The sequence below is a fragment of the Juglans regia genome, chromosome 1 (genome assembly GCF_001411555.2).
Source record: "Juglans regia cultivar Chandler chromosome 1, Walnut 2.0, whole genome shotgun sequence".
Taxonomy (NCBI): Eukaryota; Viridiplantae; Streptophyta; class Magnoliopsida; order Fagales; family Juglandaceae; genus Juglans; species Juglans regia.
The window spans coordinates 33180546-33252634 of record NC_049901.1 but is presented as its reverse complement, the minus strand read 5'-3'; the positions used below and the strand labels follow the sequence as shown (position 1 = coordinate 33252634).

Genomic DNA, 72089 nt, shown 5'->3' with positions numbered 1-72089 from the left:
CTACTTTCTTCCCAGTCCCATTTTCTTTTATGCTTTTGTGAAACCATCTTGCAAAGGGAACCAACCAGAGTACATGTATACTATGCACTGGAATTTATAGGCTCCATTTCATTACGATGGCTTTAGCAACGTCGACTATGCCATCGTTCGACGGCGGCGGTCGATCGAATCATCTCTCTCTCTCTCTCTCTCTCTCTCTCTCTCTCTCTCTCTCTCTCTCTCTCGCTCTATGTAGCTCTGACACTCTGACTCTAACTTCGACAACTCTGAACGGAGTCGGAGCCTGCTCTTGATTAGAGTTGGAGTCGGAGTCGGAGCCCAACTTCAACTCCGACTTTTATTAGAGTCGGAGATTAGAGTTTGGCTTTCCATCTCCGTCGGATTCTGAGCCTAGCCCCGACTTACAGGATGCAAAGGAATATGAAGTAATAAAAGAGTGAAAGTTGGAGCTTAAATCATTGATGATGTAAAATATTCATTATCCTCCATTGGTTTACCAATGGGTGCAAGTTGATATGAAATGGTCTCGGCACACTATATATAATCAACACAATTTTGTGACCCTTGATGAAGAGTACTTGCACTTGTCTCTTCAAGTGGCTAACACGAGAACGTGAGTTTGAGGCAAATTGAGGTGCTAAATAATCCCAAATTTGTCTTGATGTGTGAAGTCCAGAAATAGAGGACAAAACACTACTTAAGAGACATGAACTTAGCCATATGGTTGTGAATGCTCAAAATGGGAAGAAACTCTAATATCCACATAAGATAGTTGGTATTGTCCAATTTGACAAAAATGAGATCAGAGATGTTAATTGTAAGAAAGGTAGTGGTGTTGTTGGAAGCGTTGAAACTTTGAATTGCTTAATGTGGTTAATGCCTCCAACTCAGATGCCAAGATTTGTAAAAGAAGTTATAAAGAACTTGAAACAACACATAAAAGAAATGTAAAGAACACAAAAGAATTTATGTGGTTCGATCCTAGTGATCTACATCCACGGCAGCAACAGTCAAGAGACTTTCCTTTATTGATTATCAAATACAGACTTGAGATTACAAGAACACTCTCTCATGCACACCTCACACTTTCTTGGAGCCTTACTGCAAATGTTCTCTCTTTTGTCTCTTGTGTATTCTCTCTGTATCAATCATCCCTCAAGTACAATTAAAGGCCTCTATTTATAGAACTTAAGTTGTAACAGAAAAAACTGTAACAAAAGGATAAGTTCCTATTTCACAGAAACAGTCCAGTACTCGAGTCTTTCCACATGTGCAGCCATGTGCACATGTTCTTTTCTCTAAATGGTTGACACTAACATAACAATTCTCCACCTTGGAAATCATTTAGACCTTCCAAGCTGCATTTTCCCCTCTTTGACTGTTGTTGCAGATCCCCTCTAAGTGGCTTGGCAATTTTTCATATTGATCAAGTTCAGGCAATGTCTGAACTTAACTGTTGGTAGTGACTTAGTCATCATGTTAGATAGATTTTCTTCTGTTGGGATCTTTTCTACCCCAATCTCTCCAGCTGAAATGATGTCCCTTACAAAATGTAGCCTAATGTCTATATGTTTTGACCTTTCATGATATACTTGATTTTTAGCAAGGTTAATGGTGCTCTAATTATCACAGTAGACTGTGATATTCCCTCTAGACATGCCTAACTCATTATACATACCTTTCAACCATATAACCTCCTTGATTGCCTCAGTCATGGCAATGTATTCAGCCTCAATTTTTGATAAGGCAACAAATGGTTGCAAATTTGCCTTTGAACTGATGGCTCCTCCCAAAGCTGTAAACACAAAACCTGTTAAAGATTTTCTGGTGTCTATGTTTCCAGCATAATCAAAGTCCACAAAGCCTTCTATTTCACTTCCCTTTTGTGAGTTTCCACCAAACTTTAGTCCCAAAGAAGCTATACCAAACAAATACTGAAACACCCATTTGATAGCATGCCAATGGGGTTTTCCAGGATTGCTCATGAATCTACTGACTATGCTAACAACATAGGTCAAGTTAGGTCTAGAGCAGACCATAGAATACATTACACTTCCCACCATGCTAGCATAAGGTATTTTATGCATAAACTCTATTTCTTCATCTGTTTGAGGAGCTTGTGTGACTGACAATTTTGAGTGTTGCCCCATGGGAGTGCTTACAGATTTTAAATGATCCATGCCAAACCTTTTAAGAATCTTTGAAATATATGTCTTTTGTGATAAGTAGAGTAGACTTTTCTTCCTGTCTCTTACTATTTCCATTCCCAAGATTCTCTTGGCAGGCTCTAGTTCTTTCATTTCAAATTCTGACTTCAGTAAGCATTTAACTTGTTCAATCAAATTGGAGTCTTTACATGTAATTAGTATGTCATTTACATACAACAGTAGATATACTAAGACTTCCCTAACTTTCTTGTAATACACACAGCTATCATATCCACTTCTCTTGAATCCATTTTCAACTATGTGTGAATCAAACATTTTGTATCATTACCTAGGGGACTATTTAAGTCCACATAGGGATTTCTTTAGTAAACATACCTGATTGCTGTTGATCTCATTCGAATACCCTTCTGGTGGCTGCATATATATGACATCATCGAGGTCTCCATGTAAGAAGTTGTTTTTACATCCAATTGTTCCAAGTGCAAGTCTTCATAGGTAGTGTAAGCAAGCAGTAGCTTTATGGAGGTGTGTTTGACCACGAAAGATTTCATTCTAATCAATCACTTCTCTCTGTTTAAGCCCCTTGGCTACCAATCTTGCTTTATACCCTGAACCCTCAACCCCTGGTATGCCTTCTTTTCTCTTATAAATCCACTTAGATCCTATCAATTTTTGTTTCTCTAGTTTAGTAACTAGTACCCATGTTTTATTTTTGTTCAGAGACTCCATTTCTTCTTGCATTGCAAGTAACCATTTATCAGCCTCCTTACTACCCATGACTTCTTGATAAGATCTTGGATCCAAATCCACTACCTCTTCAGCAACTGTCAAAGCAAATGTAGTCAACTAAGCATACCCATATCTTTGAGGTGGCTTGATAACACTCTTTTGCATGTCTATTACCAGGTTATAAGAGTTTGCTCCACCTTGATGTCTGTCATTTGAGCTTGATTCCTCAATTTTCCTAACTTGATCACCTAGTTGAAATGGTGTGGTTTCTCCTTGCTCCACCTCAAGTTGCATACTGTCAGAGACAAGGTTTTGTGTTATTTCAGTTGTTTCCTTTTGTACTCGAGCCATTTGTTGTTCATTGAAAGTCACATCCCTACTAATCATATATCTATGTTTCCCAGTTCATCAACCCACAATTTGTAGCCTTTGACCCCTTCTTGATACCCCCACAAAGATGCACTTGAGTGCTCAAGGTTCTAACTTGTTTGCTCTTGAATGAGCATAGGCAACACAGCCAAACACTCTCAAGTAGTCATACTTGGAGGGTTTTCCTGACCACATTTCTTGAGGGGTCTTTAAAGTCAATTGCTGATGAGGGACTTCTATTTATCAAATATACTGTTGTAGTAGCAGCTTCTGCCCAAAATGATTTTGGCAAACCTGAGTTTGATAACAGGCACCTTACCCTCTCCAAAATGGTCCTGTTAATTCTTTTAGCTAGACTATTTTGTTGAGGAGTTTCTCTCACTGTCTTGTGCCTAGTCAACCCTTCCTTTTGACAGAAAGTGTTAAACTCCTTTGACAAGAACTCTAATACATTATCAGTTCTGAGTTTCTTCACCTTCCTTCCCACCTGGTTTTCAACTAAATTTTTACACTCCTTGAACTTAACAAATGTATTACTTTTGTTTTTAAGAATATAAATCCTTACCTTTCTCGAGTAGTCATCTATGATGGATAAAAAAATAGTTTTCTCCACCATGAGAACTAACCCTTGCAAGTCCCCACAAGTCTGAATGAATATAGTCCAAAACATGTTTGGTATGATGGACTGCAAGCTTGAAACTGGTCCTTGTGGATTTTCCAAGTATGCAGTCTTCACAAAATGGTAGTTCTCCCAATTTTTTCTCACCTAATAGGCCTTGCTTCTGAAGTTCTTGAAGACCCCTTTCACTGACATGTCCCAGTCTCTTGTGCCACAACACAACCATGTCATCCATTTTGATATGAACGGATGATGTCTCACCACATATTGTTTTCCTTATCAGTGTATAGAAGCTATTTTTTATGATGCCTCTCATTATTATTAAAAATCCCTTTGTCACCTTTAATACCCCTAATTCTGACTTGAAAGAGCACCCAGATTGGTCAAGCATCCCAAGAGAAATTAAATTTCTCTTTAACTCTGGTATGTACCTTACTTCCTTCAGTAGCCTTTCCATACCATCATGTAGCTTCAATCTGACTGACCTTATTCCTAGAATCTTGTCGGTCTTGTTGTTACCAAGGATCACCTGCTCTCCATCTACTTAAGTGAAAGTCTCAAACCATGATTTCGAGGGGCACATATGAAATAAACACCCTAAGTCTAAAATCCATTCTTTGCTAGAATCTACCTCAGAGACATTTGTGACGCCCCCAAATTCCGCTTGGGATCAGACGGATATTTGAAGCGTCGAGACATGGAACACAAGGTTATCTGCCTCGTTCATGACATATAAGATGCAATGTTCCTAACATGCATATAGCATTATGCAATATTCACAGCAAATAATTTCTTTCTTTGGCAATACTATGCACCAAACTGAAATATCTCAAATACTTAAAACATACTTCATACATAATGATATACTAAATAACTGAGATCACAATACTAGTCCAAAATGGTTGTGATCAAAAGAGTGCTGGAGATTGAACTCCACAAATACAAGTAGTAATCTGAGGTAACTACTGTACTACCATCAACCTTGCATCGTCACTTAGTCGACCGTTTCCAGTTGGTCGATTCCCGATTCTCCTTCAGATCCTGTAACAAAATTTACCATTAGGGGGGAATGGTAGTTGAGACTACCACAGTGAGATTTGATTACAAATCTCAGCAAGTTAACTCAGCAAGTTAATAGGAAACTTCCACACAAGTTAATGATGCATGCATGGCAATAAAGGCATGAATGCACAATCCAAGTCAATAGTAAACATAACATATCCTGACATAACATGGCATGAAATAATAAGCATAACGTAACTTGACATAACATGGCATGAGCTGACATAACTTAAACTGAAACTGAAACTTAAAACTTGACATAACATAAACTTAAAACTTGACATGAACGTGAACTTGAACATAACATAACGTGAAACATAACTTGAATGTGAAATACATGAACTTTGAATCTTATTCAATAGACTTAATTAATAAAGTGACCATACGGGTGCTACACAAGTCCCTTTGAGGCGTGTGTCCCTGCCGATTACCGCATCACAACACAAGTGTCTATACCAGCTGTGAGTGGGTTAATACGTACTCTACGGTTGCTGTGGCCCCACGTATTCTACGTGTCACAATGTTGTTTCTTACGTAGTGTATGCTCTACAGTTGTTGTGGCCCTATATTTCATGCTCCACAATTATTGTGGCCCCATGAATTGTTTGGGCCACACTTGCTATGGATACACGTAACATAAAGTGTGGCACCATTAGCGTTAGGGCCTGACGTGCTCTGGTGATCAGCTAGTTAGGCCCCATTTACAACTTGTTGATTGTATTTCGTCAACCCATAGAATTTCATACATATTTAGACACTTCAGCGTGAACAAATGAGTTCCACTAGAATATTACCATATCCTAGCGCTTAGGGTCGTGATTGACATGAATAACTTAACTAGCATACATGACATTTCGTAACGTGACGTGACATGAACGTAACATAAAAGACGGAAGTCCTGACGTAGCGTAACGTGACATGAACGTAAGACGACATACATGACATACTTTGAAACATAAATATAATAGACAACATTTCATAACATGACATACATGTAACAGACAATATTTCGTAACATGTCATAACATGTAACATACAACATTTCATAACATTGCATAATATGTGACAATGAATATTATGTGACATGCAATATATGTAACAGATAACATACTTAACTTAACATGACATACTTGCAATGTATTGCAATGTATAGCGATGTATAGTAATATGTGACAGAATATCTTGTGTAACAGATGAATAATTTGTGACAGAATAAATTCTGTGTAACAGATAAATATGTAATGACTTGGCATGACACATATGATAACATGCATACATACACCTTAGTTGCCTTACTTATCACTCATACACATTAAACTGATAGTAAGTTAAAAACTAACTTATTTCGATTTTCGTGCTTCTAAACAAAACTCAAGTGCGATAACGAAAAACTAAAAGTAGTGATTTTTTAAAAATTAGAACTTAATCACTAATAATTAGGAATATGAAAAAATATCAACTTAGAGTAAAATGACCATTTTACCCTCTACATGTAGGAAAATGACTATTTTACCCATAACTTAAGGATTTTGCATCTTAACTCTAAAAATCACCAAAATTTACATACCTTACGTAAATTTTGTCCTAAGCTCAAATATCAATTCAGAAAAATTTAAAACTAAGCACAACCATTAAAACTCTATAGGGCTGAAACTTACAAAGACTATTTCCTTTGATTTTTGTTGTAATTCTTTCAAATTTCAAAATTCATGATTAAACCAAAATTTTTCTTCTACTATACTCATAAAATATTCCTAAGAATAATAATGTTTTGAATCATGAACAAAAGTCATCAAAATCAATAAAACCATACTTGAACTTTTTTGGTTTTTCTTCTAAGTTCAAAACAGATTTTTGTTTCTAACTTGTTTTGATCAACCTTTTGATCCATGACTTATAAAGAAGTAATCTTCAAACCAAAACATCACATAGTTTAAAAAGGTATTCTAAAACAGATCCAAGCTTCAAACTCAAGATCACATGATTAAACATCAACCAAAACATAAATTTAGCCAAGAACAAGATCAGTTTGGCCTAACCAAATATCTCATTGTATAAAATTTCATATCTTCGAAACTAATATCAAATATCTTCAAAATAACATTCTAACATGTATATAAGAGGTTTAGGATCTTCCAAGAAAAATATCAAAGCCATTGGAATAAGATTAAACCATAAACGATTTAAACTTTCTCAAAACAGAAACTATTTTTCCTTTTCCAGTTTCTAAGTTTCTAGATATAAGAAAATATTTCACCAAAACTTTTAATCATGCAACAAATTCTCAACCAATAATCATATACATATGTTAACAGTACTCCAAAAAACTTTTGGACCAAAATCTATTCATTAGCTTGGTCAAAAACTCCAAAATATAACACACTCTTCAGTTTATCACCCAGAATGACCTTTCTGGGATCTAAACAACCTTCTACCAATCAAATGATCTCCAAATGGAACAAATAAGGTATTCACGTAAACTAGACTCCAAAAAGAACAACTTTCATGGAAATTTGCGAGAAAATACTTACAAAATCTTCTAAGCAGGCGTGAAAAAGAGATAAGAAAAACTGTCCGAGAGTGTCTTTTGTGTTCTATGAAAGAAAAGTGTAAAGAAGGGTTGCTTTTTGTGGGAAGTGGACTGGAGAGCCTCTTACACAAGTTATGGAAAGTGATAGGACTGAAGGAAAACTTGAGTGTTGACCTTTTCTTCTCATTGCAATAAACAAAAATCAATCCAAGATCTTTTCTCAAGGTGGAGTGCTAAAGTGAAAGAGTGAGGTGGCCCATTTAGCTTTGTACTTCAAGAACCTTCTAGGCTCTTCTTTGTAAAGATCTGGCTAGCCAAGTGGGGGTGAAAAACATGTCCAAATGGCAATCCTATGGTGACCAAATTCATGGGCCGTAATGGGCCTAAACCAAATGGGCCTAAATTTTGGGGTTTAAAGAGGGTTTGAGTTGCAATTAAGCCCAAATCCAATATCACTTGGCCCAATCAATTTTTCAAGGTTAAGAAGGTTGGATAATGATGTTCAAACAAAAATTTGAAGGATTAGTAGCATGTGGAAGTGATTTAATCAAGTAATTAAACACAATGCTAGAAATCAGATTATAAAGGGTTTGAAGGCCAACTTTAAGGTTTAGGGAAACTGTTTAGGGTTTCAGAATTCAGTTTCAACCAAACTTTTGGGGTTTCAATTGGATTCCAACCATTTAGGGTTTTGCTAGGATTGAAACCTTCTTTGGTCTGGCACAATTTGGTTGATCAAATGAAACAAAGTTTTATTTAAGTGACATGATCTCACACCTTGATTCCTTCAAATTCATCAAATGTTCCTCATGATGCCAAGTGTCTAATATTATTTACTAAATGTAGCTAAGATCTTGCCAAGTGTTCAAATAAAACTTCTCTAATCTAATTTGAACATTCCACACTGTGATTTTGAAACACTGCAATTGGTGTGCTTATCGAGGTTACTATTCACTCCAAAAAAGTGAATCATAAACTTAGCACTAAATATTCATATTAACCTATAGTGAAAATAGTTTACCAAAATTCAACCTCGAAGTGCCCTAAAAATAATTTCATAGTTTCAAACGGACGTTTTGTCCGAAAATATGAAAATAAACTTATTGCGCCATAAAATCATAAATAACCAACTGAGTCTAATGGCGTAGACCATAACGCATTCTGACACTTCTAACTATCTCAAATAAATAAAACTCATATTTCTAGCACCACAGTGAGTGATAACACTGACTATGTTGATAGACTAAAACCTATGCGATTTGTCGATTCGTAAAAACTCATGGGCTTTTCACGAGGTTCCTAATGTCAATAGAAATTCCACCAGTGAATTTCTAGCGGGCTGTTACAACATTCAACACTTCAACACTGTCATATCCATTTAGTACAACAATAGCATTCCCTTCTACCTTAGGTTTGTTTCCAAGGTTTTGTTTCCTCTCAGGGTAGTCTCTTTTAAAGTGCCCCTCTTTGTGGCATACAAAACACTTGAGTTGTTTCGCTTTTGATTTTGACATTGATTTGTTATTTCTTCCTTTGTGACTTTGTTTTTCTGCTCTACCCCTTACTGTCAAACCTTCCCCAGTTTCTGTTTTTGTGTCAGCCTTGTTTTGCAATTCTTTTGAGTGCAAAATAGACTACACTTCATCTAAGGTCAAGCTTTCTCTACCATACATTATAGTCTTTTTAAGATTTGCATATGAGGTGTCTAAAGAACTTAGTAATAGAATAGCTTGATCCTCATCATGAATTTTAATGTCTATGTTTGCAAGATCCAAGATGATCTTGTTAAACTCATCAAGATGTTCTTCCATAGACATACCTGGGGTCATTTTAAAGGTGTAACGCTTGGTCTTCTTGTGGAGTCGATTTGCCAAGGATTTGATCCTATAGAGGCTTTCTAACTTTAGCCAAACCCCTGCTGCTGTCTCTTCCTTGACAACCTCTCTCAAGACTTTGTCACCAAGGGAAAGAATTAGAGTGTTGTGGGCCTTCTGCAAGATCTTAGTTTTTCTTTTTCAGGCAAAGAACTCATGTTCTTTTCACCAAGAAGTGCATCTTGAAGACCCTGCTGAACTAGAAGAGCTCTCATCTTGATCCTCCATAACCCAAAATCATTTTTCCCATTGAACTTCTCTACATCGAACTTGGCATTTCCCATATGAACCTAAGCTCTTGATACCACTTGTTGAAACTCTGAATTGCTTATTGTGGTTAATGCATCCAACTCAGATGCCAAGATTTGTAAAAGAAGTTATAAAGAACTTGAAACAACACATAAAAGAAATGAAAAGAACACAAAAGAATTTATGTAGTTCGATCCTAGTGATCTACTTCCACGGTAGTAACAGTGAAGAGACTTTCCTTTATTGATTATCAAATACAGACTTGAGATTACAAGAACACTCTCTCATGCACACCTCACACTTTCTTTGAGCCTTATTGCAAATGTTCTCTCTTTTTTCTCTCGTGTATTCTCTCTGTATCAATCATCCCTCAAGTACAATTAAAGGCCTCTATTTATAGAACTTAAGTTGTAACAGAAAAAATGGTAGCAAAAGGATAAGTTCTTATTTCACAAAAATAGTCCACTACTCGAGTCTTTCCACATGTGCTTTTTTATAAATGGTTTACACTAACATAACAAGAAGGAACATAGGAGGTTGAAGAAGTTGATCATTAAGATCGTGTAGTGGCATCTCTACCAATTAAGCGCTGATACCATGTAAGAAATGATAAAGAAATAATTGTATTTGATAACCAGTACAGTACTTATAGATTACAAATATTTATATATACATGTGTCATTACAATTGTATGTTAAAAGTATCTACTACATAACTATACATGACAAGATTCATGATTTGTGTAGTCATGCTTATATGCAACGTGAAGCTTTCCTTCTTTAATTAGAGTCTTTGACATTGTGTAGAAGATCTTCAGCATTCAAATCTTGAGGATTATTGGCTGTTGGTTATAATGAACTTGAGGCTGCAATCTTGACAGCTGCTGGGGGCTGTGTATCAGGGTCAATATCTTCAATAATTACTCCAACTTGTTTATCTGAAGATTAGCCAAAAATATATATTTTTTGGATTTTTAACTTATTAAAATACTATATATGCTCCTTCTCTCTAAGAAAAAACTCAATATCTCACAACCAAACCAGCCACCCAAGTGAAAGGAAACCTTCACTCCTCCTGGCCTCCTATATCTCCTTCCCTCTTTTCCATCCCCAAAAAGGTCAAGAGGACATTGTCCATAAGCCTTTTAAAAACAAAAGCTTTCTCAACTAGATCAGTCGGCCTAATCTATCTATCACTTTTCGAACACCTTTGGCCTACACATGTACACTATATCCACTATAAGAATATTGTTTATTTGTGGTTAATTAATTCTAATAAAATGATTATTTATAGTTAAAATGAATCTATTTTAATTATAAATAATATTTTTGTCGCAATTAAATAATCATAAAAACTCTTTTTTTTTTTTGTAGTGACCATTATACTTCTCGACTGCTGCTTCAAGAAACAGTACTCAATACTGCTACTAAATGACCAGCATGCGTGATCCTTAATGGAAGAGAGAGTCTCCATCTGCATGCATGCCCACGTGAATTAACTGAGCTTCCGACCTCAATTGTACTGTTTTAGATTCCTAACTCTCATTAGATTAGTTAAATTAAAGTATATTTTTGATGAATGCAAGATGAATTTAGTATTTAGCTATTACATTCACATAAGTTTCTATATTGGAATAGCTATTTTTTCATTATATGACAATAAAATAATATAAGATGAATTTAATTTTAACTATTCACATCAAATCTCCAAATTGAATTATCCATTTATTCATTATATAGTAATGAATAATTAATAATTTTAAAAATTTTTTAATTTTTTTAATTATGAATTTATTTTATTTTATCATATTTTACTATTCATAATATTATATATTAATCAGTAATTGTATTCTAATTATATTTTTTTAATTTTCATTTAAAATGGAGAGAGAAATAATTGATATTAAAAAGAAAGAGAAAGAAATAATATAAAAGAAATTGATAAATGAATAGTGTGTTCTAAATTTGAAAATTAGTTTAGACTTTACTGTAACTATATTCTAATAGTTAATTTAATGTGAGAAATTTTATGACTTAATAACTAAATTTTTATTAGATTTAACTTTTAGTTAATCTAATAAAAATGCTCTAAGAGGGCATACCCATGAGAAGCTGAGCTGCCAAAAGATTTGGAATTCCAAACACTGGCTTTAAAAAGCTATCCGTGGGGTCTTATTTTAATGGATGGTACTGCGCTACCTAAGTGGGCTTTATGATCCACAACATCGTGAAAGGCTGCTAAAGTACTATGCTAACAGTAGTAGTACTGTATCTTCCTTATCATGAATTTGATCATGCTGATTGATATATCTGGATGTGTTTGATTTGTCCTACTCATTGATATTGGTAAAAATACGATTTATCAAATCAAGTCAATTACATTAATTTATAAATTTATTTTTAAAAAAATAATTTATAATTAAAGAAAGTATTTCTATCTTATATTACCCTTTTGTCCCGACGTTCTAATTCTATAAAGCTCATCATCCTAATTAAACTACTACTACTACAAGTACGTCCCAGAAAGGGTAAGTTAAACGCCATTAATGAAGTTGAAGAATATGCTCTTAAATTAATGTGCGTGCTAGCTAGCTAGCTGCTGATGTTTTATTAAACACTAATAATAATCAGCAGGCCCTTAAAAAATCATCTTGATTTGGCCGTTCGTGATCATAGTCAAGACAGGGAAGCCATTTCATGAGTTTGTTCCTTTCAACTTTAGGCAATGATAATTAAACAGATCATGCTAATTAGGCAAACAATTTTGAGAGAGAGAGAGAGAGAAGTTTTAAGAAATTGCATCTACAAAAGGAATATACCCCTTTAAGCGCCTCTGGCTTCTAGGAATTTCGGTACTGGGGGAAAAAGCAACGTGCAGACAAAATTAGTACGACCTCACACCCGGAATCCATCAAAATCAATAATTAAAATTTCTTTTATTTTTATAGGTAAAATGCGATGAAATAAATTAAGATTAAAATTAAAAATTTTAAAAAATATATTATTAAAATATATTTTTTAATATTATTTTTATTTTAAAATTTGAAAAAATTAAATTATTTATTTTATTTTATATTAAAAATTAAAATGATGAGATGATATGTTTTTTAAAAACAAACGAAGCCTAAATCGAATCGAAACAAAACAACATATGCTATTGCCTTTAAATGTTGAATTAAATTAAACTGAATTGAATTTTTTAGGAATAGTAATGAGTTGAGTAGTGAAAGAAATGTAGAGCTCATTTGAATTCAATTTAAAATTAAAAAGTCTACTCCAAAGCCGGTCTATTCTCCTACTCCATACACCAGCTGATGTAGCAAACCAGATTTAAATGAAAACGATCTAGTCTTATCGAACCCACTTCCCTCTTTATCTTTCCCCTTTTGTCTTTCCTCTCCTCGTGTTTCCTCTCCAGTTTTACAAACACAACAGCTCTCTCTCTCTAGCTTTCTCTCTCTCTCTTTTTTTTCATTTACAGATTCTCAATGATATAAAAAAAAAATTATAGTTAGTTTTGCTCCCTTCAGAACAAGAAAAATGGAGATAAACGGCCACCAATGGGTTCTTCTCCAAAAAAAAAAAAGAGCTCCTTTCTCATTAAAAAAAAATCTCCAAGTATAATGTTAAGATGCGATTATTTCTCTTGTTGCGATTCTTGCCCTTGATTTAGAGATAAACTTTCACAATTTTGAATGGGTAAAATGCACGTCTTCACATTTTTAAATGCGATTCTTCACCTGGGATGATTTGGAATTTGGGAGTTGGGAGTTGGGTAAAGTGTAGGGAAAATTTCAACAAGTAAAATGCAAGTCTTGAAAAAATAAATAAAAGAAATCCACCTCAGTCAGGTGTGTGGTGCTAGAGAAATAAAGACTTGAGAGTAGAATTACTCATTTAAAATATGTTAAAATGTTAAAATGAGTTTAGTATTAATTACGAATTGTATATTTTAAAATAATATGCTAGATTGTAATTTATTTTTTATTATAAAATAAATGTAGTCGGATAAGATAAGGTTGCCTCAAATGCATGGCGTACAGCTTCGAAGACATTACTGTAGAGTGGGCTGCTGGTGGCCATAATAAGTTCACTGAGCAAAATGTCCATCGTATCCAGCTGGATGCGATATATATACAGAGCAAAATTAAAGTCCACATCAGATAGTTTGACACTTGTTTAGCGTACCACGAGTGTTTCATGTGTATAAAATATTAAGAAATTCAGAAATATTTAAAAATGATAGAATAAATTAAAATAAAAAAACTAAAAAGGAAAATAAGTTAAAATTTGAAAATTTTATGTATACTAAATTAAGCTTCAATTTAAAAATAAAAACTTCAAAACCATGCATAAGAATATTGAAAACAAATAAGTTTAAGTTAATTTAATGAATAACATATTGGAATTAAGATGTCCAAACTCATTCTTGATAACAAGGGATTAAAAGAAAGAAGAAAAGCAAAACAATATATTTGACACAATTAAGAAATTAAAGTTCCTGATAAAGAATTCGATCAGATATTAAAAAATAAAAATAAAGAAAAACTTAAAACCAAAAACTAAAATTTCTCACAATTAAAACAATACTCTTGATAAGAAAATTAAAAGAATAGATTAATCTTATATTTTTTTCCAAAATTTTCAATCTTTAAATTTATATTAGGGGTAAATAAATCAAATTATTTGTAGAGGAGAAATTTTACTTATCATCCTTACATTACATATCACACATGATTTTTTTTTTTTTGTGGTATAGAGATAATGAGTAGAAGAACTCAATTAGTTTAGTAGGAATAAAACTGAGTTTTGTGGAGTCCACTTAATATAAATTTAAATGCGTTTGAATATTAAAATGAGTTTAGATATATTTATAGGAAGTTGAAAAATGTTATTAGTCCCACGTGTAAAAATGTGTTGGGTTAAGATGAGTTTAGTGATTTGAGAGTTTAGTGGTTTGATGTTAGACTCAACTTAAAATTAGACTAAATTAGGTTGATCTCAATTCAATTTAGATTCTGTTTAGATGTTAAGAATATCTTAGATAATTTGTAAATAATAACGAAATAGTTTATGAATAATAATGAAATAGTAGTATTAGAATGTCTGCACACACACGTAAAATAACTATATTTATTACATATAAACTAAATACATGAAATATCATATAACATCATGTCTTGATTACCCAACTAAATATTAATTTAATATATATTAATAGTACAATATAACTTATAACATCTAATAAATAAAACGAGCAGATAAACTTATAGTACTACGAGTTAATTAATTAGTACTCATTTAAATTATTTAAGATTCAAACTTCTATTACTATTGTTATATGTGCAGGATCTAGGCCTTTATATATTAAACTAATCAAATTCAAACCAATTAGCATGTACATCATGAGGAGCCTAATTCAGCCTCCAGTACTGTTTGCATATTTTTCCATAAATCTTTCCTCGTACGTATTCTGGAAAATTAGAGAAGTATTTTTGTTAAATAATTCATGTAATTAAAATATATATATATATATACTAAGTTAATTTCATTAATTATTTTCCGAGAGTGGTTCATGTAGATGTGACAATTAGAATGAAGGAGCAATCTTTAGCCCCACATACAACACGCTTGGGCGAATTAAATCGCCACTCATATTGTTGTACTGTTGTGATCGAGACCTCATGAATATTGGATTCTGAAAAATCGTTTTCTCTCTTGTAATTGACCAAACAACAATATTAATTTCCTCGTGAACTCAGAAAATCAAAATCAAAATAATATGGAGCTAGCTGGACTGTTCATGACAGAAATTGATCTATAGCTAATTAAGTGCAAAAAAGTCTTTTTGAGTTTTTAATTCTGGAGTCATGAATCATTATCACTCTGCCGATCGATTGTAACTAACAGACTTAATTAGATTTTTAATGTTTTTATTCAATTAAGAGGATGAAAAAAAATAAATATTTTAAAATACATATTCATTGAAAATTAATTAATTCGAAAGATTATAAGTTAATTATAGCGTTTTTCTCTCCGGCCAAAATTCTATCTAAAATTAAAAATATAATATATCATGCATTGGTTTTGATCTCTTAGAATTATTGGTGAAACGACGTTACTTTAAAGTGAGAGATATACATGGAGTGGATTCCACAATATTTATATACATAATAGGCTGAGCTAACAACATATAATAATACTTTATATATAAATGTTATAGGATTTATTGTGCTCGAGTACGAACGTCTCTTAGAAATCTCTATGGCTAATTACGTGTGCGGGCTTCTTAGAAAACTCAGCTCAGTTGAGTTTGATTCAAAATTTAGACATTTTTTAATATCTAAACACTCAACTCTCAAATCATCAAATTCATCTTAACTACTTAAAATCTCTTTACACATATGACACACAATTTTTTTCAATTCAACACATTTTTACAAATAAGATCCATAACTTTTTTTAACTTCTCATAAATATATCAAATGTACATCATCTTAACATTCAAACACATCTAAACTCATTCTAGATAAGTTTTACAGAACTCACTCCACTATCTCAACTCACTATTATTTATAAAGAATTTAACTGATCATCTCAACATCCAAACACAGCATCAATCACCGACTTTTTTTCATGACTAGTGACCTCAAAATATTGGATATGGTTGTGTTTGAATGTTGAAATGAGTTGAGTTGAGATGATAAAATATTATTAGAATATTATTTTTTAATATTATTATTATTTTGAGATTTGAAAAAATTGAATTGTTTATTATATTTTGTGTTGAGATTTAAAAAAGTTATAATGATGAGTTGAGATGAGTTAAGAGAAGTTAAGGAACCAAACGAAGCCATATCTTATGTTTGAACTTTTTTACGAATGTATCTGTTTCATTTTATTATTAAAATAATATGTCATGTTTGAGAACTAAACTGTTATTTCTTTTTCTCAACAAGTAAGTATTTATAGATAAATTAACAAATACAAAACACAAGTTCGGTGGGATGAGAGTCTTCTACAGTCTTTCCAAAATCAACACATATTACAACACAAAAGTAAAAACACAAAAGAGGTGATCGGAGCAAAAAAATTGAGTCCCACCCAATTTCTACAAGGGGAGATTGCTTGGTGATGGTTTTTATATAGTCTAATGAACAGACTATTAAATTGCAGCTAGAAGCCATAATACAAAAGAGTGTGCTGCAACATGTTAGTCTAGACTGACTGGAATGAACTATCACATCTATTGTTACTTTATTATTATCGTTAAATGGTTCACTACCATATATTCACAAATTATTTAATATTATTTACAAACTATTTTATTAGTATTTAAAAATTATCGTAAGTACTTTTATCATCCAAAGTAAGAGTATAGTTTTAGATGAATTGAGATGATACCATTTAGATAATGAATTGAGATAAGATGAGATGATTTTATATGAATTGAATAAAATATTATTTTTTAATATTATTATTATTTTAAAATTTTAAAAAATTAAATTATTTATTATATTTTATATAATAATTTAAAAAAATTATAATAATAAGATAAATTGATATCATTTCTCAATCAAAAGCGAATTGTCATATCTACTCCAAGATTTACTTCCAAACAAAAGGAAAAAGAGTCGTGCAGGAAACAGCATGACCTCAACATTCTTGAGAAACTTTTGACTGATCTTTACAGTACAGGAATTAGGACGTACGTACGCAAGATCGAAAGCAATAATGAATGGAGCTGGAAAAACCAACCTTGAACAACAAACATGATTTGCATGATATTATGTTTTCGAATATAATTAATTGGTTGGTTGGAACTAACGAGAGTACATACCTTATATTTAATATATTATATATACAATTTCATAAACTTGCAACTAACCCCCCAACACCATCTAAATCCAACTACCACGCAAGACAGCGAGGGCTGTACCTAATTACATCCCTTCTCCTTCAATCCTCCCATAATCTAACGACGTTGCCGTTTAACACCGTCATGTCCTGGTACCTGTACCACCACATCTCCCCCGTTCTCATCCTCAACACTTTCTCCCAACTCTCCGGCCACCACTCTCCACACTCAACGACGTCAGCCACGCCGTTCTCATCCCACTCATTCTCCTCCTCCGCCGCCGCCGTTAGCTCATGACTGCACTCATCTTCCTCCTTATACACTGCAATAAACTTGGCCCCCTTAGTCCCTCCGTCGAATTCAACCTCTCCAACCACCACTGCCGGGGCAGGAGCTGGAAGTACTGGAGCTGTTGCCTCATCAGACGACACGTCGGGAACCGGCTCAGACCGGCTTGAGCTTCGATCATTGCGATGAGGAGGCGGAGAGTCGGCGGATTTCAGCAAGGCAGCAGATACGGTGGAACCGCCGGCGGTTCTAATCCTCCAGAAGCCGAATGCGGCGGTTATGACGGCGACCCACGTCCATAGATTATTGACGACGGTGAGGACGCCAAGGCTCAGATAGTTAAGAGCGAGAGCTTCGAGAGGAGACTCCAACACGTTCATTTCGAAGTTTTGGAGTCTGAGAGCTCTCCTTCTTGTCTTTTTAGGTTTTGGGTTCTGTGGTGTGGGGTACGAATGAATACGAGGGAGGACGAGGAGGTCTGTGGAAGGATTTATGGGGGAGGTTAGTGGAGGCGAGACTCGATAGTAACCGTTGGATCAGAATGCTAGTTGTGGGGATCTTATGAAGATGCCAAGAATCGAGAGCCAAGATGCCGATTGGTGAAGTAGATCCGAAATTTTATACCGAATTTTAAAAGTAAAATTCTATTCATCATCCCTATATATTATATATCATATTTTTTATTTTATTTTTTTATCATTTTTATCAAATATGTAATAAGTTAAAAAACTTAATTAATTTATGAAAATAAACTAATTTTTTTTTAAAAAAAAAATGTATATAGTATATATAGATAATGACTAACAAAACTCTTTTTATATTTGTGACTTTTGGGACATTACACGTGTAAGGTCAGCAACGGATCTAGTAAACTTTTTTATTTTTTTTGGTTGAAAATAACGGATCTAGTAAACTGATCTCTCATTCAGAATTTTTGCATCCAAGGGTATCACGTCCTTCGATTTCTAATATAATTTTAGGGGAGTTTTGTAGAGTAGATAGAAACTATTTGTGAGTACTTAATTATTTATTAAATATTTCATATTATTCAAATAAATTATAATTTAGTAAAAAAAATTTCCTCATTTTTAATATCACGATAATCCATATCAATTTTCAAAATTTTTTTTCTAATATAACTATGGCACAATGGAGTATTGAAAATAGAAACATTTAATTATTTATTAAATAATTAATATTATTCAAAAAATTGTAATTTAATAAATAAAATACATATTATGTCGAATCATATTAATTTATAAATTTTTTTTATAAGATTTTTTTGTGGATAAAAAATTTCTTTTAGATCTTTTAGATTGTCTTCAAATGATTCAAGTATTATTTATAAAGGTCTTAATTCTTTATATTGCATATTATTGACATGATATAATTTGATTTATAAAATTTAAAATTTAAAATTTATTTTTTAAATTAAATTATGTTAATATGATATAATTTTTTTAAAACAAAATAGAATCGTATTTACCGGAGAAAGAGTAACAAATTTACGAAATGCGGGTTTTTAGGTGATCAGTGGCTTCACGTGGGAACACGTAAGCGGGGTTGTACCGAATCTTTATGGCGTCACGTGTGCAATACTTTTATTTGTTATTTGTATTTTTTTTAAATAAAACTTAAACAGTTTGAATTATGTGTGGTCAGGAGCATTAAAAGCAATGCAGCTTCGTATGATCCTCATTTTAGTTGTTAAATGCATGTGAATCCAACGCAGGTGGTGGTTGGCGAGGAGGGTTTGGTAGATCGTGTTGGACTGTTGTCTGTTGAGGCCAAGAGGCATAGTGATTGTTGACTTTGCAGAGGCTAATAATTTAGAGAAATGATATATTTAATAAAATAATATTTTTTAAATATTTATTTTAGGTTTTATTTTGATTTTGTGTGTTTTAATTATTGGGTGGGGCTACTATCCTGCCCACTCTTACCGTGTGCATTTTTTATATATATATAATTTTTAATATATTTAAATATTTTTAAAAATTAAAAAAAATATATAAATATACTTAAAATCATATTCTTAATCACTAAGTAAAAAAAAGTTTTTTTTTGCTAAATGGTCAAATAGAGCGGTACAAATGGGAGGGTAAAGTAGTATTTTTTAAGCTGACATGTTATTTAAGCAATGGATAATAATAAACTTACTACTTTGTACTATTTATTTATTATTTTCTACTAGCACTAGGGTGAGAGTATATTTAAAAAATAATATTTTCAAGCCAACAATAATATTTAATAAAATAATTATGTGGTATAATTTAATTTAAAAAACAAATTTTAAAATTTAGATTTCATAAATTAAATATTGCAATTTAATCCCTATAGATCTCACAAATTAAATCTTATTATTTAACTTTAACTAAAATTCCAATATTTTGTGAATCTGGAGATCAAAATTGCCAAGGAAATTGACTATAGTTCATCAAGTTCGGCTGCTACTACCAATTGTAGTTCATTAGTCAGTCCACTTGTTGGACATTAGCTAGCATTTCTTTTGACGGTACTTTCCTAATTAGCAAAAGCCTAAAGGAACAAGTGATCAAGATGTTTGTTCATTACTTTTTTTTTTTTTTTTCTATGCCTTGGGTTAATTTTATTGGGGCTATGTTTGGGATGTCCCACTCACTACTCTTGTATACTTAAATTTTAATGTAATGTATCAATGATTAAAAAATGTGTTGATCGGGGATGGGGGGAGTTGAACGAAAATTTTGCATTCTTCCTCTTAAATGAAAAAACGTTGGTTGTATATGTGATAAGTGGATCTTGATAAAACAACATGCAAAATTTTCTAATGGTTCACTTTTTGGAATGTCCTCAATTCTCTGGAATTAGGGATGACATTTCGTATTTATAGATCGTATTCATGTCGTGTCAAATCATGATTTAGAATATATGAGTTACATGAATCTGACCCGTTAAGATAAATATGTCAAACTTTCAAATCTTAATTTCGATCCATTTAAATAACAGACCCCGCGTTGGGACACCCATTTAATAATTAATTAAAAATATGTCAACACAATACAACATATTTCAACCGATCCATTTCATGTAAATGAGTTGAATTAATATGCATAATCCATTTAACTTCATTAATATAATTTCATATAAAAGTTAAAATATATATTTATTAATAACCACGGTATCTATGAAAAAAAAAATAAGACTACATATTTTAACAAAAAATATCAATATTTTTCAAATTTTAATATATAATAAAATCAATATTACAAACCTTACAATTACAAATATAAACATATGTCTAGAATTACGATCTCAATAATAAAAATATAAGTATATTGAGAAACATCAATATTACAATTTAATAATAATAAAATTATAATTTGAAATAAAATTTAAATGTGTTATTATGGGTTGATTTCAGATTAAGCAGGTTGACCATTTTATTACTCATGTTATAATAGGTCAACCTGTTTTGACCCAAATTCATTTATATCAAACTTAAACCCGCTAAATCTATATTGTGTTCGTGTTAAGTTTACGGGTTGTGTTACATATTACCACCCTTATATAGAGTTGCCTAACTATCATTTTTAGGAATTTTTTTTTACATATTTAACTTTCTTTTTTATGTTTTTAAAAATAATTTAGGTTTTTCTTTTCGAAAAAAAATGGGAGTTGGGTGTTCTAAAATTTTGATTTAATTCCAATCAATACATGATGGTTGCCACCAAAACAAGATAATATGAATATTTTTTTTATATATTTTTTAAGAGAATGGGATTTTCGTGAATTTAATAGGAAATTCTTTTTTTTTTTTTTTTGTGACAGATAAAAGCAAATGATAATAATATATGTATTCGAAGTGCAATATTTGCTTTAAAACGCAAAAAAGATATGCTTTGGAGTTATATATTCATGCGAGAGAAAAGGAAAATTCATCTAAGGGTTGGTTTGGAGGGTGAGACATTGAGATAAGATGAGATGAATTGAGATGGTTTGTAAATAGTAGTGAGATGATTTGTAAAAGTAGTGATTGTTTGAATTAGAATGTTTTATAAGATTTTCGAAAATGAGAAAAAAAAAGTTAAATAAAAATATTATAAAGTTAAATATTGTTAGAATATAATTTTTTAATATAATTTTTATTTTAGAATTTTAAAAAAATTATTATTATTATTTTTTTTTTTGTATTTCGTTTGAAAGTTTGGAAAAATGGTAATAATTTGGTAATAATTAGATAAAAAAGTTAAAAATTTGAAATTGATAATTGTTAATTTGAAAGTTAGAAGGAAAGAAAATCAATTTGGGCAAATGAATATTGAATAATTGATTAGGACTTTTATTTTATTTTATTTTTAATCTTGGCCCAGGAATAAATAGGGCATTTGAAGATGGGACTAAAGTTGTTGAGCCTTGGACTATGCTATTTGAGATGGATTTAAATGATAAGCTAGTGGACTCAAGTTATTGGGCTTGGACTATGGTATTTTAATTTTTGGGATGCTATAGTCACTAAGTGAGATTGAATGGGTTTTAATATTTGTTGTTTTATAGTCTTCAAATGTAACACTTTATTCCAAGTGAAGGAGATTTAGAAACTTATTTCTCTATTGAAAGAGGTTAGCAGAATTTATTGTGGTAGCATTCACAATAGTTATAGATGGTCATGTTTAATCCTCTAATTATTCATCACCCTCCCATCATCTCCTTTTGCGGTATCAAATGATTGATGATAATTAAAATTAGGATAATGAATATATATATATATATATATATATATATATATATATATATTATAGCACTTATCTAAGAAAAAATGTGTTAAAACTTGGCCTTTTGAAAAATTATCATTACACAGATCTTTACAAACTGTGGTTAATTATGGGGAGATTATTATTGAAGAAAAATTGTGCGGATACAGTAATATGAAAATATTAAACTACGTCTTAATTTGTATTTTTATTTTTATTTTTATTTTTTCTCATCTACTTATTTTAACAAGCCATGAATGTTCATCACCATTGACACCACCATCTATGGTCACACGACTGACTATTAGCAGCGTTTGGAATAATGCAAAATAAGTTGTAAGTGTTATCTTTTTGTTGCCAATATGTTTGTTCAATGTCCATGTTGTCTTTCTCTTTTAATGGAATTTTTGACAAAGTCAACAACGGGTTCTACAATACCGATTGTGGAGTCTTTTTATGTGGAAGTTTTTTGTTTTTTTAAAGGAAAACAATTTGATTGATAACATAGACCATACATGATATACATCTTTCATTACAGAGTTTTTGACCACATCAAGACCATCATCTAACCATACTTTCCCGCTTGCTTCCTTAATAGCTATCTTAGATGCTGTGTGGGCAGCATTGTTTGTAGACCTGTGTACAAAAGCTCCATCAGTTGCTGCAAGTCCTCTGTCTCCTGGCCAAGCCACGAGTTATTTTCACTTTTGGAAGTGACTGCATCTATGGCAACTTTGGCATCCCCTTCTAAGATTACTTGATTCAGTCCTAACTCAATGCAGAATTCCATCGCTATGTGAAGAGCAGAGATTTCTGCTTGGAATGCAAAGAGGACATGCACCTTAGGGGCTGTCCTCTTTTCTTTGTGGAAGTTCAAGTTACTTATTTGGGAGTGATATCCTATATAAGCACAAATCAACAACAAAGCTAGATGTAAAAAGCTTATATGTAATTTAATATGATTATATTTCTTTCTTCATTACCTCTTTTTTTAGGAGCTGTTTGGATAGATGAGATAGTTTTAGATGAAATTTGAAAGTTAAATAATATATTATTAAAATATTCTTTTTTAATATTATTATTGTTTTGGGATTTGAAAAAATTGAATTGTTTATTATATTTTGTATGAGAATTTGAAAAAATTATAATGATGAGATGGTTTGAGAGTGTTTTTCAATCCAAACGACTCCTTAATATTTATGAATCTAAAGTATCCGTAGAATTGTAGGATTTAATAGAATATGAAAATTTTGAAACACCTACTACAACTAATCTGACTTTTTGGATGGAAACAATTTTGGGATGAATTTAATTTCATTTGTCCTAGAATGTCCCAACAGTCCAATTATTGTTCGAACAAGAGACATGACGTTCAAATAGAAGGATTTGGGATGAAAATCTATCGTCCCCAAATAGATTTACTGTGCGAATTGATGGTCGACCGTTTGAACTAACATAAATTTATATTCGAATATATAATAGTAGTTTGACTGGACATTTTGGAGGAAGAATTGCATATATTTTGGGTGCGGAGTATTGAATTTTGTTGGAACCGAAATTTTGTTGTTCGAACTAACAGATTTTGTTTGAACTTACAACATTTTAGTTTCATTAAGTATAAAAATAGATCATATGTAAACATTTTTCATGATGCCCATTGTGTAAAACCATTAACTAGATAAAAAACTATGTTAAAATATATAACATAGCACAAAACAAAAGTTAATGTTTAGTAATTAATTTATACTATGCCGAGAGTTCTAACAATCAGCTCTATCTCCTTTAAATGAGCATCCACCCTATATATATATATATCAATTATGAGAGGTGTTATGCTCCAATTAATATTAGTGACAAGGCTTGTCTGCAGCTCAGGAATTGCCGCACGGATCTTTATGGGTAGAATTTCAACAATGGTAGCACATATCTCTATGTGCACAATATCAGTAAATGCCGCATGGAACTTTGTGTGCACAATATCAATGATCTCATCTGTATCTCTAGCTGCTGCAGTGGCGGTAGTACGTCTCCCTGAGGGTGGAATACTCATGCCCTCAACAGGCTATGACTATTGCCTAGTATGGAGGCAAACCAAACTTTTGCCCAATGTGACGATATTTATCGGGCTGATTTGTGATTGCCGACACTTAGAAGAAGTAACTTCCACTTCCACTGATAGAAGTACTCTAGAGATCATCGGCGCAAATGGTAGACTACTTCCAAACAAGTACTTAAACTAAACTCTAATCCATGATAGGTAATATAGGGGTAGATTAATCAAATAGCCTCTCGCCAATTATAATATGAATGTAGCTCGATCGATGCTAAAATTCATCATATGTTTCCTCGAGTCTATGTTATATGCGATGATTAGTGCCAACATTTGAAAGAATGCTATGCAGTCAACCTGCCAGATGACCTTGCTTATCTTAGGGGATAGTTTGCTCCATGAGCTTCATGGTTCCATCCTCTTGTTGAACTACTTCCAACGCATGATATGCATCGAGCTCACGAGGGTTGTGAAGAATCTCAACTATCTTGTTAGCTGAGAATGTCATACTCTCTCTCCCTTATAGTGAAGGTGAATCCCTCATCTCATTGACTCCCTGATAGAACTCGTACATCAGGTTAGGATAAGCAACCCCTAACTGGTTACACTATTACTTAACGTTATATATTAGAGTTCAAACATTCTATATTGTGTTCGAACAATATAGTTTATGATCGAACGACATAATATAAATCCCATTTATCTAATTTATATATTTGAATCTATTAATCTAATTTATTAATCGGCATAAATTAGTTAACTTAGAAGCTAAAGCTATCTAATATATGTTTTAGTATATTATAAATATATCTATTTTATATATATTACTCGAAATCTATCGAAGTAATTGTTATAAATCTCATTCAACTATTCAAATACATGTATTTTAAATTGTAATAATATAGTAGATTATAAGAGATGTATGCTTGTTTTCCATTCAACTATTTAAATCCATTGACTAAATTATCCGTAACAACACAATTGTCTAGATTGTTATCAAACCATGTAGATAAATGGTAACAAAATATTAGTCTCGTATATGAAAATATTCCTAAGATGGGGGAGACAAATTGTCTTGACATCATCATCTGCATCTCGTGAAACATTTCTTGGTGCTGAAGTGCTAAGTCCCTCCGTAGCTCTTCTTGCTATCACTGCATTAATCGCATATCTAAATCAGTTTCATTCGAATGTGTGGTCTCCTCCATTTCTATCTGCCTTGATCTTAGCTGCTCGATCTCCAGTCTTGCTTCATCTAAATACCAAGAGGAATTACTTAATCTATTCTTTGATCTTGAGGAAGAGGCAAAATGTTTCACGCACCACCTCGGACCTCTCATACATCTAGAACAGGGCCCTTAAACTTGGAAAAAAAATCTCAACATCGCTTGCTGATGATTCTTTAGAAGTAGATTCGTTGCATAGTGCAATCATCTTATCCTACAGAAGAGAAAGCAATATTAATTAATAGATATGAGATAAATATGTAATTAATACTACTGCTTTGCTTTGCTAAATGTGCCAACCCTTACATAGTTTGCTTCCGATTCAGAAATTGTCCATTCTCCATTACGATTAATTTGTAATTTAGCATACAAAGTTGTGAGGTTATACTTTGCAGGATTTTCTTCTTCCTATGAGATATTAAAAAAAAATATTATAGATTCTGAATCGGTATGTTAAGATAATGAGAAATAAATTAACTTATTTTTACCAGTTTCTTAGAGAAATGATTAAAATATCTCACGCCAGCATGATGATGGATTTTTACGTTTAATCTATTTATTTTATTTACACGACTGCTCTCCTGCAAAATATAATTATAAGTCGATATTAAATAAAGAAAAATTAATATAGTATAATCTTGAAATAATACATTTACTTGATATGTAGAATAATCAAACATATCACATAGTTTTTTCCACTCGTCCAACTGCATGCCTTGAAAACTATTTGGACGTTCTTGCTCAGAATTTTTGAAATTCTGGTAGTATTTGTGGCATTGAACCTTATACTTGTGGTATGCATTATTTAGTTCATTAACGGTTTGACGCTCTTCTCGTGTTTTGAAATAAATTCAAACTCATCCTTAAATATTTCAATAGAATTAACAGACAATTTATACATCATACAACACACTATGATTAATACTAAAAAAATAACACGTTTTTACTTACCAAGCAATGCTTCTTTATATGCTTCTTAACATCTTGTGGAACTTTGAACCAAGATGATATAGCTATAGGTTTGTAGGTACAAGTAAGACTACCAACATACGATGCTAAACAAGCCGCTAGATCTCTACTGCCAGCAGTGTGGTCATCATTAATATTAACTTTAATTTTTCCTGTCTTGCGCACCTTGCCCAAACCAATGCCTCTTGTAATACTTTGAGATCTACGAGGTTGTGTGACAACTGCATGTCTTATGATAGAATACATTTAATGTGTTTATATCATAATTATAATCTTAGTAATATATATATATTCATAATTATAAGTTCCATTTCACACATTTTGCCATTGTTTTGAATATTTTGTATCATGACCCTAACTTAGAGTTTGATTATAGTTTCATAACATTTTCATAAAAAAATTATTGGATTATATGTTATGTTTGATTTTCAAGTTTACTGCATACTGTTCGAATGAAACTTCATTTATTCGAACGGGTACATTCGCTATTTGAACAGTATAGCGTTAAACATATGATGTTCGAATGGTTATGATAATAGTTTAAACTACTAGTCGTCGTCCCATTCGAACGCGTATTTTGACAACAATAGTGTTTGAACCATGACATAAATTGTTCGAACCATATATGGTTTCAGTATTCGAAAGGATCGCATACATCTTTGAACACATATTTGAATGGGTATAACAAAACATTCAAATGCTAATCACTCATATTCGAATATCAATAGCGTTACCCTTTTATGTTCAAATGAAAAAGGTAAAAAGTCCAAACTATTTACGATCACATGTTCGAATGTTCCATCACCCTCATTCGAATTAGAAGCTTTCTTATTCGAAGAAACCAAGTTACAGTTTGAATAGTAACTACATACCTACGAACCTTATATGGTCTCAACATTCGAACGCAAATCAATCTTATTTGAACGTGCATGTCTTGAATATTCGAGCGACCTACCATTCCTTTAGAATGTTTCTCAACTCATTCTAATGCAACTAAAGTGTTTGAATACCACTATCATATCGTAACTGTTCAATAACCATTCGAACGATATTTATGTTCGAATGAAAGGTGATTGTTTGAATGTTTTTAAGGACGAAATGCTTTCGTCCTTTTTTTTTTTTTTTTTTGCATTCAAACGGGTTGGACAAATTTCGTCCCAAAAGTTATTTTCTAGGATGAAATTTTTTTCTTGTCCTCGATAGTCTTTCACGATAGCCTTTTTGGGATGAAATCTAAATCTTTTGGGAAGAAAATTTTCCTCATTTTTTTTCCCAAAAGGGGGTTTTTATTGTAGTGTTCCATTTTATTTTGATCAGCAATAAGAATTGTTGTATGGAAATGATGGAGATAATCTTAGCAGAAAAATTATCACCACCCAAATTGTAGATAGATAGATTTCCATCTCCCATCTATGGTAAATATATGAATATATTATAATAAAACTTTGAAAAATTAAGGAATTTTTTTACTTTTATCTACCCTACAAACGTGGTTATGAGGAAATCAAAACCATGCGGAGCGATTCCATCGCTGTATGGAAAAAGTCATACAAAAGAATTGACATCATATCAAACTCTATCCATTACAGCTCATGCTACTGGTAAAAGTCAATCACCGCACATAAAATTTTGGATCTCTTTAATTCTGCATGCTCCAAATGTTTGTCTAACACTCACTTTCGCCTCCTATTTCTCTCACCATAATCACATCCCTTCTTTCTTTTGTCTAAGCTTTCATAACCACCTCAAAACATAAGACAAACAGAACACAGGCACATATGCACAAAACAGAGTAACAGAGAAGAAGGAAGCAAAAAGTAAAGAAGTGTGTGTAAAAAAGAGCATCTAGAGTAATAAAATATGGCAGGGCCAGAACATGTGAAGACAGTTGGAGTTGAGGCAATGAAAGGGACATCGCCGAGGCAGCATTCAACTGAGGTACTTCATCAGCGCAGGAAATTGCCCTATTGTCCTATGAGAATGGCCATTGGTGGCTTTGCCATCACTACCACCCTTGCCTACTTCGTCTTATATTCCAAAAAGAAGCCCGAAGCCTCTGCCGTTGATGTTGCCAAGGTTGCCACCGGAGTTTCCCATCCTGATAACACCCACCCGCGCCAGTAGATTGTCAAATTTATATGCATGAATTTTCCCCCCTTGTATTCGCTTGACATATATGCATGCAGAACAAATAAAACTTCCATTACCTGCTATATATATATATATATATGAGAAGAGTCCGATAACTTGTAATATTGTTGATATTACATTTAGGATTGTAATGCTTAGTAAATTATTTAGCATAATGGACAACAATACGCAAAGTTTCGATTTTTAACCATCCTTTTCTTTTCTTACAATGTTATGGGGACATGCAAGACAACAAGTTATATATGCAAAATATTAATTTCTTTTTATGCAAAATTTGCTTCCTCTATTTTACGTTATTAAAATTTTGCTTTATTTTTTTTCCTCTATCAACTTTATAGTTGTAGAGGGAATTAAGTATCACCCTTTGCTTGTATGTAGTAGTTGTTCCGGATTTTCTACGTCTCCCATGCATGATTACTTGTACTTTGGTATTTTTTAATGAAAGCTTAACTTATTAAAAAGAACGTCGTTGATAAGCGTAAATACTTACAAAGACTCATAAAGAAAATTAAAGGTTAATGGCAAGATTGTTAGAATGATTTCAAATATTCTCATGAATATTTTAGAGAGCACTATACTGTAGTAAAAAAGTAAAATTGCTTGTATGTTCAAACAAAACGAGACTTTATATTAAAACTAACATTAACATGCGAACAAATAATATATATCTGTGTGTGTGTATACACACATTCAAATGCAAACGTGTTTATGTTCAAACATAAATTATATTGTGTATACATCCAAATGTCAAGTATATGATATTCTAATGTCAGTTATCTAGAATATATATACATCCGAATGTACTTTCGTTAAGTTCATGTAAAGGTTTTATTAAAACTCTATGTCCCACACACTCATATCCTAATGCGTTTAGACTAGTTCAAATATTATCACTTAATTAATGAGTCACAGTGAGATAAGAATACCTCTAGATTTAGTCATAGTGGGATACAAATATCTCTAGATTTTATAGTGGCCAAAAGTCTATAAATAGCATTGAGGGGTTAAAGGGTTATCACCTACAACATAATTGTCCCTCTAACAATCGAGAGACACTCGGAAGTAAAATTATTAAGGTGATCTTTCTCTCATAGTCAAATCAAATTCTTCATCAAACTGAGATGGAGGGATGTACGTTTTCTAACTGTTATGATTTATTATCGTAGATCATAAAAAATAAAAAACCCCAACATTATTATTTCATGTTAAAATATTTAACATGTGGTATCAGAGCTTCAGGTTATAGATATTTTATGATTTTGATAAAATATATTTTAGAGATATAACAAATGCATTTTGATTCTATATGGCCTCTGCATGCTTCTCTCGGATTGTTGTTGTGTTGTGACTGAAAACTCAGTGTTATCCTTGTTTTGGTCAAAGAGAAAATTCATGTTGTCATTTGAAAATTTAAAATTATTTTTTCGATTCTCATATATAAAATTTGTGCAGCAATATCATGTGGAATTGCTTCGTTTTCATGAACTTGAGTTTTATTTTTCTCTTTGTTGTTCGTACTGTGTTATCTAAGAGAAAATCAATGGAAGAGTTTCATTTTTTTTATGGTCTCAAAGAGAACAGTGAGAAGGAGCCATTGAGTGGGGTTAGGAGGGGGTGGCGCAAGGTGGTTGGAGTGCCCTCGTTGGTACTCCTGCCGCCGCCATGAAGCTCCTAAATGTTCGATGTTCTGATCTCTATCTGAGATGAGTTTTTAGAAATCAAAGAAAATAAAAGGGAGAGTGTGTGGCGTCATGAGGAGTCTGAAAACCCCCTCACCGGTGCCTCTGTGATAGCGGTGCAGAGGGCTATAAAGCCCAGTGGCCGCATCGGCGATTTTGGTTAAAAAAAAAAAAAGAACAGAGAAAGGAGATAGACATTGGTGGCGGGAGGAGGTCGGGGACTCTATGCCGGCCTCTCCTCGCCTGTGATGCCCACGGCTACGGTGGCTTTGGCTACAAAGGAAAGAGGTCTGGTACGGTGGCTTCTGGATAAAGAAGAAAGAGGTGGATTGGTTTCCTTCAACCTTTTAAAAGCTTTGGGCCAATACTGGGTCGTGGTTGTGTCCCAGTCCGAGAAGAATATATAAAAGGGGCAATAATATGTATAGGCCAGCATAGTGGGTAAGAATCTTGGCCCAACCCAATAATAGAAAGTAAATATATATATATATATATATATATAAAGAAAAATCTGAAATTTTATTTTCTGATCTTATGTGCATGTTTTTTTTTGTTCAATAAATGCATGAATTATTTGATGTTGATTTTTTGGCTCTTGTTTAAATTATTGTTACGCCATATATAATTGTTTATCCCATATGAGGCAAATGATTTGCACCAAAATTAAGCAAAATATTGGTTACCCAAAGGTACAAGATTTTTCTTAATTTTGGATGGAAAAACTATTAAACTCCATAGTAAAGATGATTATGTTGAAGTGAACAATTTTGTGTTAAGATCTACTACCAAAGGAGAATTTTGATGAGACTACTAGTTTATCCATTAAAATAATGGTTAAGGAGAAAAAGATTAATTTTTGAAGATAAATTTGCAAGTCCTCAAGAAGTGGTCTAAGCATCAAAATCGGATTTAGAAGAATACCATGAAGCCCAATAGTTAGGTAAGAAAGTGCAGAACACTAATGTGGTAGTTGAAGGTCTAGAAACAAAATGGAGAAAGCCAGATGCAAATTCTATCAAAATTAATTGGGATGATGCTACAGATAGGGATGATGGATGTATGCCCATATATGAGATTTTCATCTGCTATTTTGAAGGGGATGCTCAAGCTTTGATAAATGATAAAAATAGCTCTTCTGTAAAGTGGACAAGTTATGACTCAAATCATCAATGATGTAAGATATCTCATGCAAAAATGGCCATGTTGGAATATTCAATTTATTTGTGGGGAAGGAAATTCCATTGCTCATCAGCTAGGAAAAATAGGGCTTACTGTGGAGAATGAACAAATATGGATTGATGAGGGACCTTTTTCTATTCTAAGCTTTGTATCGTAGGAAAAATATTGTTCTCATTATTCTTGATGAAATGAAATTATTCTTTTATTAAAAAAAAATACAAATTGGATATGTTCAAATGCAAAATACACATTGAGTAAGCCGCATGTTTTGTTTGAATAACAATATGGTTGGACATGGCCTTGAATCAAATGCAAAATTTATGTTTGAGATGTTTAAATGATATCGGTAAAGAATTAGAATATAAAAATTCGTAAGTTCAAATATGTGTTGCAATACACTAGAACATAATGGTGTTCATTGTATTGACATTCAAACACTGTTGGTGTTTACAAGCAAATGTAAAAATGTTTGCTGACGTGGCAAGACTCTAATTTTTCTCTCTGGATTGGAGAGGTGATTTGGGTTCTGTATGGCGCTAGCCGCTGGCCCTACCTGTTTGACGGCAAGGCAAGGCGTTTCTGTTGAGGGTTCTGATAAGAATCGCACGTTGAAGCAAGTTGTGCATTTGGGGGTTGCACTAGGGAAGTCGTCTGGTCATGGATTTGCAAGGAGACAAACCCTTCCCAAGTTGGATATTCCATTGCAGGAACCACGTTTCAGTGAAGGGGAGATGTTTTTTCTGTTCTCTAGAGTGGAGATCAAGCAATCAGTGGAGCCTTTTCATTTTTCTATTGTGTTGAAATTTCTGCGTCGAAGACCTTCACTCGATCATGTATGAGGGTTCATAAAATATTGGTGGGGTTTGAGATCAATGCTTGTGGTTGGCCAATTGAAAAGCCCTCGGAACGTCTTAGCTTGGATGTCAAATGAAGAGGATTTCATTAGAGTTATGGCTCAGGGGAATGTGGATATTGAGGGTGTGCCTTATAGGGTGTTTCATTAGATACCAGATCTCAACGAACAAGAAGACTCTCCATGGGTTTCTGTTTGGATTACACTACCAGGTCTGTCTCCTAACTATTTTCATGCGTCTATTTTGCGGAGTATCGTTGGGGCTTTGGTCGGTTCTTAAAGAGGGATAATGTGACTGCGTGTGTGACTCTTCCGGAGGTAGCGCGCATTTGTGTCGAAATGGATATCTTTAAGCCTTTGAGGCACTCGTTCTGGTTAGGTACACCGGGTCTAGAGAATAGTCATTATTAGGAAGTGTTTTTTTAAATGCTTCCAGTGTTTTGCTCGCATTGTCAAAAACAAGGCCACCAGGACAATAAATGTGTTCGTCGGGATTAGCATGAGAAAAAAAAAGGTTGCCATATGGAATTAAGAAGAGGGGAGAAGAGACAGGCCCAAACAAGTTTGGAAGGCAATGGGGGACAGTGATAAGGAGGATTTGACGCAAGAGCAGGTTGAAGATACGGTGATTAAATTATATTCTCGTAAGGCAGAAATTCTGGATGGAATCCAAAAACGTAAAGGTGAGATTGGAGGGACTTCAAGGGATGTTTTATTTGTGTCTTTAAATGAAAATGTTCTAAAGAAGAGTCAATTTGATCTTGTGGTAGAGACAGAGGGCCCATTGGAAAATTGCTTGACCAGATGGGTTGGTGATATTCAAATGTGTGGTGGTGCAGCTAGTGTGGCTATTGATCAGATGAAATCTTCTCCAGAATAGTTGGAAAGATAGTTTGAGGGAAGAAAAGAAGCATAAGATGATGACCATGCTAAATTGCCTGTTGGCCGATTATCTCCCAAGAGTTCATTGAAGGTGGTGGATGAAACTTTGGAATTTGAGCTTACTTGTTTGGCAGATTGATGGGTACTTGGTGAGGATTGGGTTGGTGAGGACAGGGTTTTTTCTCAATATCGAGCCATCTCTTATGTGGAACCAGAGGAGGAGCTGAATGAGCTGGCAATCAAATGTTTTGATTCGGACTCGAGTATGAATGTACATTTCAAGAGGTTACGAGCGGTAAGGAAAGAAAAATCTAATGTTTTTCTAGAGAAGAGGACTTGCTCCAAAAAATTTCTTTAACTATGATGAATATACTTACGTCACTATAAGAAATAAGGTTTTTTGCGGTGATTTTAAGTCAGTTGGGAATAAAATCGCCGCATAAAGCCTTTAATTGTGGCAATTGTTTACATCGCCATGATCTTTTTACATAGAAATTTGAAATCGGGCTTTTGAGGAGATTTTTCTACTTTTTGCGACGGACATATTAAATTCTAAATTGGTCTTTTGCAGCGATTTTTCACTTTTTGCTACGAAAATATTCTCCGGCATATTAAAAAACTTGTTACAACGGTTTGTGAATCGCTACAATTGTGAAAGTGGCCTTTTGCAGCGATTTTTTAACTTTACAAATCACAACAAATAATAATCAGGCCTTTTCCATCGATTTTAAAATCGTTGCAAAAAACTTAGACCTTATTTCAGGCGAATTCCAAGTCGCCGCATAATATCTAGTGCGAAGTAGGAAATCACGAAGTAGATTAATCTACAATTCACTTTTGTGGCGACTATTGTACTTGTTGCGTCGATTTTTATCGTCACTATAAAGTTTTTTTAACTGTAGTGGCATTAGATTTCCGTCGATTAGAAAGATCACCACAATACATAATATTTAGGATGAACATTGTCGCCGTAAGAACATATGTTGCCAATTAAAGCTTATTAGTGGCGAATCAAATGCGCCGAAAAAGCTAATAAATTTTAAACCTCGCGCCTAATGTTTTCCTCTCATTTGTTTCCCTCCAGCGCCTTCTCCCTCCCTTTCCCCCCTCTCTCTCCCCAATCTCTCTTCTCCCTCAAGTCTCCGCCATGCACAGCTCATCGCCAGCGACCCCACCACGCCACTGCCACCTCACTTTGACAGTCACCCCCTCATTCTGCCCCAAATCCACGGCGAAAATATCATTTTTCCTGAATCTGGCGTCACGCCCCCCTCTCTCTCTCTCTCTCTCTCACAGATTTTTCCATGATCACCGCCACTAAGGCTGTCGTTCGCCACTAATCACACCTCAATGCCATCGCCAATCCGCCATTGGAGCCCCCTTCTCCTCCACACCTAGCCCAGCAGCCCGAGACCCTCCCTCTCTCCCTTGCTCTGTTTGCAACCCACGACCATGAATGCGAGATATGTTTTTGGGCAATGTTTAAGGCTTAAGATTGTTAATCTTACATTTATTTATTTTAGTAAGGTTTCCTTCAGTAATTTAGTCCCCTGCTTGCAGTTGACTGTATAGATGTTGAAGGGAATGCACATAGTGGTAGGGGTGTTCATCCATACCCGGGTTTTCAAACCCGGGTCAGGTTGGTCAGGATCAGACCCGGGCCAAAACCCGGGTGAATCAGGATTTTTCAAAACCTGTATTCCGGGTTGAACCCGAATTTTTTTTTTCTTTTTTACAAAAACTTTTTTATTATTAATTGGACTTTTGTGTCCATTTAGAATTTCAAATCATATTCTCAATAGAAAACCAATACAAATCTCTTTCAGTCTTACTTCTTAATACAACATAAGCCTATAAACAATTAATTAACTTTTTAACTAAATGCATGTAAAAATAAAAAAAAATCAATATTCATCATGTAAAATGCATGTAAAAATAAAAAAAATCAATATTCATCATGTAAAATGCATGCAATATACAAGATGCAATAAACTACATATTACATTATTTAAACTAATTTGCTAAGAATATTAAAAAATACATACATTGCTTTAATCAAACTCTAATACACAACAAATTATTTGCAAAAAATAAAAAAAATTTCTAGCAATTATTCCAACAATCACAGGATTGTGGTTTTGACAAGCTCCCTGGCTGAATCAGAAACTAGTAATTTGATTCCTGCATTTTGACAGATAAATGACTTTCAGCACAAGAAATAATTAAGCATGAGGGGAAAAGTAATTTTGATGTTGGAAGTTTCTGTATAAACAAAAGCTCACCTGAACCAATGAACAATCCATTTGCAATCACTTGACTGCCTTGAGAGTTGAACGTGACCCCAAGGTTTAGCAGGGTACCTCCTAATACTGTATACATAGTTGCCATTTGTATAATTGTTGCTTTCCGTGCAGCTCTTTCAGACTGGCAAATTCATTTTTGTCGTTTCGAAAAGAAACTATCATTGGAACTATTGAATGAAAAAAAAAAATCTAAAGTGCAGTTTGATCCATTTAGATGAATTGATTACCACTCTAGAAAGTACAAGTATCCAACAAATATCATCTCAAAATCATAAGAGATACCTCAAGCACTCGGACTCGAAGCTTCAAGTCTCCTGACTCGAGCTGTTTCACAAATTCTTCTATCTGCTGAACTCTAGATGGCATGGACATGGTAAATGTTCTGGCCTGAAAATACATATGTAGATGCTCTTGATGCCAATATATCAAGTATTTAATAGTACAATATAAATGGCTGCACTTGAAAGTCTGGAAATGAAAAGAAGCACTAGCATCTATTTTATTGCGACCAACAAGAACATTAAGGAACTGAAAGAAGGGGAGAAACATTTAAGTTACAGTACATCATCAGCCTATTTACTTATTTCCTACACAAGTTGTGTCCCAGATTGCTGCTTCTGTTTTAGATCTAAAAGCTCCTGTACATGTAGTGTAACGCATTAGTGCTATTGGCTAAAAGACTAAAAAAGGTTTTTATGAATAAAGCATTATAAAGTATTGGTTGAGAGGAGAGAGCTTCACTTACACCAGACTCATTCTAACTGAATGTGCATTAACATTTATGTAAGCATGAGAGAGAGAGATCTACAAGGCTTTGAATAACCTGCACAGTTGGTGCCTGTCAGTTTAAGCCAAGGAGATCAGAAAAACTATCAAAAACCACCATCAGGAACAGAGTTTGGCTCTGTTTTCTTCCAGATTACTCCATTCAAACATTCACATAAAAATAAACCCAAAATCAATGGAGAGAAAAAAAACCCAGTTGAAGAAAGCAAGACAAGACAAGAAAAAATAGCAGATCTAGCAAAATAGTAGCATATAACAGACCCAAATAAATAAATAAATAAAATCCCATGTTTAACAACAAACCCAAAATAGATTCTAATCCTTTCCCACATGCTTACAAATCTAAAACACTGTCAAAAAACATAGATTTGGAAGTGTAAAGCATGGGTCTTGGGGATATTTCCCAAAGAAGGAAATATGAACCTTTGGTTTGTCAAGAAGAACTAAAACAAAGACAATATTTCACAACCCAAATCGAAATAATAGCACCAACACAGAGAGTATGTGAAATGGAGAAAAACTAACATTGGTTGTAGAAGTCAACAACGGAGCGAAAAAGTAGAAGACGACGGCCACGAGGAACAGATCTTCGATTGGAAGAGGAAGAGTGACAGTAGCTAGGGTTTCAGCACGAGAGAGAGAGAGAAGAGAAGAAGAAGATGACGGAGCCACAAGTGAGAAACTCGAAGAAAAGAGAGAGAGAAAAGGGACGGATGAAAGCTAAAACCTAAGAAAGAAGATGAACTACGAAGAGAAACTCGAAGAGAAGACTTGATGAGAGAGGGGGGGACGAGTGAAAGCTAAACCTAAGAAAGAGATGAACTGGACCAAGTGGTACTCGACGAAGCCTTTTATTTTTAGGTATAAATGTGGGTATCGGATTGGAAATCAGGAACCGCTTTAAGTCACCCGCATCCGGACCGTATTGGTCAGGGTTTTATAATTCGAATTTAGGCCAGGATTTGATCCAGGCAGGAACCCAGAACCGGAAAGTGGGTATCCGGGTTTCGGACCGGGCCGGGAAAAAACCCGGCCCGGATCAACAGTCTTACATAGTGGTCCAGTTATGAGGTTACCGTTGACTTCTCTATTTGAAATTCTTGGCATGTGAGATGATTATATGTTAATTGCATGGAAAGCAGAGAGTGAAAGTCTTAAATCCATACTAACTTGAGCTCCACAAACTAAATTTAGGAGAATAGCTTTGGTTGATGCTCTGGCGCAGCAGATTAGGAATCACATGAAAGTTCGGCTTCTAAACCTCTTCTCTGGGTGTGTGTTCTACTGATGCTATACGACATTCTATTTTGATCTTTTCATGTTTTTATGCATCTTTTAGTTATATATATTTTTTAACTTGCAAGTTTAGTTCATGTAGTGCCTAATATTTTTTATGTATCTTTCCAGTGTAATTTTTTATGTATCATTCGGGATCTATCTAAGGTCCGAAATTCATTGTTAATGAAATTTGCAAGGAGATTAATTATTGGTGGATAGCAATGGTCTAATTTTTTCTCCAAGGAAATATGTGGGTAATGCCCACATTGCTACAGTTATGTCTTCGTTGAGAGGTTCTCGATTCTAGAAAGGTCTCATGTGGGTAATTCCTACTGTGTTATGGAATTCGAGATGGTTGGTTCGGAGTGGAAAGTTAAATTTTTGGTATAACAATTGATTGGGGGATGGCCCGATTGCGGATGAGCAAATGGTGGTGGGTGATGCTAGATTGCAGGTGCGGTCTGTGGTTGATGGAGCTGGATGGAATTTTGGATTGTTGAGAACGCTAGTTGATGAAAACTTGGTATAGAAGATTTCTCAATTTCACTTCAGTTTGCATGAGGGTGATGATGTTTGCATCTGAAAGCATTCGGTGGATGGGGCATTCACCACAAAATCGGGTTGGCAGCTTATTAGATAGCACGGTAATTTATGTCCATGGCGGAGGTGGCTTTGGCAGGATCATGTGCTGAAGAAAATGTATTTTATGTGTTGGAGAGCCCGACGGAAGGCATTACTTGTGGATATGATGCAATCAAACAACTTGGTATTTCAATTGTTTCGAAGTGCAATTCTTTTGTTGCTCTCCAATTTAAGACTTTTGATCATGTGCTCTACGATGGGTAGGGGCGAGGAAGGTTTGGAATTTCTTTGCGGGAGTTTGTGGGGTTCAATTGCCATAGGTTCATGGTTGGATGGGGTGCTTACTTAATGTATGGTGGTGCCGTGCTTCTTGTTCATCTCAAGCTAGTTGGATATATAGGATCATTCCCATTATTATTTTGTAGGCTCTTTGGAGAGCTTGTTGTGCAGCTCAGATGGAAGATATAAAATATGACCGAGGGGCCATAACTCGTGCAATGAAAGTTTCTTTAATGGAGATATCTAGTACCTTGCGGCATCTCAGGAAAATGGGTCCTAATGATTTATTGGTGCTTCAGGAGCTAAATTGTCCAGTTGTTCCAGTTCGTGCGAAGCTACCAAGGTTGATTGCGTGGCATCCGCCTGAAGTGGGGTTGGTTAAACTTAATGTGGATGGTGGATCTTGTGGAAACCCAATTGTTTCAGGTGGGGAAGGAATTATTCGTGATTCGCAGGGATGTGTTCTTGTAGGATTTGCTCATTTTTATGGTCAAACAACGAACACAATTGCAGAGTGTCGAGCTTTACTTGATGGCCTAAGGTTGTGTCATACGATTGGGTTGAGAGATTTATTGGTGGAGTTGGATTCAAGTATAGTAGTTGGATGGCTAACTTCGGGTGTTTGTAACTTTTAATTTTTATGGGATTTTTGGGAGGAAGTGCAAGAGTTTATTCGCACGCTTAATGTCCAATTTCGACGTATTTTTAGAGAAGCTAATATGGTTACATATTTTTTGGCTAAAGAGGCCACTAAAGGAAGATCTTTAGACTTTATTGGTGACGGTCTTGTGCAAGGAAGGATTCGGTGTCTTGTTCGTTTGGATAGATTCGGTATTCCTTATATTCAACATTGATGTATTTCTTTTTTGTTACTTTCAAGAGGCCGTACCATTGTAACCATGGTTGTTCTTCTGTCTTAGTGAGGGTCTTTTTAATAATAGGAGGCCTTGACCTCATTTTTCTAAGGGAAAAAAAAAAACGAATGTAAACAATAGAAACTTCTAACATCAATCCCTAACATTGAAAATTTCTTACATTTGAACGTTGATGTGATTAATTTGTTCAAACTAATCTCTATCGAACATAATTATTGCACGTTTGAACATCTATCTTTCACAATAAATTTTACGTTCAAATGTCAAATTGGTGATAGAACTCAATTGCCACAAAAGACTTCTCACGTTCATAGGTTCAACGTACCAAGTGCTGGATCGTAAACCATCATAAAAAAAAAATATTTTGAGTAATGATTGAACAGTAAGTCATCACAAAATATTTTTATATCATAACAACTTATATTAATTAGATGCTTAAGTGACGATTTTACTCTATCACAAAAAATAGGTTACGAATATTTAATTTGGGCTCCACAGGACCACAACGTTGTTGGAGTTCGGTCCGACTGCAAAAGTAAAAGAAAGAGACAAACTAAGAAAATGGCAAGTCTAGAAACTTCACATTATAGCCCACAGCAATTAACTTTTATGATGGGGACGTGAGGTCAGAGACATGAGAAGGTGTTCTGATTCAAACCACACCAATCTTCCATGCACCCCACGTTCTTGTCATGCATGAACAGAAGTTCTTGACTATGAATTCCAATAATGCCACGCATAAAAATTTGAATGTCTGCTAAAAATATATATGAAGGCCAGATCGAGAGACAGTTTGGTCCAAAAATTAACAAAGCTGTGCAGGTATGCACAAAACTGATCACTACGTTGTCTTAAAGCCCCGGCCATGCCATCAAAAGATGTGAAAAGACAAATTTGTAGGGTTTTGAAAAGTCAGGGTAAAACTAAATACAATTTGGATTTCCACATTTGATTATAGAAATCTGGTGTGGAAGCCATCGCACATTTATTTCTATTTATAACACGCGCGCGCCACAGTTTACCATACATGATATATGTCTTTTTTGGATCAGCAAGCCATAGCACTATGTGCTCATAATTAATTCTGCTAACACATGATATATATATATATGTATGTATATATATAGAACTGTTTCACATCGGTCAGGCTGGTTTTCCCACAAAAATAGTCCTTCATTCATCTCAAGCCACGTAGGATAAAACACTCTAAGAGAAATACACCCCACCACAGACAATCACCTCGTACGTGCTAGCTTTCTCTTCCTTAGCACTGTCCTCTGCCTTCTCTTCCTCGCTGGTCTCTCTACCCTCAGTCCGACGCCGATGCCGACACAAGCATCTCAGTCTGACTCCGACGTCGACGCCGACTCAACCATCTTAGTTCGACGCATCTCTATCGACAATCTCCTCCATCTCCATCGATCATCTCCATCTCCTCTCTATCAAAACCCAATCAAACCAAAATCCACAATCAAACTAAAATCAACCCACAATCAAATTATAATCCATTCAAATTCACAGTGAAAATCATCTCAAACCCATAATCTCATATCATCAAGTATAGAGAATAAGCTCAAAATTACAGTGAAACCATCGCAAACCCGCAACCTCGGTGACACCGGGTTGATGCTAGAAAGACGTCGGTGGCGGCACTGAGTAGAGAATCTCGTCGGCGGCACTAGGAGGGTCAAGATTAGGGGCGGGTAGTGAGGAGAGTGGCGGAAATGGTGGCTTCGGTGCGAGAATCAATTCAGAGGGAGGGGATTGTGGCGGAGAGGGGGGCTCGAGTTCCTCGTGCGACGACGGAGAGAGGGACCGTCGTGGTGGTGGTGAGGACAGTCGCCGTGGTGGAGAGGATTTTGTGGGAGTGAATGGAAGCCAAATCGTCCAAGTTCATGGGGGAGAGAAGGGAGAGAGGGAAATCGCGTAGAGAGAGAAAGAGAAATTCTGATGTAGTGCTAGTCTAAGATAAGTGTGGTAGAAATCTTATGTGTTGCTATGTGATTGGGAGGTTGTTATTTGACTAATATCAGCCCGACCAGCCCTAAGGAATTCTCATATATGTGTATATATATATAGACAGTATCATGGATGCTTGTGACATAATTATTAGCTAATTAAATAATTAGATACATAACAATTCTTTTCAATAAATACTGCTTTTTTCTAATAATTTATAATATTTGATATGTACTTATATATCTCGTCAAGTTAAGATTTTGGGATATCTCGTAATTTAGAGCAAGAATATTGGCCGTATTTACTCAGATTTTTTTAACTTCGAAACTTCATTTTACACTAAACCTCTCATTTAAGGCGTTAAATATTCCAGTACTTATTAGCTATGCACCACTTGTAATTAACTTGTTTGTAATTAATGTTTTGTGCCCACGATATTAGAGTTATAAATTTATTTAAGGAGATTATCATGACCTCAACAGAGTAATCTAAGGCTCAGTTTGGATACATAAAATATCTCATTTCATCATTACATTTTTTCTAAACTCCCACACAAAATATAATAAACAATTTAATATTTTCAAATCTCAAAATAAAATAATATTAAAAAATTATATTCTAACAATATTTTATTCAACTTTTAATAAAATATCTCATCTCATCTCATCTCATCTGAATTGCATGTGTAACTCAACGAAGCCTAATAGTGTACATGCATATATTATATGCATGCATGTATGTCATATGCATGTCTTGTAGTACGTACGTGAGGTTTGATATATAACATGATGACTAACAATCTAGACGCTGCCATGATGGTCATGCACGCATGGCAGCAGGTTAGGCAATTTCCGATGGGTCAAACTGAGCTTTGAATTTGCAGTAGCTGTTCCACGGTCGTTTCGTTTGATCAAGAAGATTTCAAGCTATACTTCACGTGATATATTAGCAATTTATGACTTACAGCTTGCATGGTCGTAAAAAACATAGAAATATTTTAAAGTTCTCGTGATTTCAATTCCGGATATTAATTCCGGCCTAACTCTGTCGTGGTAAAGGGTCTAGGCATCTTCTTTGATCTGATATATATATATATATATATATATATTATATGGCATGCTTTAAGTTGTTAAGAGCATTAGGCAATTAATTAGATAAACGAGTTGTTAGGTTTAACTAAATCAAGAAATTGACCAGCCTAAACGTGAAAAATACACTACAAAATTATATAAAAAAATTTAAATAAAAATCAAATGAATAGATAAATATATATAAGAACATTGAATCAACATGAACTCCTGACTTTTACCAAGAAATTGCGAATATAGATCAGAACCAGCTTGAATCAAGAAAATGGACTTTATCTTAATTTGGTATAAATATTCTATGGTAAAAAAACTTCGGCTTCAAGCTGCTAGAGACGTGCGATTCTCATTTATCAAGTAGTACTAATTCTATATATAATCATGTATTAAATTAAATTATTCGATCTTAAAGTTGGTACGTACTTCCAAATAAGTACTGCCTCATTTCCTCCAAGTTTCTACGTGCATTCTTGGATGCTTACTTTTCTACATTTGTCACGATCGAGTTTTCCAAAAGTAAGGCGAAAGTCAGTACTATTACTACTACTTCATGAAAACGAGATCATCTAGATTCATGCATGTTTACATTATATTTTTAGACCGCTATATATTCTATATATATATATATATATATATATTCCATCTCTTATATATACGGTTTCGTGTATATATATACGAAAAATATTTCAAGCTTAGCTCGCTACCTCTTCGTTATATGTATGACTATATATTCTGATATTCAAATATTAAGCTGGCTACGGCTAATTAGTAAAGTCGACCATGCATATATCAATTATATATAATATAGTTATTGCTTAATCAATGTTTTATCACAAATTTTAATTTATTGTTTTTAAATATTAATTGATTTCGTATATTATAACTATTTATCCGATCGAGCTCTCCACTGAAGATCAGATCGACCAACTATTTATTTTCAAACTCGTACTCATGTACGTTGATCTTACGATCGTGTCTCCTCCATTGCAACATATTGATCTTTTGGTATATATTTCGAAGAAAAAAGAAATTTCCCATTCCAAACAGATCAACATGAATAATATATGCACACACGATGGCTAGGACTAGGGAACAAAAATCAACAATTATTTCAATTTAACCGTACGTACGTATACGTTGTACAAAGACATATGCATGCATATATACGATGGAGATCAAACTAACACACCCATAGCAGCCATCGATGCACTAAGAATTAATTGGAGCATGGCGCCAACAGGTGAAGGAACGCGCGCGGCATTGATTGCGTAGATAGTCTGGCCTGATAATGATCTAGTCATAGCATGCATGGAAATGGATTCTTAACTACTTTGGAAGTGTCCTTGAACTTTACATGACTTGCATTTTGACCCTCGAAATGTCCACGGATTAAATTACCCAGAAATTGCTAATTCCATCCCTTGTTCAACATCTTCATTTACTAAGGCAAGCTGTAGTACTATATAGTATATATGTGTCAAGATAGAACTTTTACTCACGTGTTCAAACCTTTGACACGTTTTTTATTTTTTATTTTATCATAATAATATTCTATGGGCTTCCCATGCATTAATTATCCTAATTCAAGTAGTTTTGCTGCATATCAAAGTATCATGATATATATAATATTGTTGTGATGGAGCTACATATATATAAATAATTATATTTATTGATATTTCTTTAAGCAATATATTATATATAATATGCATGAAAGGGAACAGACTGGCCAGAAAATCTTTCCAGGAAACCGGTACGTACATATATGTAAAAAAATAAAAGTATTATGTAAAATTAAGTTGTTAGAAGTAGTACTCCTCGAAGGAACAAAGAAATTCTGGGATTATCGTCTACGAGGTATGGAAAACCAGCAAGTGAAAGGAAGCTCCCCTTTTCACTCATGAATTTCACTCTGACTATAAAAAATATATATGTATATATATATATAGAATTACTATTTATTTAATTAAGAAGACTTACAAATATAAAGAGATTATATAAAAGTAAATCTACAAACTGACGTGGCCGCTTGATCAAGTGATCTATTAAATCTACTTTACATTAAAAATAATTTTACAATCTGACATACTGCATCAAATTACGTCAGTTTGTAGATTTTCTTTTATGTAATTTTTTTATAATTAAAATATTTCTCTTTAATTAATAGAAAGTCATCTTAATTTTTCCTTTCACCAACCTAGCCCGCTCTTCCTGCCTATAAAATAAAATAATAAAACATAAATCAATAATAAAAATAAAATTAAAACCTAGCGAGCAAGCTGTAGCCTGCCACCTCTTTCATCCTCCAATTCTCTCGAAAGTCTATTTCACGTGCTGCCACCGTGGCCTGCACTCACGCATTTAGGTCTCTATAAATACCGGCGAGTCCCAACTTCGATATCGCATTATCCCTACACTCAAACATTATATTTCAAGCATATATCTTTCACAAATTCAGTAAAAGAAAAAAATGGCTCCCATAGTCTCAAAAATTGGCATAATCGGAGCTGGTGTTAGCGGCTTAGCAGCTGCTAAACAAGTATCCCACCACAACCCCATAGTTTTTGAGGCAACTGACTCCATTGGAGGGGTCTGGAGGCATTGTTCTTACAGTTCCACAAAACTTCAGTCCTCTCGTTGTGATTATGAGTTTTCAGATTTTCCTTGGCCTGACAGGGATAACACCAGTTTCCCATCTCATACTGAGATATTGGAGTATCTGCACTCCTATGCTAACCACTTTGATGTGCTCAAGTTTGTGAGGTTCAACTCAAAGGTGGTGGAGATCAAGTTTGTTAATGACGGCCAGGAAGCGACCGATTTCAGTGGGAAACCGGGGAGCCTCTTGCCCGGACACCCAGTTTGGGAGGTTGCTGTGCAAACCAACGATTCAGACTCCGTTCAGGTTGATCGTCAACTTTTTTTGTTTTTGTCGAAAGAAAACTACTGGCGTTGAACGTATAATTAGGGTTCCAAAAGAAAGAAAAGAGGAGAAAAGAGAAGGCAAAATAGTAATACATGATTTTCTCTTTTGCATGATCTTTCTTTCTGTTTTTCTTGTCAGTTTCTTAAACCACCATACACAAGCCTCCATATCGATCTGTCAACAAACGAAAAAAAAAATGCCCAGCTTAAAGCAAATTGTTGCGCAACAATTTTCTTTGAAGTCTCATATATTTTGCTAGTCTTTATTTCTCACCCCATGTGATATCTTGGTTATAGGATATGGAGTGAAAGTCTAAGGATTGTGTGATCCTTTAATTTGTTGGTTTTATCCACCAGCGGTGAAGTCGGCAGTATATATCAAGATCCCTATAGAAGTATTATGCTTGTGTGTGTGATATAAATATATATATATATATATATATATGTATATCTCTGTGTGTGTGTGTGTATGATTGTGCTTGTTGCAATTACGTACTGGGATTATTATTATGATCATCATTTAACCCAGTTTGTTGGCGAGTACAGAAAACTTATTGCTTATGTTTATTATATTCTTCTAATTTCAGTGGTACGCCTTCGAGTTCATTGTGGTATGCATTGGGAAATATGGGGATCTCCCTAGAATTCCTGAATTTCCATACAACAGAGGCCCTGAGATATTTCAGGGTGAAGTCTTGCATGCCCTTGATTACTGCAAACTCGACAAGGAATCTGCTTCAAATCTACTCCAAGGGAAGAAAGTTGCAGTCATTGGATACAAGAAATCAGCTATTGATTTAGCACTAGAGTGCGCAGAGGCGAACCAAGGTACGTATATATAACTTGTAATTAACTTTATCATGTGTCTTAATTAGATACCAAAAAACAGGGTTAATATTGAGGTAATTATAACAAGGTTTTCAAGTGTTTTAAAACGTCTTTTTTTCTTCTTCTTAATTTTCCTTTGAAATTTTGGTTGGATATTTCCTTCCCTTTCCCTCGTAAAATACTAAGAAGCATATCCTTAGCCATCTACAATGATACGAAGAATTCGTCGATGTTGAGTTGATCTCATGCTCCAATTCAGTTGCGATCACTCCGATCGATTGTGGCCTATATATATATAGAAAAAAAAATTAATTCTCATGAATAAAGCTTTGTCTTTTTTTTTTTTTTTTTGAAAAAATGTTACTTTTATTAAGCAAATTAGAGGATGGCATGGTGTATGGATACTTATAATTAATTTTACTGATTATCATGTCAGTACTATAGTTGCATGCACTACTAGAAAACTGTTTATTTGTGATCAGTTATTTTCTATTAAAATAAGTTTATTTTTGTAACAAATAGTTATTCTCGTTACAAACAATCTATCACAAAATCTCATTTTTCTTATAATGATGCATGCTTATACTTTGAAACTCCTCTATTCGGGTTTCAGGGAAAAAAATATATTGGTTTTTTGACTTTTTAAGTAAATATTTATAATAGATGCCACAATAAATTATCATGTGTATATATATACGCCGTATATATACATATATAGTTTGAAGGGATACAAATCATGTGATCTTCTCTTTTATTTGTCCTCCTTTTTCTTTTGGTGGTTCATCATCGATCCCATATAAAATAGATCATCATGTGTTGCTCCTAATAAGTCATGTATCGTGTCGTTAATTCCCGGTTTTGCCTTTAATTACTTCTCTAGATAAATTAATTGCTTGTAGTTTTCGGTTGTTTTATATATCCCCAATTAGTACCTTTTTGTTTTGGTGCTCATTTTAGGTTCAATTACCTAATTTAATTAATTACTATTTTGTCCACGTAGCTAGCAAAGGAGACAACTATACTATTATTAATTAATAAATATTATTTTTCATCTTAAACTTATCATGATCACAATCAACATAACAGTAATTCTGTCTAAATAGTCGATTTATAAAATTATTTACAATATATCACATCAATTAGTACGATAGTGAATAGTAACATATATTATTTATTGATTTGATGGGGAATTCAAAAGACAGTACTGGTGAAAATGTGCTGCTTGGTTTTGATTTCAGGATGAATTAATTTGACTTGCTTCTAATTAATACGTTTTCAACGATTCTAATCACACGAATTTTAATTCCACACATGATATTTGACTTTATTAATCATGAAAAAAGATAGACAGGTGTCAACTTTCAACATCATCATCTGCATGAACTAAATAAATAATATTATAAGTAGAGAAGGAATCTACGTCTGCTGCTTCTTAGCTAGGCCTGGTCATGCCAGTACTTTAATGTTGGAAAAGTCTTCGTGAGATACCAAATCTGTTGCCATCCTTTTAATATATAGGTCAGCTGGTCTTGTCAATATCTTGTGACGTAGGGAAGTTTGGCTTTATTTTCAGATTTTTAGAAATTCTTCATCATGTTTTTCTTCGGAGTAGAAAATTATCAGGGAAAATTCTCCATCTCCTTCCGGCTGCCCTTTTCCTAATTTCCTTTAATCAAAATTATTGGGCCGGCCAGCTGATCAATAGTTTTGCTAAATTATTGAGTTGATAATGAGTAATTATTCATATAATCGTAAAGTATGTAAAGTATGTAAATATTTTATAATTATTTTTTTAAAAAGTAAATTTATTATTAAAAATTATTTTTTTCATGTGAATCTCATATTTTATTTATTTTTTTCAAAATAATTATATAGCGATTGAGCAGTGCTACCCATAAGCCTCACACCTGCACACTCACTTAAAAATATATCATTTTACTTTTTTATCCTATTTTACTTACAAACATATTTAGAATCATTTTCATTATGTGGGTAGAAAAATAAAATGATATATTTTTAAATGAGTGTGTAAGGTGTGAGGCTTATGTTTAAAATTTTTCTTTTTGTAAAGTATTTTTATACAATATTTTACTAAACTACCCTTCATTTATATGTGTAATAAATCCATACGTTCAGAATGCCATTAAGGGATGGACTGTGGATCAAATACCACCTCGATCCTAATTAATTATTATTATTATTATTATTATTTTTTTATTTTTATTTTTTCTACCTTTAGTTAGGAATCAATTAGTATTATATATATAGATTGATCCAGAAATGCTTTGGAAATACCAGTACTTCTAAGTTGAGCTGCAATATGTGTAGTGATTGATACTGTTCATGTCTTCATGTTTTGAAGGACCAGAAGGGCAACCATGCACCATGGTGGTAAGGACTTTACACTGGACAGTTCCCCATTACTGGGTTTGGGGTTTGCCATTTTACATGTTCTACTCAACAAGAACTTCTCAATTTCTCCATGAAAGACCTAATCAAAGCCTTCTCAGAACCCTTCTTTGCCTTCTTTTATCTCCAATGGTACTAATTCAACATTATTTCTTTGTGCAGTACTTGCGAATTTTTATAGTAGAGTTGCCAATGTTAATTAGTAGTAGTACTTGTTCTATTATGATTTTCAACAGAGGCATGGAGTATCCAAATTCATCGAGTCGTATCTCCTGTGGAAACTTCCTCTGCAAAAGTATGGATTGAAACCAGACCACCCTTTCGAGGAAGACTACGCTTCTTGTCAGATGGCTATCATGCCAGAGAATTTCTTCTCTGAGGCTGATAAGGGAAAGATTGTCTTCAAAAGAGCATCAAAGTGGTGGTTCTCCAAGGAAGGAATTGAATTTGATGATGACACTAAAGTGGATGCTGATGTTGTAGTTCTTGCAACTGGTTATGATGGGAAGAAAAAGCTCAAAGCTATCTTACCTGACCCTTTCCGTAGTTTGCTGGAATATCCTTCAGGTGTCATGCCCTTATACAGGTAAGCAATCCTGTTAAATTTGTAGCCTGCTGCTACAGCTATATATAATATATATATATATATATATATATATATATATATTCAATGGAGACTAATAGTGCAGGTCTCCTTATTCATTGCAGGGGTACAATCCATCCATTGATTCCAAATATGGCTTTTGTGGGTTACCTTGAGAGTGTTTCAAACCTTCACTCTTCAGAGCTGCGTTCCATATGGCTAGCTCGCCTTTTAGATGACAAATTTAAGCTCCCTAGTGTTGAGAAGATGATTGAACAGGCAACAAAAGAAATGGAAGTCTCGAAGAAGACAACAAGGTTCTATAAGAGGCACTGCATTTCTACCTTTAGCATTAATCACAGTGATGAAATATGCGAGGAGATGGGATGGACTTCTTGGAGGAAGAAGAATTGGCTTTCAGAAGCATTTAGCCCCTATGGTAGTCAAGACTATGACAAGGAGAATTGAAGTTAATATAAGCACATTAATGTCCTTTCATTACTTCCATATGATCTTAGAGGTTTCTAGTGTAATTTATCTTATAAGCGTCCAAGGAAAGTAATCAAACATCATATCTATATGTATACATAGCGTGTGAAGAATAGGATTGAAGATGATCTCTATGTTTCAATAAAAGTACTTTTACATTGTCTAGAAATTTGTGATATAGTAAACCAATAGCAAGGGTTAGACTACAGGAATGGTAGGCTAGCTTCTGGTTTTATTAACTGCATTTCTCCACCTTAATTAATGAATTATGAGTTTATAATACATCAGCTAAGCCTAGTGCCCATGATAAGAGTCATTCAGGTGATCGTGTTCTTAATGTCTATCATGTGTGGATTATATAAACATTATCTATTGAACATAGAATTTCACAATGCAAACAACTGAAGTCTCACCGGTAACAAGAAGCATCAATACTTCATTTCTCATTCTTTAAAAAAATGTCTAAATAGTTTGATGTTCTAGAGCGGAACTGATCAGCTTCTCACATGATAGAATGATGGGTCCAAATCTGGCTAACAGCTAAAGTAATTACATAGGACTCTGAATCATAGAAGAAGTATTATTGCTGCAAGTCCGAGACACGTAATAAAAAGGGAAAAGAAAGCTCATCAAAGACTTTGAAGTAGTTTCAAGGTCTCATCGATATGCTTTTCGGGTTGGAACTGGTTGTTGTAGACGAGCTGAACCACCCCTTTCTTGTCAAGAACGTAAGTCTGTCTCCCAGGCAGTGTTCCAAACAAATCTGCAGGCACTCCCCAATCTTTCCTCACCTTATTTCCCTCGTCACTAAGCAATGTGAAAGGAAGCCTATATTTCTTTGCAAAAGCCTACATACATTTAATTAACTTTTTTTTGTCAACTTTAAGCAAGATGAGAAACTGCTTGATATCACAAAAAATCAAGGGTAATGATGGTGGGATAAGATCTGTAATTTTAAAAGCTTTTAGTTTTGAATTTGCAAAAGCTTGACCAAAAAAATTTTACAGGTCAGGTGCTGTGATAAAAAAATATTACTTCCATGTAAAAAACATGAACCAGCTTCTGCATCGCTACCAAATCAGTTATTGAAGAAGAGTTGATAATTTATATAAAATTGAGAAAGCCTGCTTATTATCCAGTCATCGCAACATGACTAAAGATGGGTCCATTCCGCTTATTGCAGAATCCACTATGTAACAGATAACAGAACATACTAAATATTGATGGGATTATATAATTAAAAAATACAGAGCTACCATACGACTTTTATGCATGTTTGTGACTTTTATGCACGGTTTACTTATCCCAAAAAGTAAAAAAAAAAAAAAAAAACAAACCAGACTTTTATGCATGTTTCCCTGTCGAAGTATCATTGTAATTTGTGTTTTAAGTATCAGAAAAGGGCAAACAGGATTCCTCCAGTGTTTAAACTATTCTATACAGGTAAAGTTTCTGTATTACCTTGTGAGACGATGAATCATCACCACTAATCCCAACAACCTCAGCTCCTGCTTTCTTAAATTTCTCGTAAGAATCCCTGAAAGCACAAGCCTGTCCGAATATCAATTTGTTAGGCCCTGCATAACCTGAAAGGCTCCTATTTGAGACTTTGAGTGATAACTTACGAGAAACTGACAAATAACCTTTTCAATCTAAACATATGCCTGATTCTGGAGCAGGAATCCACGAGCAAAGCCATTAACCATGGCATTTACATTGATTTTAGGGGCACAAGTATAACCTTTTATAACTTAGGGAACTTGGACCTGGCAAGATTTAATATGCAAGATAAAAAAGACAAAAAAATATTGCTATGGAAGGACCTGTTTTGTGCAGCCAGGGGTCTCATCTGCAGGGTAGAAATAGACAACCACTGGCTTGCCTTTGAATTTGGAGAGATTCACATTCCTTCCATCCTGATCTTTCAATGTGAACGATGGTGGGACCGTACCTTTGTTCACCTGTAAAGAAACACAACACAAACAAACACACACTCGTGAGTAATAACTAAAAATGTTGCAACCCTTTACAGAAAGACCAACTCTGGCACAAAATTTCGTATGTTTTGAGTAATGTACCTTCGCAAAAATGGAACCCTTCATCGAAGAAAATGAGGGGATTGAAAGAGAGGAAGAATAAGAGACCTGGAGGCCATAAAACTGAGATTGTGATGACTTGGAGAGTATTGGGAAGTTGTGAGACAATGGGTGTGTGGGACTTTGGGTGGGGAGCAGAGAGGGAATAGAGTGCTTTGGGAGAGTGAGTGTAGCCATTGGTATAGAGAGCGCAATGAAAGGTTCTGCAATGAGCCACTTCTATTTTAGCAATTTGTGTCAGTGCTTAGTTGGGAAAGATAGGATGGGGATAGAATAGCTTGTGTCGTGGAAGATTGCTGACCCTAACCTCGGATGATCACTGAGGCACCTATGTACAGCTAGCCCAACCGTAGCTGCAAACCACTAGGTAATTACTTATAACTCGGATGCTATTGGTATATAAATTTACAGTGCTATAAGATTCCTTTATCCCTACAGCATCTAATATCCTGATCTTTATCTTTCACTCATCATCTACATAATACATATTTAATAAAAATAAAAAAAAAATTAAAGTATATAGTGTGTAATGTTGATAAATAAAATTTTTCTATAAATAATTCATATAGGAAAAAAAAACATGTTTCATATGCCACAAAAATGCAAAGCTAGCCGATTGGTAGATTATCACTCACTCTTATGCTATCATCTTTATTGTTAGTGTCTACGATGTGTTAAGAATATAAAATAAATAATTTCTTGTTTTGATAGAAAGTTTGAACTTCATTGCAAAGAGATACTAAAGACCTCAAATTTGAGTACAAGCTAACTGATCAACATAAATAACATGTTCAATAAAAGCAGGAACATCGTGCCACCACATCTGCATTTGTGAATTAGTCCATGCATGTCTGGCCAGATGATGAGCAGCATCATTAGAAAGTCGACCACCATGCTGTATCTTGCAATTCCTAAAGCCCAATATTAATCGTTTGATTCAGCAATAATAGTTCTCATAACTGTAAAAGAATCTACTTCACAATTAACTTCCTCAACCAAATGCTTGCAATCACTTTCAATCATAAGGTTTTGGATGCCAATGTTTAGACAAAATTGCAGTCCCCTCAAAACAGCAGTAGCTTGCACAATTTCTGGCTCAAGAAATTTCTCTTCCCCTCTACTTAGAGTCATGATAACAGAATCATAGGAATCTCTAAGAATTGTACTAATACTAGTTTTATTGTGGTCAAAGAATAAGGCTCCATCACAATTGAGTTTAAACCAATCAGTTGGTGGAGGAGACCACCTATAATTCACTTTTTCAGGATTAATAGGTTGCTACAACCCAAAAACCTGCATGACCTTCATTGAAAAAGCAAACTCTATTACTTGTAGAGGTGGTAAACTAATTTGCTCATGGATCATCTTGTTTCTCCTATGCCAGAAATCCCAAGCCATCAGAACAAAGTCAGATAAGTCCTCTGATGATCCTTCTGAAAATACATGCATTGCGGTGGCCATGAAAGAAGTAAACTGATTCATATGTTGCCAGGTAGGAAACTTTCTCGACAAGTATTCATAAATGGAAGGACAGAAAAATAATGCATGAGCTAAGTCTTCTATGGTATCAAAATAATTAAATTTCATGGTAATTTCACATGGTATCAAAATATAAATCTTGAGTTTAAATTTTGACTCTACACTGTATCCTATTTAATTAAATATTCTATGTATTGAATTCATTCATTGAGTGAGAGTTTAGCCTACACGTAAGGGAGAGTGCTAAGTATATAAAACAAATAATTAAATCTACATATTGTTGTAAGTTTAAACTCTTGAAATAAGTGGTGATTTCACACGATGTCGTCTGAACCTCGATATTAATTCTATATTTGAAGACTTTCTATATATATATATATGTACACACTGGATTTCTGAGGGGCCTTTTCTCTTCAAATTTAGGTTTCTGCATGTTCTTTTTTCTAATATAAAACTTGGGTAATTTTTTGGAAACTCACTTAAATTGTTCTGCACAACAAGAAATAAGGCTTTTCACAAGGACAAAAACAGTCAGAAATATTTTTTATGATGATAAAAAAAAACATCGTACCCTATTGTAAAACATACCACTCTTAAAAGATATATATTAATAACGATATATAGTTGCAAAAACACCACATTTAGTTGAAAGAAATGATCCTTATTATTAATGTTGGGCAACTATTATCATTGTGATCATGGGCGTTGTAGAGACAAAAGATATACATCATACAAGTCATTACAAGAAATTTTATTTTTAGGGACGAATTTAGGGATGACTTAAATTTCATCCTTAAAAGTAGTTATTTGAGACGAAAATTATATTTTGTGCCAAAACATGGAAGCAGTTTTTTACGTGTTTGTTCGAACTAGAGTTTATGGGATAAAATATAGCATCTCAAAAAAGAAAACCGTTCAAACGTTCTAAAACAAGTTCGAACAGTATGGTATTTCACATTCGAGTGTTGACATAACTATTCGAATAATAGTCATGGCGGGAAAGTATACACAATTGTGGCTAGCAAAAGTTAGAAACCGTTCGAATGTGAGATTTTTCGTTCAAAATTTTGAGACTGTTCGACAGTATGTAATTTTCTATTTGAACGACGTAACAATCATTAAAACAATTTTTTTTAGTGGAAAGTTATAAATAAATCTAGCGGGAATGGTTGCTATCCCGTTTGAATGGTCATTTTATGTTCGAACAGATTTATAAACCGTTTGAATGCTAATAAGATTCATTCGAACTATGGCGTAGACAGTTGATATAAATTTAGTTATAGAAATTTATTGAGAGACATTCAAATATTTAAAAAATAAATATTATTTGAGTCAATACAAAATAACATTACTGTGTAAGATTATCCAAGTCCTCCTACATTACAGTGATCCTCTCCATGTCCTGGATCAAAAGTGCGCAATGCTCCTCGAGCAGGGATCTTATCTCCCTAATAGCAGTCCCTATAGCCCTTGTATCAACCCGACATCCGTAAAAGCTAGATCATGCTCTGTGCTAGTGCCTTGTGCCACTGCAACATTAATGCGAGCCTTCTGCAAGTGACCCCTGCTCTTGCTAAAAGCGATCTTATTAAGGGGCCAGATCTGTGTCTGTCTCCACTCAATCATTAGTACATCAACCCCCGAACTAACTAAGAGGTTAGAAATCATCAATGCATACGGTGGACTATCTCCAATCGAATACTGTGACTCAGAACGGATGCGGATGAGGAAGTATAGAGGCAGATAAATCGACTCTCCTTGTACTATCCATAACATAAATCAAGCCTGTTCGATGTCGAAATTAGCCTTATGTTTTCTTGGATCAATATTATATGAGACAATCAAATTTAGCATGCGAAGAAATGCTCGACAATCAACCTGTTTGATCACCTTGGTGCCATTATATGGAGGAGTTGAATCACCATGCATAACAGACGAACCTCATCATGCATTGGACCGTCATCTGCTAGAGCCTTATCCTCGATGGCATCTTCACAATTTATCCCTATAGCTAGTTGTTGTGCAAGGTATGCACCCACCATATGGAGGATCCCTAGAAACTTAGCGATACTGTCTGCTAAGATAGTAATACTGACTCCCCGAATAACGAACAAGGAGTTCTCATCAGCCCTCATCTCTAATATGGCTCGATAAAACTCACCAACCATATCAAGATAGGCCACCTCCCTCTGCTCGCAAATTGGGTTTCATCCTCTATCGTTGATTATAGAAAACAGACTCCTTCCATCCCAAATAAAATCTTGAAACTCTTCTATAATGATATCCCGCTCAACCAATATTGGCCTCGTCAGCTCACTAGCTTCACCGCTAGGTGCCCCTCCCTCCCACATTTTCTTCCAACATATGCCATTAATTCATTGTTTATAAAACAAATAAAAACTAATAGAAATAAAAATAGAAATTTATAATTATGTTATACTAAGTATTGTTCGAATAGAAAATATGTAGTTCGAACTACCAGGTAGCCTATTCAAACAATAAATAAAACCGTTTGAACAATTATGAGTACCTGTTCGAACAGTTAAATTCATTCGAACAAATAAATATTAGTTTAAACAATATCATCATATGGCCATGAACCTTGTATGACATACCATTCAAACTAATGTTTATCTGCTCAAACTAAGTCAAATTGATTCGAACGAATATTTGACTCAGTTCTTTACATTCAAACGTGTGGTGCCATGTTCGAGCTAAAAATATATTAGTTTGGCAAAAAAACTATTCGAACAGCTTTGAAACCATTCGAACGAGCAAACCCATGAACATCCATGGCTAAGTCAACTCAAAACCGAACATAAAAACCAATAATTCATCAAGAATTGTTGGTTTTAAGCATACAAATCCACATGGAGTAAAGCCTAGACTTCACTCTATTTCTAAGGCCAAATGCCATGTGTGGCAGCAGGAAAACACCAAAAATGGGTCAGATTGGATTCAAATCCAAATCCCATTTTCAACACTTATGTTGTCTTAATTTCAAGCCTACAGAGAAAAGGATGGTGGGTCAAACCTCTTAGACGGCAGCCAATTGTCAGTCTACGGAGGAGAGTAGTGGCGAACAATGGTGGGGGCTTCAATCGATATTAGTGAAAATGAACTGTTCGAATTGAAAACTAGGTCTTATGCCTCGAAATAATCACATGCGAACTAGTCTTTCTAGGTTCTAATGGTTTATTACAATTAGTTCAGGTGTTCAAACTGAACTTAACTTAGGGGTGTCAAATCATGTTAATGGGTCATATTCGTGTCTTGTCAAGATATGTATATTATACTATATGGGTCAATCCAAACACAACCGATTAAGCTTATCGTGTCAAAATCTCAAACTCTAACAAGATCCATTAACATAATAGATTGACATGACAAGACCTGTTTTGACCTGTTAGTGAATACTACGAAACAAGTTAACACAACATGACACGACCCGTTTCAACCCGTTTATGTAAATGGGTTGGATAGACCCCGAAATTAACCTATTTGATTTGATTTAAGTTTAGTATAATTTTATATAAATATTAAAGTCACAATAGCTGTTAAAAAAGTATAGAACTAACTACAAGTCCAAAATTATAATCCAAACAATAAAAATATCGAAATTAAAATTCACACAATTTTACTTTTAGGTATAAAGGTATAATTGTAACTTTAACTTTCTTAACGGATCATAACGGGTTATAATGAGTCAAAATGGATTCATCCGTTATCAACTCGTTAAGCAATCGTGTCTTAACAAATCAACTTGTTTTGACCTAAACCCGTTATGACTAAACCCAAACATGTTATTATTGTATCATGTTCATGTTGGGTTAACGGGTCGTGTCACATATTGTTATCCCTAAGTTAACTATTCGAATGAATGTTTCATGAAGCTTGCATAATATGTTACGAACTATCACCGTAAGAAAATCAAGGACCTAGGTTCGTTCGAACCTGATGTTATATCGTTCGAGCGGGATATAGAAATGTTTTATCAATTTGAACAAAAATTATCTCGTTCGAATCGTAGATGCATGAAGGTTCCAGAATAAACCACCGTTCGAATTAAAAACTGGGTCTTATGCCTTGAAACAATCACGTTCGAACTAGTCATTTTAAGTTCAAACGGTTTATAACAATTAATTCAGATGTTCGAACCGAACTTGACCATTCGAACGAATGTTTCGTAAAGCTTCCATAATACGTTACGAATTGTCACCATAAGAATGTCAAGGATCCAGGTACATTTGAGCTTGATGTTATATTGTTCAAACATGATAAATAAATATTTTATCTGTTCGAACAAAAATTATCTCATTCAAACCTTAGATGTAGCTTCCAGAATAAACTAGGACAATTCATTTGTGTCGAGGACCCATTTGAATTTGTAACTAATTACTTTCAAACAAATTGTGAGCATTTGAATGATAGAGGAGTCAGGTAAGTTCGAATAGGTGTATACTTTATTCGAATAGTTTATACTCAAATTTCATATATTGTAATTTATAGTATAGTATATTTATATTACACTATAATATAATACTTATAATATACTAGTTATTTATACTAGTCATAATACATTGTAATTGTATATATAGTATTATTATAAATAGTAAGGTAAATTATAGTTATATTCTAGTAGTTATATTATACTAATTATATTATAGCATAATAGTACTAGTTATATAGTATAATATATTTATATTCCAACTCTAATTACTAATGTTATAAATAGACATTCAAACGAGGTTCGTATGACATTCGAATACATGCGGAAAACTTCCACACTAACGAGGACATATGTTTTGGATATACTCATAGTCATTTTGATTATTTACGTTTGAACAGTATATTAACCATTTGAATGGTTACATGGTTAAAATAAAGCACGCTAAAGCTAAGTGATACTTTGAAAATTTTGCGTTCGAATAAGTAAATGAGTGTTCAAACGCAAAATTTTTAGAATCAAATGGCTTATAAATATATTCGAACGGAATGCCAAAAATGTTTAAATAGGATATTGAATCATTCAACAGAATCTCCAAGGTTAGTGAGACAAGATCCTGTACAGGGAAAAAACATTTCTTATTTATTTGCCTACATTGTAGAGAATATGTTGAGGAATGTTCAAATTTTATTGTTCGAACGAATTCATAAAGCATTTGAAAGGATAATGGATGAAATAAAGCGCGCTGAAACTAGGTGCCATTATGAAAATTTTGTGTTCAAAAGTGTAAATTAGTATTCAAACGCAATGTCCGTGTATTTTTTTAGAGATAGGAGATGGTGGAGAGCTTGGTAGCAAGAGAGGCAACATCAGAGAGAGAGAGAGAGGTAGAGAGAAAGTACATCCTAGAGAGAGAGTGTGATTTAAAGTTAGTTTTTGGGTTGATAGGGTCGGAGAAGTTGAGGTATGTATTTTCTTTAAAATTTATTGATGTATTTCGAATTATTGTAGGAATTTATATATTTGATTTGTGATTTCTCTTATAAATACTTATCTTTTCATATGTTGGTATTGGTGATTTGGGGATGGATAATTTGTGATTTATGAAAATAATAGAGTAATGTATTTGGAGATTGATGTATTCGAATTATTGTGTGATTTGTGAAAATAAATAAGGTAATGTATTTGAGAATTGATGTAATTCAAATTTTAGTGTTATTTGTAAAAATAATTGGAGTAATGTTAATGTTGTTATGGATTAAAAAAGTAAGAAAGTATGTTAGTGTTATTTGTGAAAATAATTAAGAGTAATTTTGATGTTGCATGTTATGGAGTAAGAAAGTAATGTTAGTATGTTAGTGTGATTTGTGAAAGTAATTAGAGTAATGTTCATGTTGTTATTGAGTAAGGAAGTAAGAAAGTAATATGAATTTGTTGCATAAATTACCCTAGTTAAAATATAAACCAACTAAAAACTTATACTTGAATTTTGAACCTAAATAATATGAATTATTTTCATAAATTACCCTAATTTAGTACAAACCAAGAAAAAAAGTATGCACTAATTTTGAACTCAAATAATATGAATTATTTGTATATATTACCCTAATTTCGTACAAACCAAGTAAAAAATTACTCCGTAATTTTGAAACCAAATAATATGAATTATTTGTATAAATTATCCTAACTTAGTACACCCAGTAAAAAATTACTCACAAATTTTGAAACCAAATAATATGAATTATTTGCATAAGACACCCTAATTTAGTACAAACCAAGTAAATACTATGAATTATTTTCATAAATTACCCCAGTTAAAATATAAATCAACAACAAAATTACCTATTAATTTTGAACCCAAATAATATAAATTATTTGCATATAGTACCCTAGTTTAGTACAAATCATGTGAAAATTACTCACTAATTTTGAACCCAAATAATATGAATTACTTATTAGGGAAGTACTTTGTATCCGAGTAGATACTTATTAGGGGATATTTTATTTAGTTTGTTTGCATGATTAAGCTCCTATCCAATTGAACTTTAAACCTATTCGAGAGTTGTGCCCTATTGTTCGTGAAAAAGTTTTGGGTACAACTCTTGAGTTGTCCAAAATGGACAATTTGAGATTCTATCATCTATATAACAGATATATTCAGTGTGAATTGCCATGTTGTTAGTGTTAGTTTTGAGATTTTGGTGGAGTGTTTCCTTTCATTTTTTGGAAGTGTGTTCTGTTTGTGTCTCACCCGTGGATTAGGCTAAGTACTTTTGGTGACTAACATACTTGGAGAATTGTTGGAAAATGCTGTCAAAATTTCGACTAACATGAGATTTTTCGACTGAGTATATATGTGATGTAGATGATAGTCTCTCAAATGAGATAGGACCAACTACCTTATAAAATCTATATAAGTAGTGAATTTGGAAAGACCTGTGATGGTGTCTATCCTTGTAACTTGACTTTGGTTTTTTGTAACGATAGTGTACTAACACGAACAAAATGGATAAGAGTTGGATGATGCTGGAAGATAGATTTGATAGAGACTATAATGAATATGCATAAGGGGTGAAGTTATTTATAAAATTTGATAGCGGGAGTGTTGAAACCTAAAACTCAAGATTTTATAATATATCCGTGCAAGAAGTGCAAAAACCTTTGTACTTATAACTTGGTGGCAATGGATGAGCATTTATATGTCAATGGAATTGATCATAAATACTCATAGTGGGTCATACATGGCAAACCATTTCCTCAAGCAATCAGATTTGGCACTCAGGCCAAACAAATGGGTGAAGACATTGACAAAGACATAAATGACATAAATGTGGATGTATATGACGATAGTAATAATAATGGAGAGGATACGGCGGAGATGTTAGGCGATCTTGGTGCTGAAATGTTTGGGCAGAGGAATGCCTAAGGGACATCTACTCAATCATCTGAGTATAGCATAAATTTTGGAAGATTGTAGGAGGACACACAATGACAACTATATGAGGGGTGCACTCATCATAGAAAATTGTCTCTAACAAAGAGGTTGTTTCATATTAAGTCTATATGTCATATTTTTGCGATGGTCATTGACATGTTGCTCGATTTATTCAAAGAGGTTTTCCTATCAGATAACGTCTTGATTCGTAATTTTTATAAAGTGAAGCAATTGAAACAAGGGTTAGGATTCAATTATAATATTATTCATATATGTAAGAATGAATGTGTTCTCTTATAGCTACAATATGCATAATGTGATGAGTGTCCAGTGTGTTAAGAGTCAAGATGTACATTCGATAAACATAATGTATCCGAAAAAGTGTTAAGATATTTTTCATTGATTCCTAGATTGTAAAAATTATTTATGTTTCGGTCAACTACGAAATATATGTATTGGCATCACACAGAAAGAATAATAAAATGATGACTTTCACATCCTCCAGATTCTTTAAAATGGAAAACATTTTATGACAACTATTCATGGTTTGCCGAAAGACCTCGAAATGTACGTCTTGGGTTAGTAACGAATGGTTTTAATCCATTTGGTAGCATTAGCACTTCTCATAGTACTTGGTCAGTTATATTAATGTCTTATAATTTGCCACTTTGGAAGTGCATGAATGATCCATACTTTATGATGACTCTATTTATACTGGGGCCAAGATCGACAGGGAATGAAATAGACATATATCTTCAGCCACTGATTGCAAAATTGAAAGAGTTGTGGGAAGTAACGTATGATGTGACCTCATTAAGAGAGTTCAAGATGCATGTTGCAATACTGTAGACAATAAATAACTTTCTAGCATACGAAAAACTTGTCTGGGTGGAGCATAAAAGATAAAATGGCTTGTCCTGCATATAATAAAGATACTCAGTCTCAATGGTTGACAAATGACATAAAATTATGTTTCATGAGATATCATCGATATTTATCTCATGATCATAGATAACGTTCAAATAGAGTAATATTTGATGAAAATGTTAAGCACAAGTTAGCATCATCAAAGTGTTCTGGGCTAGATATTATAACTTAGTTGATGGATGTCTTAGAAAACAGATTTGGCGAGGATGCAGGAGCTTGGAAGAGGAAACAACAAGCAGTAGAGTTGAATAGGGACAAAAGAATTATATTCTTTGAGTTGTCATACTGGTCTATTTTGAAATTGTGCCATAATCTAAATATTATGTACATTGAGAAAAACATCTATGAGAATATACTGGGCACTATGATGTTAATAGAAGAGAAGACCAAATATACAACTAACTCTCGTAAAGATTTAAAGGAGTTGGTGATAAGGAGGAAGTTGCATTTCAAAGATAATGGGTCGTCAAGTTATATGTCCATTGGTTGGTATACATTATCAAATGATGAGTGGAAAAAATTCTTTGAGTAGTTCATGGGAATGAAATTTCCAAATGGCTATGCCTTGAAATTGTCAAGATGTGTGCAAACTCATTATTCGAAGATAACTGGTTTTAAAAGTCACGATTGTTATGTATTCTTGTAGTATTTGTTGCCAATCGGGGTACGTGGAAAGCTAACTCAAGATGTCTGTGCAGCATAGAATTAGGGACATTTTTTTAAGGACATTTGCAGTTAAATGTTGAAAGTTGCTGCTTTAGTAAGGATGGAAGCTGGCATCGTAGTTATATTGTGCAAGTTAGAAAGTTTGTACCCACCATCATTTTTTGATGTAATGATTCACTTAGTTGTGCACTTGCCTCATGAGGCTTTAGTTGCAAGCTTGCTCCAATATAGATGAATGTATCCTATTGAACGACTCTTACAAAAACTTAAGCGATTCGTGGGGTTGAATTACAGAGTCATAAATTGATAATGAATGACATACATTTTGTCTATGTATTTTTGTGGGGTTGATACCAGATTCTCGCGACCAGATCGAAATTATGAAGGTGGACATTTGGGAGTTACATCATCATTCTCCATGTTTTCTCAAATTGCAGGTCTCATAGGTGCACAAGGGGGCTATGACTTATGTGGACAAGCGTTTGATAGAGCCTGACAGTATGTATTGAATAACTACGGAGAGATTGACAAATAATTTAGGTAAGTGATTTGTGCACATAAAAATAACTTAAAGTCCTTGAAGATAATATAACTGATATGGATTAATTGTTAATTTTAAAATATGCAACAAACATATTCAATTACTTCGAACGGATTGTCTAACTACATAGAAAGAAGAAAAGTTCACCGCTTAGTTTGAACGGACGATATTACTAAACAATATCTTACTCAATATGAATTTCATACCACTAAAATACATTTTTTCCTATTTAACATTAAAAAAATATGAATTATAAAATTTATTAATGTAGGTTGTATTGAGATATGGTGATAATTTAGAAGACATCTCAAGTGAAATGTATGGTTTGGCATGTGGTCCATCCAGGTGGGCCATTCAATACTCAAAACAAGTATTTTTACTTAGATGATCCGGAATATAGAAACTCATAGAGAGTAGTACATAAATTTGCACTAAGAAACATATATAATGACATTCCAAAGGCAGATAGACAACAAGAAGAATTCGATGATCTAACAAATGAAGATGCATATCAAGAAAATGAATCAGACATCAATTTATTTGTTGATGTCAGCCAATATGACATGATTACATTGCATAGAGAAGATATTGAACTAGAAGTAATTGAGGGTGGCTTGTCAGAAGAACACGAGTCATCTAAAGTTTATACTGAGGATGAGGGCGACTGGCTGAGAAAAACTGATAGTGAATGATAGCTATTTATGTACAAGTATAATTGTTGTAAAAATAATAATATTTTTATTAATAATATTTTATTACAGTTTTAAACAACTATGCCTCCAAAATGCAAAACAACTCGTTTGCCATCTCCATCCATTTATGACTCTCGAATTGGTTTGCCTGCCACGAATGGTGGCCAACAACACCAAGCCTAGAACAAGGTATGCTACATAGAAACTTGAGATTATGTGATGATTTAAGTAATAGTATTTTAAAATTAAAATATTTTTTTGATATTATATGTTTTAATTACTATATAGCTGTTGTAAGCTATCGCCGAGGTTGATGTGTTATTAGAAGTGTCTATATAGAAAAAGTACGGAAAACGAAGAAAAATAAAGTTGATATTCTTGATGATCACATTGGTGGCTCTAGGGATCTAACAACTTGACTTGCATCCTATGATAATACCCTTGCCCGCACATATTCATCCATGATACATCCTTCGGGGCTAAGGTTCTCCAACATATGAAAAACTAGATAAAAAATTGTTACTTAGTAATAAGTTACTTAGAAATTTTTTTATTAAATTAGTTTGTATTTGGAATAATCGATCATAATTATTTAAAGGATGAGTTGGAACTTAATTTTGGCCGACGATAGGAACGAATAACGGTTGAAGAGCTAATGAATAATATATTTTGAAGGTACAAAGGTAGATGTCATGTACACTATCAAAAGTTCAATAGTGCAAAATAAGTGCATGAAAATCCATTCCAAGACATACTACCGAACAAATGGGAGAAACTTTGTGATATGTTTAAAGATCCCGCATATTAAGTAATTTCGCTGTTATCTTTATTTATTCTATTTGTTAGATGCATTAAAAAAATATAGTAATAATGTTGTTTCTTTTCTTGTAGCAACGGAGTACTATCAACCAAGCAAAAAGAGCAAATTTGATAATACACCATCATGCGAGGTCTACATATTTTTATCGACTATAAAAAATATTGGTAATGTTATACTAGTCCCTATTAAATATTAACATGTCAACATTTGGATTGAAGTTATAATATAGATTTTCTTTTGTAGGAACAAGATAGTCCTACTAACTATAATCTAACCCAATTGTTTGTTAAATCACAGACAAATCGTAATAGTGTTTGGATCAATCCTAAAGTAGAAGTAAATTATGTAAGTTTAATTTTTTTTATTTGTATTGCCTAATAATATTTTTTTTTTTACTATTTCTAATGATTTCTCTTTTTTTTTTTTAGAAGAAGATGGTTTCACTTTAAAAAAATGTTGTTGCTGCTGCTTTTGATGAATCCTATATGAACGATGATGAGACATTTTCTCAAGTTCTTGGAGCTCATTTTGGATATTTGAGAGGTTTAGGATGTTGCGTGAAACCTTTCTCAACATTATCATCTTCTCAAGTCATATTGAATAACAACTCTCAGGACTTGGAGGAAGTAAGGCTCGAGATCGAATAGTTAAGGTCCAAGCAACGAGAGTTGGAAGTTCAATTAAATTAGGTAGCAGATATGGCGGTGCGATTAGAACAAAACAAGTAGAAGAGGTTGGAAATCTAATCCCAAAAATTTTGAATAGATCTTGTTAATGATATCCCAGAATTCTATGTCACAATCGTCTTAGAACTTATTTTCTTAAGTTATGTCTTTTAACTTATTTTGATTTGATGTAACATTTGAACAATTGTGATGTTTTAATTATAGTATTTAAATGTAGTTTTCTTATTTAAAAAATATATTTTACTATATCATGATTACTGTTTGAACGTAACATTTTCAGTTCGAACGATAACTTGCGAATTATTATCATTCGAACACATTTTCGCGCCATTCGACCAATCAATCAAAAACCATTCAAATGAAGTGAGAAGTGTCGCTCCATTTCGAACACTCCACATGTTTAATCATTCAAACACATATTATTATGTTTGAACCAATTTATCATCATTCGAATGAACAATAATAAACCATTCAAACACCCCTAAATGTTCAAACAAAATTTTAGTTCCAACTTTTGTCAAGAATGTTCGATCAGATTCTTTTTGTTTGAACACTAATCTACATGTGTGAACGCAAATAAAAGGGTTCAAACACTGGCTTCATTCGAATAGGATCAAATAAATTCGCGTCGCTCAAATTAAATTTCCATAACGTTTGAACAGCTACTAGACCGTTCGACCAGTATTTGTTTGGTTCAAACGGTATTTTGAGACAAAAATATTTCGTCCACAAAAATAATTTTCGTTCAAAAGGGTTTGAACGGGTGTGCCAGATTTCATCCCTAAAAGTACTTTTTTGGGACAAAAAAAATCTTCTCCAAAAACTTTTCAAGACGTACTTTTTGAGTTGGAATTTTTTCGTCTCTAAAAATCTTTTGGGATTAAAATGCGAAAAAAACCATTCTCTTGTAGTGAGTACTAGTTATACGCTTGTGAAAAAAATATTGTTGGGGCTTTCACAATTTAAAAATCTAAACAATAATCATCAATATTGCAAAAATGCTTAGAAAACAATTTCTAGTGGTAAAGAAAAACCAATAAAATATGATTCATTTGTTAGTTCTAATATTTTTCTTAAAAACACTCAAACAAAGTTGGTCTTTACAAAATAAAAAAGAAATATAAGATGGAGTGTCTCTCTAGGACTCTCTATGAGAGTCAATTGTAAGATAATTCCTTCTAGGCGGTGATGGTATTCACTTTGTCCTTCTATCGTATTGTTGATATTTGATTGTATAGATTTTGTCTTTGCTCTGATTGATCACACTCCTTATAAATCTCCATCTAATCACTTTTGTATCTCCCTGCTTGTTGAGTGAGTTTGATTACCTAGGCTCAACGTCTTGACATTGGAATAGGCATAACATACTTTTCCAATCTTATAGATTTTTCAAATCTATGTCCCAAACTATATTGAACATTTTTTCTTCGATATGTGAGGATCTAGGTGCATATCTTTCATTCTATGGATTTTTCATCTTACATTGCCATAGAAAACAAATGAAGATATGATTTTGAAAATAATGCGTGATCTTGATAATGTATATATTTTTTTCTTTTAATAATACGTACTAAGAGTATAAACAAGAGCTCGTTTAACTAGTTTTATAAGTAGTCCAACTGCCACTTTGCAACAATATGTTATTATATCTTCTTTTTGTCTTTGGTTTTAAAAGTGGGACCTACTTGAAATTTTAAATCTATGCTATTTTTATTGCTAGTGTATGCATTCACCCTACTTTTGAAAGTATAATATGCATTGTGCATATAATCCAAGTAAAATAAATAATTACTAAAATAATCTAGTTAATAAAGTCTCATGAAAAAGACAAAAGAATAGTATCATATTAACGTTGAACTCTAATTTTTTGGCTTTTTTTTCTTATTATTTTTAAATAATAAAAGAAGAATTTGTACCGCTACTGAATATTAGGGGTGACAATATGTGATACGATCTGTTAACCTAACACAAACATGATACGAAATTAGTGAGTTTGGATTTTATGTTAATAGATTCGAATCAAAACGGGTTGACACGTTTAGACACAACTTATAAACGGGTCATTAATGGGTCAACCTACTTAACCCATTAGTGATCTGTTAAGATTTTTACTCAAAATTACATATATATCATCTTTAAAACTAAAATATCCTAATCGGCTAATAACCCTAACTATCTCTTAGACCTCACCCTAACTGGCGAGCAAGGTAACGTTATTTTTATTTTATTAAATAATTGACTGTAATGCTTTCAATACAATAATTGTATTTTACATAGATCCTTATTGATGCCATTTTTTTAATAGAAACATAAGAAATAAATTTAGACGAGTTAACTAAATGTGTTATGAAGCTGGATATCAATAAGAGCAAGAAGAACACTTCACTTCCTTCTTCAAATTCTAAAATTGTTTAGATTTGTGTTTATTATTATTGGGATTGTAACATTAAAATTATTACAATATGTTTATGTTTCTATTATTTAGATTGTAATTTTGGACTTATGAAGTTATGCTCATATTTGGTATAGTTGGAACTTTAATTTTGGTGTTTTTATTATTTGGATTATAATATTAAATTTTAATTCAGATTTATGATTTTATTATTTAGTTTATAAGTATATATTAAACACACATGATCTAGCCCTTGGGAGTCATGTTTCTATATTGGTGATGGAAGCTGCATATAAACTTGGAAAGACCTTGGCCAAGATCCTGGCCCTGGAATCCTCTCATAGAGAAGTTCAAAACACTTATAGAGTTTTTCCACGCACTAAACAATAACTCCCTTGTCTTTGGCATGCTTGGATGACGAGATGAGATGAAAATTCTGTGAATAGTAATGAAGTTGTTTTTGAATAGTAGTAAAATTATTTGAGTTAAGATATTTTATTAAGTTTTGGAAAATGAGGGAGAATAAAAATTTTATAAAGTTAAAATATTGTTTGTAAATAATTTTTAATATTATTTTTTATGTTTTGTTTGAAAGTTTAGATAATTTGTAATGATTAGAAGAAAAAATTGAAGATTTGAAATTGAAAAATATTTTGTGTTTGAGTCATAAATATCTCATCTAAGTGCCCAAACATAACCGAAAGAATCCCAAACGTTGCAACCTGCGCCTCCAACATGAATGCTCCAACCCATCAACAATCTTAAATATCCTCCTAACCTTCCATAAACCAAATCTGAAGGGAAGCCAATCTATTCTTAGCCAACAAATTGCTTAGCAAGATTCTTAATTGAATCCCAAAACCATCAGAAGTCTCTATCACCATTTCCGCATGTAGAATAAAAGATTTTGTTGTTGAAAATCTTTTGCTACACCTCGTCTACTAGGGAACTCCAAAGTCAGAAAATACCATCATTTTCTACATTGGAGATATTCCGCTCTTTGGGTAAAGAGGACAATGAAACACATTTTCCTCAAGTGGCCCATGTCCCCAAGCTTTTAGGGAGAGATTACATAGCTACGTCTAGACTTCTCAAAAACTCAATCATCTTAATATAATGGATCAAAACCATCACCATCCCCATGCATCTATCCCTAAACATCCCAACATCCTAGTCTCATTATGTTACGGGCCCTTGTAGTTAAACGAGCAACAAGTGGGTTATGGGAAAATGAAGCATAATCATTATTTCGTGCCTTCTTTATTGTGCTTGAACAAGGTAAAGATAAAATAGTTTTGAGAGGTACCCACCTCTGTCAGACCTAGGGTTTGAGGTAACTTTCTACATAACCATTTATTAAAAGGAACATCACATACTTATAGCCTCATTTTCCTTATTCAATAACAAGATACATAAGTCAACTAAAATGAAGGCTAATGAATGGACTTAAGTATAAAGGCAACATTAAGAAGACCAAAATAAATAGGCTTTGACATGTAGTTGCCTTGCATGCAACTTTCCTTTATTATTGGGAAATCGTAACACTCATTCCCCATCAAAATGTCTCATCTTAAAGGTGAATCCATGAAAGCATAGTTTGATAGAGGTGACATTTTCCCACATGGCATTTGCTATATTGCGAATACTCCAGTGGATGAGAACCTCAGTCTTGGCATCTTTGCACCTCTAAGCTAATACAACTTGAGGTTGAATTGATGAGTACATGGAAGGGACTTTAGGAAGTTCGGTTCTAATTGAAACATTACTGCTCGGTTTTTGTTTAAGGAGAGATATGTGGAAGACTAGATGGATAAAGGAGCCCGTAGAAAAATTAACACATTATGCAATCTACCCAATGCATTCTAGAATGTGGAATGAACCATAGTAAATAACAGCAAACTTCATATTGGTTCTTTTCTCCATAGTGTTTTGCTGATATTTTTGTAGGACATAAACCAGGCCCCCTGGCTGGAAGCTTCGCTCTTGATGCCCACAATCATAGTGTTGCTTCATGCAGTTATATACTTGTTGTAACTTGAGGTACACATCTTTAAAAAGCTAATCCTAATCATACATGAGTTGGGCTATAGCTTCCACTCTTGCGATACCGGATATGAAGTTAAGTAAGGTAGGTTTCGACTTGTACTAGAGTGGACATTGGAGTTGTAAACATACTCAACCCTAGGAAGCCATTTGACCCATGCAGAGGGTGTTGAGCCAGTAAAGCATTGTAAATACATCTCAAGAGTATGGTTAATCACTTCAGTTTGTCCATTCGTCTGAAGGTGATAAGAAGGGTTAAAATTGAATTTGATACCATGTAGCTGAAAGAGCTCTTGCCAAATATTGCTGGTGAATGTGTTGTCTCAATCACATACTATGGAAAAGGATAACCCATGCAACTTAAACACGTTCTCAAAAAAAGCTTAAGCCACTATTGCTATCGAGATCAGGCATTTGAGGGGCACAAAATGAGCGAACTTAGACAAACTATCAACCACCACATAAATAAGAGTTTTTTTTCAAAAGAACTAGGAAGTCTAGTAATGAAGTCCATAGAGATATTGGTCCATACGGTGACCGGAATAGGCAATGGCCAGAGGAGGCCAACGGTCTTAGTGTGCTTGCACTTAGGACGTTGACAAACATCGTAACTACGAATGAAGGCCTTGATCTAAGACCTTGCCTTGTGCCAATATAAGACTACCTTAAGTCGTTGTTGAGTCTTATAAAACCTCATGGGTGCCAGAGTGTGATGTGGCTTGCGTTAGCAGTGAATTACATCTTTGTAAAAGACAAATCCCAATCTAAAGGCCCCTGGCTCATTGCCTCTCCGACTTGCAAATTTATTACCAAAGTTTGCAACTCAGGTTCATTCTGCACCTCTTCTTGTATGGTTCAATCCAAAGGGAAGAGGAATGCTGAGTTCAAAAATTTGTGACTCCTTTAGACAATCATCCTCAAGCCTAGAGAGGTTGTCTGCTACAAACTTTTCAGGACCATTTTTGTACTACACAAATTTGTAGCCCATTAATTTGACTAGCCATTTTTGTTGAGCCTCAATAACTAAGGTTTGACCCCAAAGATACTGCAAACTTCTATGATTAGTTCAAATGATAATTTTGTTTCCCAACAGATATGACCTCTACTTTTGAATACTAGCTACTAGCGCCATGATCTCTTTTTCATGCATAGAGCGACTCAAATTCCATCCTTGAAGGGCTTGGCTAAAATAAACAATGGGTCGATCATCTTGCATAAGGGCTATGCCTTGACTTATTTGGAGTGCATCCTTATTAGATGGTTGCTCGAGCGAAGGTCAGTTTCGAGAAAATTTGTTCCCATTCAATATAGCCAACAACTCATTGATAATAGGCATTGGAAACTTGTTCTTCATTGTGATTTGGTTAAGGGCTCTATAAACCATGCTAAGAGCCATTGTGTTTCTTAATCAACAAATCCAATAAGGAATCAGGGCTTGTATTGGGTCACACCACCTCAATATATCAACTTCTCAATTTCCCCTTTTGATAGTGCGGGTATTGGTATGGCTTAACGTTAATAGGCTCAAAACCTGGATTCAAAAAACAATATCCATGTAGTTTTGTAACAGATGTAAAAGAAGGACAGGCATCGGCGTAGGTTCCCCAAGGTCAGCACCCAAGTTAATGGAAAAATGTGAATTGCTAGGACCCTATTGTGTGGTAGGTAACATTTGGCAAAGTAGTCCAGAGTTTTTCCTACACAAGTACTTAGACGCTACCCTATCTTCAACCACCCAATGTATTAGTCCCTCAATCCCCTTCAACTCCATCCCATCTCCCTTGTGCTCAAAACTCGTTATCAATTTAGCAAAGTCCCACCATATTATTCCAAGCATGTAACCGTTATGTGTTGAGAACGGCATCAACCCTCTAATGCCAATAAAAAAAATCAATACTGAGTAGAGTGCTTTGGAAAAGAATACCCCATCGCACCACCCCTTGCAATACAACTTCTCCCTATTTCCAACCATCACTTACATCCCTTGGGTTCGTTGAGGGAACAATCCAATCTTATCAGCAAGGGTAGCACTCGGAATCAAGTGGGACAGTGATCCCATGGCCCTATATCACCCCTCAAATCCTCTTGGTTTGTGGTGTAGTCATTCCAACAATAGCGTGTATGAAAATCATTGGCTTGTCCAAAAAGTAAGTTTATTCTCCTTCTTCACTCCCAAAGTCTTCCCCTTCCGTATACATTCTTTCAATTAGAAATAACTTCTTGCGGCAATGACCGGGTACAAACTTCTCATCATAATTAAAATGAAGTTTTTTTATTTTTGGAATTCCTGTAAGTCGCTGGGGATGACGCATCAAATGGGAGGTGTTTTCGCTCTTAATAGATTGGATGATGGAAGAAGGAGCATCGGTTCAATAGGTGTTTGTGGTTTGGCCTCAATCGATATTGGCATCTTCCAGTGTGGTGCTTCATATAATCGGAATAGTCCGATTGCATCAGTAATGGATGTAAGACGAGCCTCCTACACATCTGTACGGATCAGTTCTCTGAGGCCACTACTAA

General features: G+C 33.8%; 3 protein-coding genes across 3 annotated transcripts; 1 reads left to right on the top strand and 2 right to left on the bottom strand.

Moving 5' to 3' along the window:
- Positions 1-17338: 17338 nt before the first annotated feature.
- Positions 17339-18273, bottom strand: LOC108981928. The gene has a single exon (XM_018953180.2). The coding sequence runs from the start codon at positions 18123-18125 to the stop codon at positions 17559-17561; it is 567 nt and encodes a 188-aa protein (XP_018808725.1). The 5' UTR covers positions 18126-18273; the 3' UTR covers positions 17339-17558.
- A 26742-nt stretch (positions 18274-45015) lies between these two features.
- On the top strand, positions 45016-50127 carry LOC108991096 (probable flavin-containing monooxygenase 1). Its single transcript, XM_018965239.2, has 5 exons — positions 45016-45516; positions 46124-46364; positions 48727-48905; positions 49010-49359; positions 49482-50127. Exons 1-5 carry the CDS (start codon positions 45082-45084, stop codon positions 49822-49824), a joined length of 1548 nt encoding a protein of 515 aa, XP_018820784.2. The 5' UTR covers positions 45016-45081; the 3' UTR covers positions 49825-50127.
- A 132-nt stretch (positions 50128-50259) lies between these two features.
- Positions 50260-52240, bottom strand: LOC108991097 (peroxiredoxin Q, chloroplastic). The gene is made up of 4 exons (XM_018965240.2): positions 51924-52240; positions 51669-51806; positions 51307-51396; positions 50260-50693 (listed from the first exon to the last, which is right to left on the bottom strand). Exons 1-4 carry the CDS (start codon positions 52116-52118, stop codon positions 50475-50477), a joined length of 642 nt encoding a protein of 213 aa, XP_018820785.1. The 5' UTR covers positions 52119-52240; the 3' UTR covers positions 50260-50474.
- Between the last annotated feature and the right edge of the window lie 19849 nt (positions 52241-72089).

Coding starts and splice junctions, on each gene's coding strand:
- LOC108981928 (XM_018953180.2), bottom strand. CDS start 18,125: ATGAACGTGTTGGAGTCTCCTCTCGAAGCTCTCGCTCTTAACTATCTG.
- LOC108991096 (XM_018965239.2), top strand. CDS start 45,082: ATGGCTCCCATAGTCTCAAAAATTGGCATAATCGGAGCTGGTGTTAGC. Junction 45,517..46,123: donor ACGATTCAGACTCCGTTCAG/GTTGATCGTCAA, acceptor TTCTAATTTCAG/TGGTACGCCTTCGAGTTCAT. Junction 48,906..49,009: donor GCCTTCTTTTATCTCCAATG/GTACTAATTCAA, acceptor GATTTTCAACAG/AGGCATGGAGTATCCAAATT.
- LOC108991097 (XM_018965240.2), bottom strand. CDS start 52,118: ATGGCTACACTCACTCTCCCAAAGCACTCTATTCCCTCTCTGCTCCCC. Junction 51,807..51,923: donor AGGGTTCCATTTTTGCGAAG/GTACATTACTCA, acceptor GTTTCTTTACAG/GTGAACAAAGGTACGGTCCC. Junction 50,694..51,306: donor ATGATTCATCGTCTCACAAG/GTAATACAGAAA, acceptor AAATGTATGTAG/GCTTTTGCAAAGAAATATAG.